We start from the raw sequence: 72,089 nt of genomic DNA, 5'->3' as shown, positions 1-72,089 counted from the left end.
AAGCAGCAAGTCTTCAGCGATCTCCATTGAAAACAGCATCGCGACCCGACACCAAAGGACACGTATGCACCCGGCTTCCCTGGGTGAGGTAACTCTTGAATTACGGTGCCCAAGTGTGCATTGGCTCTCGAAGTACTTACCCTGTAAGTTGTTTGCTTGTTGTCCACTCCGAAGTGCCCTAGAACTGTAAAATACAAACCGCGACATTTGCCATTGAAACGCATTGAAAACCCGCGTGTGTGTTTAGACACTGCACGCGTCTCCTGTGGGCTGATTACTTACCTGCTAACACTGCAGAAGTGAAGCCCCAGCGATTCCCAAGGCCCTAGGCCTCTTCATATTGCAAGTCGAGTTTGTTAACCCACTATTTTAGTATATGGTCTGGTACGCCCCTAGGGCTACAGCCATATTTGTGCTTAATTTATTGAGAACTGTTGATCTTTTGAATGTTTACCTGGCTCTAATCTCATAAAGAGATTAGTAGAGTATATTTAGAAATAAATACATATATATTTGATATATATACCTGTGTGGTGTCTTTTCATTTGGTAATTCAGGAGATTATAAGGTAAAACAAGCTGCTTTACATTCCTCAGAGACTTAGCCTGAAGGCTGCTCTCCACAGCTACCACTAGGATAGCTTTCTTTAAAAGATTGTCTTTAAACCTATCTACCAAGAGTCGAATTGGACTGGTGCAAGGTGGCCACTATAACTAGTGGCCAGCATATGCCAGGCCAACTTCTCACAGCGCATCGTCCAAATTCTGGGTTTACCTCGTTTACGAGAATTAAACACCACTTGATTTCTGTCATTCAGACCAATTTGGCAAGATTGCATCTTACCTGTTCTATGCAGCCTGCTATGCGGTGAAGAATGCGTGCTGGACATTTGTCTGACACTCCCATCAGTCATGCCTATGGATATCGATACTCTGCTGGACCCGATAGCAGCCCATGCTATGTGTTGTCCCCAGCGGCTACCAATCCTGATGGAGGCATTCATTGAGATCTCACAGACGCAACATGCTACTGCTAAGGTACGAGAAGAAACACCAGGCGCACAGGTAACATCCAATCCGGACATTGCTGATGCTTTCCATGCTGAAGGCGATAGTTCGCATCTCTGTGCTGTTGATCTTCTACACGAGGTATTCCAACTCTCACTCACAACGGTAGACGACTTGTTGTCTACAAGTTTAGAAAATGTTATGTTTTCTCCATCCCCAAACACTGGCTTTTGAATCAAGCACATAGTGTTCCGAAGAGACTCTGAATTTGGCCTTCATTCCTTTTCAAACATGCTACTGACTTTGGAGCCTTTTTTCCTATGATTAATTTTTTTTATTTGTTATTTGTATTTTTCATTTTTTGGCACAGTAATCTGCTTATAGTAGAACTATTCATAGAGAACATAATTCTTTGATAACACTTCCAGGGACAGTATGCCACCTTGTCATGAATAACAATTTGACTTGTGTAACCTGATATGAAATGGTTTCGGCTCCTTTTTAGGTCTCGCTGAGCCAGCGCATGCGCTGCTCTGCAAGACATTTAGTTAGTGGATTTTTAAAGTGCTACCAAAGGCTTTTCTTGGCCTCAAGATTGCTTTCACGAGCATGTGCACTTGCGCAGCCGCCATCTGTCTTTCCTCCGTCTGGCCCTCATGGCTCATAAAGTCTTACAGCGCTCTCCCAAGCACCTCGCTCTGCCCCTCCCCCACCACAGAGCGCGTCTCTGCGATCACTTTCGCAGACGAGCGCATTTAGCTGTATCTTATAGTTTCTTTTATTATTATTGCATTTTTATATACCGCGTATTTACCCAAATGTCATTACAGCACTTTACCCGAGAACGAGATTACATTCCAGTGGGGAGATTAAGTGTTTTGCCCAGAATCTCTGGGGGTCGAGCCGAGGCCGGGATTCGGACCTGGTTGCCCAGGTCCAAGGTCAGAAGCGAAGGCCATAGGCCCGGCTGCTTGCAGAGCTTTCCGTGCACTTCGCCTTACGGAGGCCCAAACTGAAATCAAACACCTCATTTCTCATGGACGATACACTTTCTACAAAGGTCGCAACTTGGATGGCCAGGGGGCCCCTACCGCTGTGAAACGTAGTGCACTAAAGCTCAGTGGGGCGAGATGGCCCATGAGGGGTTTGCTTTTACTCCATCGCACTATTATTAAGAACCTGTAAACACCCTCCCCGGGGGAGTCGCTGTATCCTGTGTCTCCCATATGTCTTGTTCTGGGATGATCCCCGGGGGTGGGGGGGTCTTGGCAGAGGGTCGGCCTGCCAAGACCAACCAGAGGCCTGCAGACCCTTGTACATGAAGAAGGCCGCATGCGATCGCTTTAGTGTTCTGTGTGCTCTGGCGCCTAGAAGTTACCCAGCTCCCAGAGTGCGCTATACGCTTACTTCCAGCAGACTGGCTCGTCCTCTGTAAGCCCCGCCTCCCTCGTGAGCCAGTCCCAGGATCATGTCCCCGCGTGGCTCCGTTCCATGCTTTAATGCAATGTGGATTATCCTCATTCAATTATTTCTGGTAATGTGTATTGATGCCCCTTGTAATCCACAATAATAAAAATAAGCACGTAATTACAAGCTCATAACTCCCAAAGTTAAAACCCACCACATTCCTGCTGCATTATTATCGCAATCAATCAATTATGCATGATACAGGGCTGGATCCGGAGTGGTGCATCATGGGAGCTCCTCGGAAGTAATTGGTGTCTGTCAATGTCAATGCTGGGTACAGCCGCAGACACCGGGTCTGGATCGCACCCAAGTTTACTTCTAGATAAGTGACTTTCTATCAGAAGAAGATGGTTATAGTTTAATATAACATATACATAATATTCACAAATAAATCTATTCACCTGGATAACCGGTTGCAAACAAACCCTTGAAAATAAACAAACCCAAGGCTCTTCAGAACTCGAGAGTCCCAGCACACACTACAGGTCCAGGTTTTTTGTTTGGATCCTGGGATCTGTGTTCCGGTTGATCTAATATGAAAGTTAGGACTACAAGTCCCACAATTCCGAACATATTCCTGAATTGGATGTGCTACTGATGAACACACCTGGGAGAATCAGATCTTTGATTAAGGGAAGTAAAAGAGAGATTTTCGAGGAATGCTAACACTTTTTTGATTGGTTACTGGAGGGTTAAATAAAACAAGCATTGGCATAGCCAATAGGTCACGCTTTTGGGACCTTATAAGTATTTAGTTATGCAGCACAATATCCTTGGTGCAACAACATCACCTGTTGCATGTCTAAACACTTATATGGTCCCAAAGGCGAGACCTATTGGCTATGCCAATGCTTGTTTCTTCTGTATTTACGAGCCATTTTCATCACACGTATATATTTTGTTAATTCGTTTAGCATTCCAATGTGATCCTACGCTTTGAATGAAACATTTCCGTTTATATGTACAACACTTTATGCATAGCAATGGTTTTGTAATGTATTTTTAGAACATACGTTTTAGATATGTTTTAAGCTTATTTTAGCAAACCCATGTGATACTCTGTTTTAAGATATGTTTAGAACATTTAGGATTTAGTAACATCGTTCAGACGAAACTGGAGTGGGTTTTGTGTGTAGATTCAGATTCCGTTTATAGGTATCCCGATTTATGCCTTATATAGGTACAATTCACATCGCCCTTTTTTAGACATTGTCCGTACAAACCAAAAACAGGCATGGCCACCTACATCTGTCAATCAATGTCACAATGATTTCTTGGAAAACCAGACCCTTAAGCCTTAAGGAATTTCCTCCAGCTTGGATATTGATTTCTCCAAGAACTCATTAAGTATGCATTAACATCTATTCCTTAGGGGTTCATTCAGGACGTTCCTCTGCCCAACTTTTACGTCAATACTGGCATTCCTAGACACCTTCATGGCATAAATATACCAACACTTGCCTTGGCAAATTGCGGTTCCCGGAGGATTCTATCCAACCTAGACTATGCGATTCGCCACGGCAAGTTTGGAAGGAGATCGAGTTCCAGCCTGAGGCACTGACCTGACGCTGCCATCCTCCTTGCAGAGAATCCAGCTCCATGCTATTGCAGTATTATTTTATCTTACTGCTAATGTCGTACATATTGTACTTCGCAGTCTGTCTTACGATTGTAGCAATTCATATCTCTTGCATGAGCAATAAGACTGTTCAATAAACCCTTTTTATTGAAAAAGCCCGTCTCGCTATTTCTGTGCAACTCTGTAGAAACGAAGCATGCACAATTGACTGAGTGAAACTGTTATCTATTGTTTCCACGATTCTGAGACTGTTCCGATTCTAAAGGGGAACAAAGTTGTCAAGGGTTGTCAGAGACTAACCCCTTCTTGTATATTCGAGAAGTTTCTAGTGACCTCTGAGTTAGGTGGCACACACAAGTAATTAAGTTTAATATACTCGATAGAGACATACTGACCTTAGTCCTATATCAAATCTATAGTGTATGTTATTCCAATGCGCAGAGCCTATCAGGGATATAGGAACTACACTACAACATGAGGTATCACCAAACACGTAAAAGATGACATGAGGAATCACCAAACACATTAAAGGTGACATGATGAATCACTAAACACACAAAAGGTGACATGAGGTATCATCAAACACATAAAAGGTGACAGGAGGAACCACTAAACACCTAAAGGGTGACATAGGAACCTCCAAACACATAAAAGGATACATGAGGAATCACCAAACATGTAAAAAGGTGAACAAGGAATCACTAAACACGTAGAATGTGACAGGAGGAATCACCAAACATGTAAAAGGTGACATGAGGTATCACCAAACACACAAAAGGTGACATGAGGTATCACCAAACAATTAAAGGTGATATGTGGAACGACTAAACACTTAAAAGGTGACATGATGAATCACCAAACATGTAAAAAGGTGACATAAGCAACAACCAAACACGTAATAGGTGACATGAGGAATCACCAAACACCAAAAGGTGACATGAGGAATCACCAAACAAGTAAAAGTTGACACAAGGTATCACCAAACACGTAAAAGGTGACCTGAAGAGTCACCAAACACGTAAAAGGTGACATGAGGTATTACCAAAAATATAAAAGGCGACATGAGGTATCACCAAACATAAAAGATGACATGAGGTATCATCAAACACGTAAAAGGTGACATGAGGAATCACCAAACACACAAAAGGTGACATGAGGAATCACCAAACACGGAAAAGGTGACATGAGGTATCCCCAAAAACACGTAAAAGGTGATATGATTACTCACTAAACACGTGGAATGTGATATGAGGAATCACCAAATATTTAAAAAGGTGACATGAAGTATCACCAGACACACAAAAGGTGACATAAGGAACCATCAAACACTTAAAAGGTGACATGAGGAATCACCAAAACCACAAAAGGTGACATAAGGAATAACCAAACGCACAAAAGGTGACAAGAGGAAATTAAATGAAATGAAATGAAATGAAATGAAAAGAGATTTCTAAAGCGCATGGCTGCCCTAGAGCGTCCCAGCGCTGATAATGTACTGAGCCTCTGCCCCAAGACACAAGGGGGAAACCTACTGAGGAAAGAGGTGAGTCTTCAAAGCTTTGCGGAATTTTGCCAAGTTGGGTTCTTTACGCAGGTCCATCGGCAAAGCATTCCATAGTTGGCCTGCATTAATGGAGAACCGGCGACCACCTGATCTCGCCTTTTTGGCTCTGGGTATCCTTACTAGATTCCCAACTTCAGAGCGAAGGGCTCGCGTAGGTTTATAGGGGAGAACCAAATCTCTTAGAATGGGAGGACCCGATCCATGTAGGGCTTTGAACACTATGCAGAGAGATTTGAATTTAATGCGTTCTCTGATAGGGAGCCAGTGCAAGGTCTTCAAGGAATCACCAAACATGTAAAAAGGTGATATGAGGAATCACCAAAAACATAAAAGGTGACATAATGAACCACCAAACACGTAAAAGGTGACATGAGGAATCACCATAAATGTAAAAAGGTGATATGAGGATTCACAAAACACCCAAAAGGTGTCATGAGGAATCACCAAACACGTGAAAGGTGACATGAGGAATCACCAGACAATTAAAAGGTGACATGAGGAATCACCAAACACACAAAAGGGGACATCTGGAAACACCAAACAAATAAAAGGTGACAAGAGTAATCACCAAATCTGTAAAAATGAGATAAGAAATCCCCAAACATGTAACAGATGAGATCAAGAATCACAAAACAGGTAAAAGGTGACATGAGGAATCACCAAACAAGTAAAAGGTGACAAGGGATATCATCAAACACACAAAAGGTGACATGAGGAATCATCAAACACGTAAAAGGTGACATGAGGTACTACCAAACAGGTAAAAGGTGACATGAGGAATCATCAAACACGCAAAAGGTGAAATGAGAAATCATCAAACATGTAAAAGGTGACATGAGGTATTACCGAACACTTAAAAGGTGACATGAAGAATCACCAAACTTGTAAAAGGTGACATAAGGAATCACCAAACACGTAAAAGATGACATGAGGAATCATTAAACACACAAAAGGTGGAATGATGAATCATCAAACATGTAAAAGGTGAATTGAGGTTTCACATAACATGTAAAAGGTGACCTGAAGAGTCACCAAACATGTAAAAGGTGAAATGAGTAATCACCAAACACACAAAAGGTGACATGAGGTATCACCAAACACGTAAAAAACAACATAAGGATAATCTAATAAGTAAAAGGTGACATGAGGAACCAATAAACACGTAAAAGGTGACAAGAGGGATCACCAAACACTTAAAAGGTGACCTGAAGAGTCACCAAACATTTAAAAGGTGAAATGAGGTATCACCAAACACATAAAACCTGACATGAGTAATCACTAAACACACAAAAGGTGACATGCGGTATCACCAAACACACAAAAGGGGAAATGAGGAATCACCAAACATGTAAAAGGTGACATGAGGAATCACCAAACATGTAAAAGATGACATGAAGAATCACCAAACATGTAAAATGTGACATGAAGAATCACTAAACACATGAAATGTGACATAAGGAACCACCAAACACGTAAAAGGTGACTTGAGGAATCACTAAACATGTAAAAAGTGACATGATGAATCACCAGACACTTAATAGGTGACTGGAGACAGGTTCTGTGTGATCACTGCCAGCAGAAGGTGACTATGCAAGGTTCTAAGTGAACACAGCCACTAGAATGTGACTGACATGATGTACTGTGGGATTACCGGCAGCAGAAGGCGACTGGTGTGAGGTTTTCAGCGATCACCGCAAGCGGAATACGACTGGCATTAGGTTCTGAGGGATCACTACCAACAGAGGGTGACTGGCACGAGGTTCTGTGGGATCACCGAGACCATAAGTTGACTGGTGTGAGGTTCTGAGGGATCACTACCAGCAGAAGTTGACTGGTGCGAGGTTCTGAGGGATGACCACCAGCAGAAGGTGACTGGTGCGAGGTTCTGTGGTAGCACTATCAGCAGAAGATGACTGATGCGAGGTTCTGAGGGATCACCACCAGCAGAAGGCGATTTGCACGAGGTTCTAAGTGATCACTACAAGCAGAAAGTGACTAGTGCGAGGTTCTGTGGGATCACTGCCAGCAGAAGGCGACTGGTGCGAGGTTCTGTGGGATCACTACCAGCGAAAGAAAACTGGTGTGAGGTTCTGAGGGATAACTACCAGCAGAAGGTGACTGGTGCAAGGTTCTGTGGGATCACTGCCAGCAGAAGGTGACTGCTGCGAGGTTCTGAGGGATCACTACCAGAAGAAGGCGACTGGTGCGAGGTTCTGAGGGATTACCACCAGAAGAAGGTGACTGATGCGAGGTTCTAAGGGATCACTACCAGCAGAAGGTGTCCGGTGCAAGGTTATAAGGGATCACTGCCAGCAGAAGGAAATTGGTGAGAGGTTATAAGGGATCACTGCCAGCAGAAGGAAATTGGTGAGAGGTTTTTCGGGATCAGTACCAGCAGAAGGCGACTGGTGCGAGGTTCTGTGGGATCACTACCAGCGAAAGAAAACTGGTGTGAGGTTCTGAGGGATAACTACCAGCAGAAGGTGACTGGTGCAAGGTTCTGTGGGATCACTGCCAGCAGAAGGTGACTGCTGCGAGGTTCTGAGGGATCACTACCAGAAGAAGGCGACTGGTGCGAGGTTCTGAGGGATTACCACCAGAAGAAGGTGACTGATGCGAGGTTCTAAGGGATCACTACCAGCAGAAGGTGTCCGGTGCGAGGTTATAAGGGATCACTGCCAGCAGAAGGAAATTGGTGAGAGGTTATAAGGGATCACTGCCAGCAGAAGGAAATTGGTGAGAGGTTTTTCGGGATCAGTACCAGCAGAAGGTGACTGGTGTGAGGTTCTGTGGGATCACTGCCAGCAGAAGGTGACTGGCGTGAGGTTCTGTGGTATCACTACCAGCAGAAGGTGAGTGACACAAGGTTCTGTGGGATCACTACCAGCAGAAGGTGACTGGTGCAAGGTTCTGTGGGTTTACTGCCAGCAGAAGGTGACTAGTGCAAACTTCTCAGGGATCACCACCAGCAGAAGGCGAGTGGCGCGAGGTTCTAAGTGATCACTACCAGCAGAATGTGACTGACATGATGTACTGTGGGATTACCGGCAGCAGAAGGTGACTGGTGTGAGGTTCAGTGGGATCACTGCCAGCAGAAGGTGACTGGTGCGAGGTTCTGTGGGATCACTACCAGCAAAAGGTGACTGGTGTGAGGTTCTGAGGGATCAACACCAGCAAAAGGTGACTGGTGCGAGGTTCTGGGGGATCACTGCCAGCAGAAGGTGACTGCTGCGAGGTTCTGATGGATCACCACCAGAAGAAGGCGACTGGTGCGAGGTTCTGAGGGATCACCACCAAAAGAAGGTGACTAGAGTGAGGTTCTATGGGATCCCTGCCAGCAGAAGGTGACTGGTGCGAGGTTCTAAGGGATCACTACCAGCAAAACGTGACTGGTGCGAGGTTCTGAGGGATCACTACCAGCAAAAGGTGACTAGAGTGAGGTTCTATGGGATCCCTGCCAGCAGAAGGTGACTGGTGCAAGGTTCTGTGTAATCACTACCAGCAGAAGGTGACTGGTGTGAGGTTCTAAGGGATCACTACCAGCAGAAGGTTACTGGCGTGAGGTTCTAAGGGATCACTACCAGTAGAAGGTGAATGGTACGAGGTTTTTAGGGATCACTACTTGCAGAAGGTGACTGGTGCAAGGTTCTGTGGGATCACTACCAGCAGAAGGTGACTGGCGTGAGGTTCTGTGGGATCACTGCCAGCAGAAGGCGACTGGTGCAAGGTTCTGTGGGATCACTACCAGCAAAAGGCGACTGCTGTGAGGTTTTTTGGGATCAGTACCAGCAGAAGGTGACTGGTGGGAGGTTCTGTGGGTTCACTGCCAGCAGAAGGTGACTGCTGCGAGGTTCTGTGGGATCACCACCAGCAGATGGTGACTGCCACGAGGTTCTCTGGGATCACTACCAGCAGAAGGTAACTGGCGTGGGGTCACTAACAGAGGAAGGCGACTGGTGCGAGGTTCTGAGAGATCACTACCAGCAGAAGGCGACTGGTGCAAGGTTCTGTGGGATCAACGCTACCAGAAAGCGACTGGTGTGAGGTTTTATGGGATCACTACCAGCAGAAGGAGACTGGTGCAAGGTTCTGTGGGATCTCCGCTACCAGCAGAAGTTGACTAGTGTAGGGTTCGGTGGGATCACTACCAACAGAAGGTGACTGGTGCGAGGTTCTGAGGGATCACCACAAGCAGAAAGTGACTGGTACAAGAATCTAAGGGATCACTACCAGCAGAAGGTGACTGGTGCAAGGTTCTATGGGATCACCGCTACCAGAAGGTGACTGGTGTGAGGTTCTGTGGGATCACCGCTCCCAGAAGGTGACTGGTGTGAGGTTCTGTGGGATCACTGCCAGCAGTAGGCGACAGGGGTGCAGTTTTATGGGATCACTACCAGCAGAAGGAGACTGGTGAGAGGTTCTGTGGGGACACTACCAGCAGAAGTTGACTAGCCTAGGGTTCGGTGGGATCACCGCCAGCAGAAGGCAACTGGAGTGAGGTTCTGAGGGACACTACCTGCAGAAGGAGAGTGTTACAAGGTTCTGTGGCATCACTGCCAGCTGAAGGCGACTGGTGCGTGGTTCTGTGGGATCACTACCTACAGAAGGCGACTGGCATGATATTCTGTGGGATCACTACCTGCAGAAGATGACTGATGTGAGGTTCTGAGGGATCCCTGCAAGCAGAAGGCGACTGTTGTGAGGTTCTAAGGGATCACTACCAGCAGAAGATGACTGATGCAAGGTTCTGAGGGATTACCACCAGCAGAAGGTGACTGGTGTGAGGTTCTGAGGGATCACTGCCAGCAGAAGTCGACTGGAGTGAGGTTCTGAGGGACATTGCCAGCAGAAGGCGAGTGGCGCAAGGTTCTATGGGATCACTACCAGCAGAAGGTGACTGGCACGATGTTAAGCGGGATCACTACCAGAAGAAGGCAACTGGTCTGTGAGGTTCTGAGGGATCACGGAGAGCAGAAGGCGCCTGGCACGAGGATCTGAGGGATCACGGCCAGCAGAAGGCGAGTGGCGTGATGTTCTGTGGGATCACTACCAGCAGATGGCGAGTGGCCAGAGTCAGCTACTGACTCTGGAGATTCTCTCCATCTCTTCCATTTACTCTTTCCCTCGGTCTCAGCACTTTCCTGTAGAATGGAGTGGATTAATTTGGAGCGGTGCAGAGTAGACTGAAGTGGTGTGGAGTGGTACAGAGTAGAGTGGAGTGCGTTAAAGTGAAGTATGCATGGTGTGTTAGCATACTGGCATTACACACATTTGAAATGACCGTTATATTTGCACAAACATACAGAAAAAGTGTACAGCACACAAATGATAATGTGTGGGAATGTCATCACCTAGTGTAGGGATTTGTTTTGATCGTATTAAAATATTTGTGTCCACTACACTTTATAATTACAGTTCATTTACAGACATTTACATTTTGTTTTGTGCTAGAAAACAACAAACATTGTACAGTCTTTCTCAAGCACACCCCAGTGGCCAGCATGATTGCAAGATAAATCCTCTGAATTTGAAGTCATAGAAAGAAAAGTAAATATCAAGCTCAATCGGAAGATAGAGCCTGACATTTGACCTCTGTCTTTCAACGCACAGCAAATATGACAAGATAAGAACAAGATTCATCAATCAATCAGTCAATCAGGGGCTTATAGAGCGCGCTACTCACCCGTGAGGGTCTCAAGACGCTGGGGGGGGGCAGCTCCGGATCTGTCGAAGAGCCAGGTCTTGAGGTCCTTTCTGAACATGTGCAGGGTAGGGGACCGTCTGATGTTCACCGGGAGCTTGTTCCAGGTCTTGGCTGCGATGTAGGAGAAAGCTCTCCCACCTGCTCCGTGTCTGCAGATGCGGGGGACCTCCGCTAGGGCAAGGTCGGCAGAGCGGAGGTTCCTCTTGGGTAAGGTGGAAGGAGACTCTCTCATTGAGGTATTTGGGTCCGATGTTGTTAAGGGATTTGTAGGTGTGGATGAGGAGCTTGAAGGTGACACTCTTCTCGACGGGAAGCCAGTGGACTTCTCATAGGTGTTGGGTCATGTGCTCATGACATGGAGTTCCAAAGACGAGTCTGGCTACGGCGTACTGGATGGTCTGGAGTCTGTGTAGGAGAGTTCTGTTCGTCCGGTGTATAGGGAGTAGCCGTAGTCCAGTCTGTTGGTGATGAGTGCGTAGGTGACGGTCTTTCTGCAGTCGGTGGGGATCCATTTGAAGGTCTTTCGGAGGATGCACAGGCAGTTGAAGCTGGTGGAGGCGACGGCGTTGATCTGGCAGGTCATGGACAGGGAGGAGCCGAGAATGATGCCGAGGTTCAGTGCGTGGTCAGTAGGGCTGGGTGGCTTCCCGAGGGTGGCGGGCCACCAAGTGTTGTCCCAGGCGGAGGTGGAGGGGCCAAGGATGAGGACCTCGGTTTTCTCTGAGTTGAGCTTCAGGCAACTGTCTTTCATCCAGGCAGCGACGTCCTTTATTCCTTCATGGAAGCAGAGTGTGGTGTCTTCGGGGTTCTTTGTGAGCGAGAGGATAAGCTGAGTGTCGTTGGCGTAGGATACTATGCTGAGCCCATGCTGTCTGACGATGGCGGCGAGGGGGTCCATGTAGATGTTGAAAAGCGTTGGGCTGAGCGGCGATCCTTGGGGTACTCCGCAGTTGATATCAGTGGGTTTGGAGAGGAAGGAAGTCTGATCCTCTGGGTTCTGCCGGAGAGGAAGGATTGGAACCAGGCAAGGGCAGCTCCTTATATTCCTGCTTTGTGAAGTCTGGCTGTAAGCGTGCGATGGGAGACGGTATCAAAGGCTGCGGAGAGATCTAGGAGGATGAGGGCAGCAGTGTGTCCCTGGTCGAGAAGTGTGCGGATGTCGTCCGTGGCTGTGAGGAGGGCTGTGGTTGCTGCGGAATCCGGATTGTGAGGCGTCTAGGATGGAGTTCTCTTTGATGAAGGTGGTCAGTTGGACGTTCACGAGTCTCTCGGTGACTTTGGCTGCGAAGGGGAGGAGAGAGATGGGCCAGTAGTTCTTCAGGTCTGTTGGGTCGGCCGTTGGCTTCTTGAGGAGGGGTTTGACCTCCGCCCTCTTCCAATCGTCTGGGAAGATGCCGGATCTGAGGGAGGTGTTGATGGTCCGTTCTAGTTCGGGTGCAATGGCGGCGGCGGCCCTGTGGAATATGTGCGCTGGGCAGGGGTCCTTTGGGGCCGCTGAGTGGGTTTTCTTCATGGTCGTGGTGATGAGTTCAATGGTGGCAGGATTCCAAGTCGTGACGGTTGGGTTGTCTGCGGTGGCGGAGCGGGGGTGGTGTCCGGTGTCTGTTTGTTGAAGTTGTCGTAGAGGGCCTGGATCTTGAGGTAACAGTAGGAGCTGAGCTTGTCGCAGAGTTCCTGGGAGGGTGTAACATCTGTGGCTTCGCTGGGGAGTTTGGTGAGCTGCTGTATGACGTTGAACAGTTCCTTGGCGTTGGCATGGACTTTGCCTCTTACGGAGGTCCGTTTGGTGTCTCTTATGTGCTGGTGGTATTCCTTCAGAGCGGTGCTGTGGTTGTCCTGTGCTTCTGTGGTTTTCTTGTTTCGCCAGGTTTTCTCTAGGCGTCTGCAGGAGCGCCTGGCTTCTTGGAGTTCTGTGGTGAACCAGGCTGCCTTCAGAAGGTGTTGTTTGGCGGGGCGACGGAGGGGTGCAAGCTTGTCGGCGCAGCAGAAGATCCAGCGGTGAAATTCTTTGGCTGCGGAGTTGGTGTCTGTCGTGGCGCAGGGGGGGTCTTGAAAGAGGGTGCTGTTGAGGTGCTCCTCTGTGATCTTGCTCCAGTTCCTTCGTGGTGGGCGCTGGGCAGATTTGGATACGGTGGTGGTGTTGAAGGTGAAGTGGGCACAGTGGTGATCCGTCCAGTGGGGCTGGGAGGTGTGGCTGAATCTGATGTTAGTTCCTTCTGCGAAGATGGGGTCGAGGGTGTGACCAGCTCTGTGGGCGTGTTGACCAGCTGCTTTAGTCCAAGGTTGGTGAGGTTGTCGAGGAGGGTGGTAGAGTCAGGGTCGTTGCTGTAGTTGAAGTGGAAGTTGAGGTCTCCGAGCAGAATGTAGGCCATGGAGGTGATGGCGTGGGGTGCGGCGAGGTCGGCGATTGTGGTTGTGGACCGGTTTACAAAAATCTACAAAAAATTACAAATATCTAGTACTGGTGGACGAATACAGTGAATAGGGTTTGTGCAACAGAATGGATGAACTCAAGCTGGACACCCTAAAGCAAATAGAAAGCAAGCAAATGTGAGTTACAAACCACAAAGCCAATTGTACGCAATGGGAGGAATGCATTGCCAGGGAAGCTTTCCGAATGTCCTCAAGATGTCATTAGAAAACATGATAGCTGCGCTGTCTGGTAGGCTTTGATTAAAAGAAAAGGACTAGGAGAGCAGTGCAAAGTTGCCTTGTGCCACACAAATGTTAGAAAAATCCATCTCCCTAAACTATGATCAAATGCCTTCTTTCTGCTCTGTATATACACAGTAGAGCTTAGTGAATGTGAGAACAGACAACCACTTATCTGCTCTACAAACGTCAATTAAAGAATGTTGCCCAGAAAAGCCACTGTGGCTCCTTTAGCAGTCCACTTTTCTTGAGAGGCATCTTGAAGTGTTTTAGTCTTCCCATAGCAAACTTGAATTCATATCGTATCAGGGGCGTAGCTTCCATTGGTGCAGAAGATGCAGTGGCACCAGGGCCTGAGGGGACTTCTGAAAACTGATTATTGCTCTATTCCACAGTTCAAACAGGAACCAGAGGGACCAGTGACTTCCTTGCACTAGGGTCCACGACACGCTGGCGACGCCACCGATAACACATGCAGCAAGGTTTGCTTCGGAGACAGCTTTGTCCTGCTAAGGACGCGACACAGTAACAAACAATTGTTTAGCGTTTTGATGGGGTTGTGTGTCAGAATTTCAACTCCTAAAATATTGTGGAAAAAAGAAAATTCCAACAAAAATATTGACAACCACCATAATGCCGAGGTAAGTATATGTATTGATGTAAAGTCCAAAAGACCGGACTCCTTCTTCAGCAAGCAGATAATCAATTTCTCAATGATTGCAGAATCCTGGACATGTCGGCCTTTGACACAGATGTCGTTACTCCTTATCTTTCCAAGAGGCTGTGAAAGTGTCAAATCATAACAACGACATCAACAGTGTCTTACTTGAGGTGCAGACACTGACCTCGCTAGAACACCAGAGGAGACATCAGTGTGAGACCTGTGCCCTCAAGGTCAGATAATAAACACTGTAGCCTGAACCCAAGTGTTTTTATCTTATTTGGTGTGAGGAGTTGGCCTGGCATATGCTGTCACTAGTTATAGTGGCCACCTTGCACCAGTCCAATTCAACTCTTATGGTAGATAGGTTTAAGACAACCTTTTAAAGAAAGCTATCCTAGTGGTAGCTGTGGAGAGCAGCCTTCAGGCTAAGTCTTTAGAGGAATGTAAAGCAGCTTGTTTGACCTTATAATCTCTTGAATTACCAAATGAAAGGACACCACACAGGTATATATATCAAAGATATATGTATTTATTTCTAGACACACTTTACTAATCTCTTTATGAGATTAGAAGTCAGGAACATATGCAAATATCAACGTTTCACAATAAGTTAAGCACAAATATGGCTGGGGCCCTAGGGGCGTACCAGACCATATACTAAAAAAGAGGTTTAGGAAAGTCGACTTGCAAGAGGACAAGGCCTAAGGCCTGTAGAATCGCTGGGGCTTCACTAATCCACCCAAGGCAGGTAAGTAAAGAACCCACGGGAGACGCGTGCAGTGTGAGAACACAGCCGCGGGTTCCCTATTGGTTTTAATGCAGCAAGTCGCGGTTGGATTTTTAAAGTTTAAGGGTACTTCTAGGAAGTCTACAAGCAAGTCACTTACAAGGTAAGCAGTTTGAGGGCCAACACCCACAGGAGCACCAGAGTGCACGAGTTACCTTACCCAGGGAAGCCGGGTGCATAGGTGTCTTTTGGTGTCGGGTCGCGTCGCGTCGTAGTTTTCTATGGAAGCCGAAGAAGTTTTGCGGCTTGTGAAGACTGAAGAAGTGTCCGGTGGAATCCACGCTGGATTCAAGATGAAGAAGACCTGAGAGTAGAAGGGAGAGTGTTCACAGTCACTTGCCAGTGACCCGGGGCCAGGAAGATGGATGCCCACGGAAGTCGGGTGATTTCGGGTGATCAAGGGTGTTTTGACTCTTCAGCCACGAGGTCCAGGAGGCGTCGACGATGGCCAGAAGCTGGATTCGGAGTGTTACATGAAGTCTGCAGCTTACTGAGGTATTGGCAACCGGATTGGAGCCAACAAGCCTTGGCAACAGCAAGTCTTGTAGAAATCGAAGAAAGTCAGCGGTGCAGACCAGCGAGGTCTGAGGGACTCACCCAGCAAAGGTAAGTCAGGGCAGGCATGGTTTGATGAAAAAGTCTTCAGGGGACCCACAAGCCAGCCATCAAGGGATCACAAATGCGCCTCGTGAGGATTCGTTTCACAGGAGTCCACGGTCACTCGGGATGAGGTAGGCCTCTGATTTTTTAGGGAAATCCTGCTGGAGGCTTGGACCACACGTGGTCCAATGCACAATTTCTTAGAATGTCGTGAAGGGGTTGCACTCAACAATAGTGCACGGTACCCGGATATTGCTGTTCCTCGTCACTCGTGGGGTCCACTCGCCTCAGCTCTGCTGGGGACTCACAATGGCCGTCGAAAAGTCAGGAAATCCACTTCCGGGGCTGCAGGGACTTCGGACTCCGGCGGGAGCGGGAAAGTTTGCAGCAGTTGATTCAAGTTTTTGGTGCCTGCCAAGCAGGGGTGTCACTCCTTGACTCCAAGGGAGATTCTTCCTTCTTCCAAAGGTAGTGGAATGTCAAAGGGCCAGGATTCTTCTCGTAGAGCGTCGTCTTGGGATATCTGATTTGCAATCGCAAGGTTTACCTATCTTATAGTAAAAGAAAGGGTTGGGACTAGCTCTATGACCACTCCTCTAGGAGGGTCAGGGGGGTGGGTGATTACACCCACTTCCCTTTGTCCAGTTTCGTGCCAGAGCAGGGGCAGGTAGCCACTGAACCAGTTTGAGCTGGCATATGCACAGAGGAGCCTACTGCTCCCCCAGTGCAGGACTTCAAAGCACTCTAGGAGTGCACCCACCCAGCTCCAATACACTAAATCCTGTCTGGAAGGTGGTGACACATCCCTGTGACAGGATGCCTATTGCTGGGCCTCCTCCACTGCGAGTTTAAGTAAACAGCAGGAGGGCAGCCCAGTGTCTGTGCTGGTGGCATCCATTTTGTGATGCCAGGGCTCTTTCAGATTTCTACCGTGTTTCCACAGTGGGTACATGTCGTCCCCTCTAGAAGGGTGGGGTCATACTCCCACACCAGTTAATGGTGTGGGGGTATGATTCCAAGTTGTTTGACACCAAACACAACATGTTTTGATGCAGTCATTCCAAAGTTAGCATTTACTGGGAGGTTATAATGCACTTAAGAGTATATGGTTTAACCGCATCCACAAACAGCCACAGGGAATAGACCCTGCCAGCTGCAGAGGGGCCCTGCTCAGGCAGAGGCACCCCCTCACATTGTAAACCAAGCACCCTGCCCTCAGGATTGATAGGGCCTGCCTTAGGGGGTGGCTGATAGTTTTATATGTGTGTGTATGGTGAGATATAGGAACCTATACCTCTGTGAGGATTGTAAACCCTACCTCACCCAGGCTGCAGTAGCAGGCCTGTGTGTCAGATTTAGTCTGCTTCCCAGGGGTGGCATAATACATGCTTCAGCCCCTGGTAGGCCTGTGAAGTGCCTATGCCCTTGGTACCTAAGGTACCATATACTAGGGGCTCATAAGGCACCACAGTATCCAATCACTAGTGCATCTAATATGCACTCCAAGTTGTTTAGAGAGAACAGAGAGACGGGCCCTGATTAGCAGGGACCCAGCCAGACTATAGCCAGAAACCAGTGTTAACATCAGAAAAAAAGTGGGGGCAACATAAGTGCAGATCCTACTCTCCTACATTTGGTTATAAGAATGCGTTCAAGACTAGCATCTTGATTCACACAGGTTATGTCAGACATTCCTAGGATTATGTCAGAAATTCCAGTCTCAGGTAAGATCCAGTATAAAAGGCTCTCTCCACTCAGGAGAAGAGCTTCTTCAGCCCAGGTTATTGCTCTAGATACTGTGAAAAGATCTTCAAACTGCACCTCATTCTGCATTGAAAAGCTGGTGACCAGCCTAGAAGAAGAGAAGCTACAGCTGATGTTTTCTCTTCTTCAGTGAACACTGGCTCCCGACTGCTGATATTTACTGCTTGTTGCTGTAAACAGGTATGCAGTGCGCTGATTCTCCCTAATGAAATCTAGGTGCAAGTTACCCTGCTCCATGCTCTCCTAGTGCCTCGCATATAAGTAGGTTTTAGGGTGTTAGATGCTATTTGACATTTTAACTACTGCAGAAATGTTAGTTTTTTTTCCATTGTTCGCAACGTGCATTTGGGCCATTTTAATACTATTCTGTGTGGTTGTTTTAGATGTCCTAAGCAACGGGATAAGACTGTAGAAATAAACAAATCTTAGTTAAAGTGCTTTTATTAGTACAGTTTGAGCTTGAGATATTATAAAGAGCAAAATGTGGCTTCGCAAATACCCATTGTGTCACTGAAACTCTGCTTAGGGACTGTTAGTAACCCAAAAGCACTGAAGCCACTTCCACTATGTATTGGGTGGGGTTCTGTGGGGCTACAAACATCTGTATTTCGCATTCAAACACTGGTGCGTTGAAGTAAGTGCCCTCATGTCACCTATGGGTGTGAAAACAAACCTTGAAGATCTAAGCCAGAGTCTTAGTTTACACAATAGTTTGTGTAGATTTACTATTTTTAACTGATACCAGTGTCCCATGAATATATGCATACTTTTAAGGTTCAATGAAAGAGTTGTGGTGCCATGGGTTTGGATTGGTGCAAGGAAGCTGAAAAACCAATCTACAAGAGTAGAAGAAGCCCCTGAAACTTCGTAAAGATAGGGGGGGCATGGAGATGGCATTTCAACCTGAAGTGACTTTGTCATTACGTGTTGTAAATGATTTAACTTGATATACAGCAGAGGGAATGCTGATCTTTCTGGCCCATCTGCTGTCAAGGAAACCTAGTGCTTCTTGATGCTCACTGTTAGACCTGTCAGCCTTAGAGTGCTCCCCCCCCCAATTTTTTGCCTTCCTCCTCCATTAGTACGGACCTAGTTTTTGGTGGCATTAGTACTCTGTACTAAAGTGCTTGTACTCTCTCTGCTAAACATGGTAAGATCGGCTTATTCCCAACTGGCATATTTCATTTACTTATAAGTCCCTCGTACAGTGCTCTACCTGTGCCCAGGGCCTGTAAATTAAATTCTACTAGTGGGCCTGCAGCACTGATTGTGCAAACCACTTAAGTAGCCCTTTAAACATGCCTCAGGCCGGACATTGCAGAACCTGTGTGTGCAGTGTAAACTGCCATTTCGACCTGGAAAAAATAGGCCCATGTCTTCCTTTTTAATACATATAAGTCACCCCATATGGGTAGGCCTTGGACATCCAAGAGGGCAGAGTGCAATGTATTTACAAACAGAGGACATGTACTTTTACATTTAACATCTCCTGGTATTGAAAAATTCTTACATTGTTTTTCACTACTGCAAGGCATGTCTCTCCTATTGGATAACATTGGAGTGTCCTTATAACATTTTATAAGTGTAATTTCCAAACGGGATGCAAAAACTCCTTTAAGTTTGGTGTCTCTGGAATCACAATTTTAAATCCTAATATATGGTGAAGTTTGATATTGATTTGCAATTTTGAAAATGTCACTTTAAGAAAGTTGGTATTTCTGTTCCTTAGCCATTTGGTGCATGCAGCCCGTCTCTGGTCACATTATGGAGCGTAGTTAGTGTTTGGGCTTTGTGTATTCCTCCTAGAGAGCCACACAAAATGGGAGCTTAGGTGTGACTGAGTGGGCCATCACTGGCAGGATGGAAGGTAGGAGCTGGGCCTAGCCTCACTTACATCTGAATAGTCTGTGTCCAGTCTCCACACAAAGGGCTGCATACCCCAGGCACATAATCTGAAGCCAGGGAAGGCAGGGGAAAAAACTGACTTAGTGGTCAAGATCCCTGTTCATTTCAAGACTAGGTTTGAATGTGATGTCAAAGAAACGGGATCCCACAACACAACCACCCAATCTGATCAGACTTACAAGAGCAGGTGGGCAAGGGGCCCAGAGTGGAATCCACCAATCAGCATCTGTTTATAGATCTCCACAGGTGGAAGCTGTAGGAGAGTAGGGTCTGCAATCCTATGATCACCCAGATTTTTGCTTTTTGCTTCATTGGTTTACGACTTTCCCTGGCTGTGGGCCTGCCAATCAGACCCACAGCCTAGCTGTTCTCCCTCGAAATTAACATACATGTACATTAGGTGCATCCACTAATTGGAACTGGGCCGCCTTATCAGTCCCTGTATCAGCATACCACAGGTATCCAGGGAATCGGTGTACTCAGGGCCTACCAGGGGCTGCAGCATGTATTATGCCACCCCTGGATGGCCACCCAAATCTGACACAACTGGCTGCACGACAGCTGGGGCAAGGTGGTGTAATCACCCGTTGCTGTAGGTGTAGTATTCCTATACCTAACCCTAAAATGGACACATGGATTCCTATCAGTCACTCCTATGGCAGGCTTTATCAATCCTGAAGGCAGAGTGTGGGGAATCATGTGGGATGGTGCTCTGGCGCGAGCTGAGCCCGTCGACGGCTTGCGGAACCAAGTCCTAATAGCCGTTCCATGGTGACGCGTGCCAACTACCTTAAAATGCATTATAATCCTCGCGGTTATTTGCTAGCTCTGGCATCGCATCACCCACACATGTCGAGTAAGGTGTCATACGAATTGGAATACGAACCCCTCGCCAATTCTGGCGACGGGGTTAGCATTCCCCCCTTTTAGAGGGGCACGACATGGAAGTAACCTTGAACCCCGGTTAAAGTTGACTCAAGCCTCAGCATCACAAAATGGATGCTGCCACCAGACACAAGTCTGACCTCCTGCTGCTGGGAGACCTTCCAGTGAGGGGAGCTTGGACAAAGGGTTTCCTGTCGAGGGCGGTGTTAGCACCATCCCAGACAGGGTTTGTGTATCCCAGGTAGGCAGGGCTGAAAGGAAGGTGATTGCCAGTGGCACCCCGGTGCTCACTGTGCATAGCCCGGCTCAAACCAGTTTCGGGGGCACACCAGCCCCTGAGCTGGGGCGAAGCCGGACAAAGGATAGGGGTGTAACCACCCCCCTCCTGGTCCCACCCATAGGTAGGACCTAGTCACGGGCCAGCCCCTTTTCCTAGAATAAAGGTGGGAGCGGGTCCCCTTCCCAAATTGGATAATTCTGAATCTTGAACTACTTTCCACGAAAGGAACTCTTGACTTTTTCCGAAGACTCTCCCTTGTGGCTAAGGAGTAGCCACCCTGCACCAGCAGGCACCACCTAAGCGCTTGCGGTTTGGCTGTACGTCTCTCCTACGGAACAAGACTGCCCAGCTCGACGAGACCCGGGTTCCCTGCCATCTCTGACCTCTACCTACATCGTCAGCCCCGCTGAGATTCGTAGGTGCGACGAGACCTGCGGGACCGGCCATCTTCAGAACATGCATGACGCTTACCTAGCACGCCCACCGAGGGACCCTCGAGTGAGTGCACCTAGGGTTTGAGAAGCCCTAACCCTGAGCGGCTCCAGCACCGAAGTCTGCCTCCCCAGTATCCACGAGATCTTCGTGGGGGGCCCTTCTGCTCCTTGCTGCTCACCGCGTTGTCCGACCACTCGCCGACCGGCTTGCGGCCCTCTTCACGACGCATCACGACAGTTTCATCACTGGTCTGGTTGCCCCAGACTGGCTCTTGCTCCCCTTCAACAGAGGAGTACCTCGGACCCTCCTGGTCCACTCCAGACGCCATCTTGACTCCACCGCGTGGGTTTGCCACTGCTAAGATCCGCTGCCCCATTCCTGGGCCCAGCATCATCGACAGCAGACACCTCCGTGGGACAGCTCGCCTTCCATCCTGGTCGCCGCCGGGCCTCCGGGCCCGAGGAACAGCCGAGTCCGACGTCACCCATTCACCTGGTCGAGGTGACTTCAGCCGGTACCTTCCTGGTACCCACACGATCGCTGGCTAGCGGTTGAGAACTGAGTCCCCTCTGCTTTCAGGTTTCCTTCATCACCGATCCAGGCTTGGATCTCGCTGAACATCGTCACTGGTCGCCTGCCAGCAACTTCTTCTTTCAGGCTCCTGAGACTACAACAAGGACTCCCGACATCTTGCTGAACCCCACGCAGCCGCAGCCTCTGGGCTAGGTAACTCGAGCATCTCGGTGCTCCATCGTAGGTTCACTCCACAAGTGTCCAGCTCCTTTCCCGTTTAGTCCCACTGATCGGATTCCTCTGGAATCAGTGACTTTAGACTCTTTAACCTCTCCTATTCCACTTGCAGTGTAAATGGTTTCATGCCCTTCGGGCATTTGTGTAAATTGTGCGACTAGAAGTATTTTCCTAAGAGTTTTGTATTGTGCTTAGCTCCCTGACTCATAAAGAGCCAGGGTAGTCTTGTTATAAATAAATATCCTTTATTTTCATAACAACTTGTGTGGTGTCCTTTCACTTGATGTTCAAGGGGTATATGTGATGGTAAACAGCTGGCTTAACACGCCCTCTAGAGTTTAGCCTAAAGACTGCTCTTGTCCACGCTACTAGGATAGCTGGTCTATAAGGTTGACTTACAACCAATCATCAATAAGGGTCGTTTGGAATGATACACAGTGATCACTAGAATAGTGAGCACTACATATCAGGCCAACTTCTCACATTGGTGAGCAGCGGTTGGGATTTGAGCTTGCTGTTGTTTTACCACACACGTATCCTAAGAATATCAAGTCGAAAGATCACATAAGTACCCAGGTACATATAACTTAACTTAGAATACTCTGAGTTCTACTGAACCAGCTGTTATAGTGAAACAGGGACTAGCACACCCTGACTATAACTCTTAGCAAGGGATCAGTAGGGAAACACATAGTGTAGGTAGGTGCATCACTTACACCTCGCTAGAAAGCATGTCGGGCCACGGAGAGTCTGTAGAGACTCCCTTAGTGGTCATCGACCCTCCACAGGTCGTGTCACGATATGCAGCTCTTAGCTTCACGGAGATGAGACAATTGTGTGCCTCCAGGAAGCTAAACCAGGGTTCTAACCCTACCATCACGTTTTTGATAGGTCTCTTAGAGACTTATGATGCTAGGAGGGCTTCTAACACAGGCCCCCCTAATCCTGATGGGGACATGCCTCCCTTAGAGGGAACCCTTGGCGACCCTGACCTTGACCTCCATGGTGAGGAGGAAGAGGAAGAAGAGTTAGCAGGGGACGAGGCAGACGGAGGTCCAGTAGTAGTCAGTAGGCTCACCAGGACCAACTTAAGCAGGCACGAGAATGGAACTGGGGGAGCCCCGGGCCGACGCTCAAGCAGGCTTAACCTTGGGAACGGACGAGTTAGGTCTCTCTCGAGAGGCTCTAACAGATCTGTTCGAACACATGTTTCTCAGGCATCTTCTCAGAGAGGAATGACGTCCCCTCAGAGAAGGGAGCACGAAGCGAAGATGAGGGAAGTCAATCTGAGGATCGAGCGGGAAGAACTTGCCCTCGCCAAAGAAAGACTTGCCTTGGCCCGAGAACAGAAATTAAGTGGGTTAGATCCCACTGGTGGCAGCATTCTCATTAGAGAGAAAGACAGGGGTATAGACACTAGACACCTGAGTAAAATAGTGCCCCCCTTTAAACAAGGGGACGACATCCACAAGTGGATAACTGCTTTGGAGAGGGCCTGCACTGTCCAGTGCGTCCCCCCAAGTCAGTGGGCAGCTATACTGTGGCTCTCCTTTGAAGGTAAAGGACTGGACAAGCTCCTCACTACGAGAGCTGAGGATGCTAACAACTACCAAGTCCTGAAGAATACACTGATTGATGGGTTCGGCTTAACCACGGAGCAGTACCGGGTGCTGTTCCGAGACACCCAGAAAATTCAGTCTCAGGATTGGACTGACTTTGTCGATTGTGCCACTAAGGCTTTAGAAGGCTGGTTACTGGGTAGCAAGGTTACTGATTACACAGGATTGTACAATATTATCATGCATGAACAGATTTTGAACAACTGTCAGAACCAATTGTTGCATCAGCACCTTGTCGACTCGGAGCTGACCTCTCCCCAAGAATTGGGAAAGAAGGCAGACAGATGGGTCAGAACAAGGGTCAAGCAGAACCAGACTCAGAACTAGGGTGGTCAGAAGAAAGCAGACCAAAAGGGTAGTAACAAGAGTGAACAAAATGACCAGAAGTCTTCGACAGGCCCCCAACAAACCAAAGAGGGTGGGGGTCAGGCTTCACAGCAGAAAAAGAAGACTCCAGAAGGCCAGTCAAAAAGGTGGTGCCAATACTGTAAAAGTAAGACTCACTGGTTTAGTGAGTGCACCAAGAAAGGAGGGCAAACTCCTGCCACTGCAGCCCCTAAGGCACCTGCACCCCCTAGCAGGGCCGGACTGGGAACCAAAACCGGCCCTGGCAAAGTGCTTGGCCCCCCCCCCCACTTCCCCCCGTGGGGCGGGGAGGGTGGGGGGGGGGTTGAGGGTGCCGCCGAGCTCTCTGCCAGGGCCGGTTTTCGGCCGATTTTGTTACAGGGCCGATTTTGCATCTATGCTGCAAAAATGGCCCTGTAATAAAAACGGCCGCCAGAGACCCAAAACCGGCCCCCACCCAAGCGGCGCACCGGGGGATAGCCCGGTGCCCGCTATGGCCAGTCCGGCCCTGCCCCCTAGTACAGTCAGCAGTGGTAGTGCGCCTCCCAAGGCATTAGTTGGGTTAACCTTGGGAACTGAGGGGTGTGACGACTTAGTTGGCACGCTCACTCAGGCCGTCCTTGTCTGTACAGGGGATATGGATATGTCCCCTGATGCCAGTCCCAATACTTTGGGCAAATACAGGCAGACGCCTTTTATCAATGGAAAAGGTGCTCAGGCCTACAGGGACACTTGTGCCAGTGTCACCATGGTGACGCCTAATTTTGTGGACCCTGGACAGATCATGCTAGGTACCGATTACCTAGTGACCAATGCCAGCAATGTCACTACCAATCACAGTATGGCAGTTGTTGATTTCTCCTGGGGAGGGGTAAGTGGCCCGAAGAAAGTTGTGGTTAGTTCAGACCTCCCCGTAGAATGTCTGTTGGGCAATGATTTGAAAACGTCACAATGGTCAGAAGTGGAGCAGAGGACTCACATGGAAATGTTAGGCTTGCCAGCACATGTCCTGGCTGTGACCAGGTCACAGGCCAAAAGATGCCCCACTGAACAGGTGCTGGATCCTGGAAGAACGGACCGGACACCATCCAAGAAAAGGAGCAGTAAGGGTAAGGCCTCGCCTTCCCCCTTGCCCCAGGTCATGGATCAAGTCTCTGAGGAGGCTGACCTTAAGGAACTGAGGGAAACTGAGCCACAAGAGCTTGAACCTGGTCAGGTTGAGTTTCTGGGCTCAGGGGGACCCTCTAGGGAAGACCTGGGGAAGGCACAGTTAGACTGCCCCTCACTTGAACCCCTCAGACAGCAAGCCGCTGCTGAGGCTGCAGGGAACGCCACAGGTACCCACAAAGTGTACTGGGACGATGGACTCCTGTACTCCGAGGCAAGAGACCCCAAGCCTGGCGCGACCAGGAGGCTGGTCATCCCCTTGTCTCTGAGAGGTTTCCTCCTTACCTTGGCCCACGAGATTCCCCTTGCAGGTCACTTAGGCCAGAATAAGACTTGGGACAGAATTGTTCCACACTTTCACTAGCCCCACATGTCCGAAGATACGAAGGAGTTTTGCCGCTCCTGTGTCACTTGCCAAGCCAGTGGTAAGTCAGGTGGCACGACAAAGGCCCCCCTCATACCACTGCCGGTGGTGGGGGTACCCTTTGAACGAGTGGGGATCGACATTGTCGGACCAATGGAACCCCAGACAGCATCAGGGCACAAGTTTATACTGGTGGTGGTGGACCACGCCACCAGGTATCCTGAAGCTATTCCCCTTAGGACCACTACAGCACCTGTTGTGGCACGAGCCCTAGTTGGAGTGTTCTCCAGAGTGGGCTTCCCTAAGGAGGTTGTCTCTGACAGAGGTGCAAACTTCATGTCGGGATATCTGACTGCTATGTGGAAGGAGTGTGGTGTCAACTACAAATTCACCACACCCTATCACCCACAATGCAATGGGCTTGTTGAGCGGTTCAACAGGACCCTAAAAGGGATGATTCATGGACTACCTGAAAAGCTTCGGCGGAGATGGGATGTCCTGATACCCTGTCTCTTGTTCGCCTACAGAGAGGTCCCGCAGAAGGGGGTTGGCTACAGCCCTTTTGAACTTCTGTTCGGACATCCTGTAAGGGGACCCCTTTGTTTGGTAAAGGAAGGATGGGAGAGACCTCTCAGAAAGCCGGCATCAAACATTGTGGACTATGTGCTCGGCCTCCGCTCGCGGATGGCTGAGTACATGGAAAAGGCATCTAAAAACCTTGAGGCGAGCCAAGAATTACAGAAAGCTTGGCACGACCAAAAGGCTGTCCTGACTGTGTATCAGCCTGGACAGAACGTGTGGGTGCTGGAGCCAGTGGCCGCAGCAGCACTCAAAGACAAATGGTCTGGGCCCCACACGATCATTGAGCAAAAGGGAGAGGTCACCTACTTGGTAGACCTGGGAACTCCCCGGAGCCCCCGCCGGGTGCTCCATGTAAACAGGCTCAAGGCATATGTCGACAGGGAGGGCATGGGCTTGCTCATGGCCACAGATGAGGGACAGGAGGAGGAGAGTGACCCTCTCCCAGACCTGCTCTCTCAGAACCCTGACGATGGGTCAGTAGATGGTGTTGTCTTTTGTGGCAGCCTCTCTGGACATCAACAACAGGATTGTAAACAGGTTCTTCAATCCTTCCGACATATGTTCTCTCTGACACCCAGTCAGACCAAGTGGTGTACCCATGAGGTCGACACTGGGGACAGTCTGCCCGTAAAGAGTAAAATCTATCGACAGCCTGATCATGTCAGAGACTGCATCAAGACAGAGGTGCAGAAAATGTTGGAGCTGGGAGTCATTGAGCCCTCGGACAGCCCCTGGGCTAGTCCCGTAGTTCTCGTGCCGAAACCTCACACCCAGGGCGGTAAGAAAGAGATGAGGTTTTGCGTGGACTACAGAGGCCTCAATGCAGTCACTAAGACTGACGCCCACCCGATACCAAGAGCAGATGAACTTATAGACCGGTTGGCTTCGGCCAACTACTTAAGTACATTTGATCTGACAGCTGGGTATTGGCAAATCAGGTTAGCTGAGGAGGCCAAGCCCAAAACAGCATTTTCTACCCCGAGTGGGCATTATCAGTTCGTGGTAATGCCCTTTGGTTTGAAAAATGCACCTGCCACCTTCCAAAGGCTGGTGAATCGAGTTCTCACTGGGCTGGACGACTTCTGTGCGGCGTATCTGGACGATATCGCTGTCTTTAGCTCCACCTGGGAGGATCACCTGGTCCACCTGAGGAAAGTGTTAGAGGCTCTGCAGAAGGCAGGCCTCACTATCAAGGCCACTAAGTGCCAGATAGGGCAGACACAGGTTGTATACCTGGGCCACCTTGTAGGTGGAGGCCAGGTTCAGCCATTGGCGAGCAAAATACAGGCCATCCAGGACTGGGCTCCTCCAACCACCCAGACTCAGGTTCGAGCTTTCTTGGGCCTGACTGGTTATTACCGGAAATTTGTCAGAAATTATGGATCCATCGTGACCCCGCTAAACGATCTGACAAGTAAGAAAATGCCAAAAAAAGTTCAGTGGACAGCAAGCTGTCAAAAGGCATTCGATGACCTAAAGCAGGCCATGTGCACAGCGCCTATCCTAAAGAGTCCAGACTACTCCAAAACATTCATTTTCCAAACAGACGCTTCGGAGTTGGGTGTGGGAGCTGTTCTATCTCAGCTGAATTTTGATGGTCATGACCAGCCCATAGCTTTTATTAGCAGGAGGCTGACCCCCAGAGAGAAGAATTGGTCAGCTATTGAGAGGGAGGCCTTTGCTGTGGTTTGGGCCCTGAAGAAGCTGAGGCCATACTTGTTTGGCTCTCACTTCAAGATTCAGACCGACCATAAGCCCCTCTTGTGGCTAAATCAAATAAAGGGTGAAAACCCCAAACTACTTAGGTGGTCCATTTCCCTACAGGGGATGGACTTCACAGTGGAGCATAGACCTGGCACTGATCATGGCAATGCAGATGGGCTCTCCAGGTATTTCCACTTCGAGCAAGAAGACTCACCTGGTCAAGGTTAGCTTATTGTCCCAAAGTTTTTGGGGGGGGTCATGTAGGAGAGTAGGGTCTGCAATCCTATGATCACCCAGATTTTTGCTTTTTGCTTCATTGGTTTACGACTTTCCCTGGCTGTGGGCCTGCCAATCATACCCACAGCCTAGCTGTTCTCCCTTGAAATTAACATACATGTACATTAGGTGCATCCACTAATTGGAACTGGGCCGCCTTATCAGTCCCTGTATCAGCATACCACAGGTATCCAGGGCATCGGTGTACCCAGGGCCTACCAGGGGCTGCAGCATGTATTATGCCACCCCTGGATGGCCACCCAAATCTGACACAACTGGCTGCACGACAGCTGGGGCAAGGTGGTGTAATCACCCGTTGCTGTAGGTGTAGTATTCCTATACCTAACCCTAAAATGGACACATGGATTCCTATCAGTCACTCCTATGGCAGGCCTTATCAATCCTGAAGGCAGAGTGCGGGGAATCATGTGGGATGGTGCTCTGGCGCGAGCTGAGCCCGTCGACGGCTTGTGGAACCAAGTCCTAATAGCCGTTCCATGGTGACGTGTGCCAGCTACCTTAAAATGCATGATAATCCTCGCGGTTATTTGCTAGCTCTGGCATCGCATCACCCACACATGTCGAGTAAGGTGTCATACGAATTGGAATACGAACCCCTCGCCAATTCTGGCGACGGGGTTAGCATTCCCCCCTTTTAGAGGGGCACGACATGGAAGTAACCTTGAACCCCGGTTAAAGTTGACTCAAGCCTCAGCATCACAAAATGGATGCTGCCACCAGACACAAGTCTGACCTCCTGCTGCTGGGAGACCTTCCAGCGAGGGGAGCTTGGACAAAGAGTTTCCTGTCGAGGGCGGTGTTAGCACCATCCCAGACAGGGTTTGTGTATCCCAGGTAGGCAGGGCTGAAAGGAAGGTGATTGCCAGTGGCACCCCGGTGCTCACTGTGCATAGCCCGGCTCAAACCAGTTTCGGGGGCACACCAGCCCCTGAGCTGGGGCGAAGCCGGACAAAGGATAGGGGTGTAACCACCCCCCTCCTGGTCCCACCCATAGGTAGGACCTAGTCACGGGCCAGCCCCTTTTCCTAGAATAAAGGTGGGAGCGGGTCCCCTCCCCAAATTGGATAATTCTGAATCTTGAACTACTTTCCACGAAAGGAACTCTTGACTTTTTCCGAAGACTCTCCCTTGTGGCTAAGGAGTAGCCACCCTGCACCAACAGGCACCACCTAAGCGCTTGCGGTTTGGCTGTACGTCTCTCCTATGGAACAAGACTGCCCAGCTCGACGAGACCCGGGTTCCCTGCCATCTCTGACCTCTACCTACATCGTCAGCCCAGCTGAGATTCGTAGGTGCGACGAGACCTGCGGGACCGGCCATCTTCAGAACCTGCACGACGCTTACCTAGCACGCCCACCGAAGGACCCTCGAGTGAGTGCACCTAGGGTTTGAGAAGCCCTAACCCTGAGCGGCTCCAGCACCGAAGTCTGCCTCCCCAGTATCCACGAGATCTTCGTGGGGGGCCCTTCTGCTCCTTGCTGCTCACCGCGTTGTCCGACCACTCGCCGACCGGCTTGCGGCCCTCTTCACGACGCATCACGACAGTTTCATCACTGGTCTGGTTGCCCCAGACTGGCTCTTGCTCCCCTTCAACAGAGGAGTACCTCGGACCCTCCTGGTCCACTCCAGACGCCATCTTGACTCCACCGCGTGGGTTTGCCACTGCTAAGATCCGCTGCCCCATTCCTGGGCCCAGCATCATCGACAGCAGACACCTCCGTGGGACAGCTCGCCTTCCATCCTGGTCGCCGCCGCGCCTCCTGGCCCGAGGAACAGCCGAGTCCGACGTCACCCATTCACCTGGTCGAGGTGACTTCAGCCGGTACCTTCCTGGTACCCACACGATCGCTGGCTAGCGGTTGAGAACTGAGTCCCCTCTGCTTTCAGGTTTCCTTCATCACCGATCCAGGCTTGGATCTCGCTGAACATCGTCACTGGTCGCCTGCCAGCAACTTCTTCTTTCAGGCTCCTGAGACTACAACAAGGACTCCCGACATCTTGCTGAACCCCACGCAGCCGCAGCCTCTGGGCTAGGTAACTCGAGCATCTCGGTGCTCCATCGTAGGTTCACTCCACAAGTGTCCAGCTCCTTTCCCGTTTAGTCCCACTGATCGGATTACTCCGGAATCAGTGACTTTAGACTCTTTAACCTCTCCTATTCCACTTGCAGTGTAAATGGTTTCATGCCCTTCGGGCATTTGTGTAAATTGTGCGACTAGAAGTATTTTCCTAAGAGTTTTGTATTGTGCTTAGCTCCCTGACTCATAAAGAGCCAGGGTAGTCTTGTTATAAATAAATATCCTTTATTTTCATAACAACTTGTGTGGTGTCCTTTCACTTGATGTTCAAGGGGTATATGTGATGGTAAACAGCTGGCTTAACACGCCCTCTAGAGATTAGCCTAAAGACTGCTCGTATCCACGCTACTAGGATAGCTGGTCTATAAGGTTGACTTACAACCAATCATCAATAAGGGTCGTTTGGAATGATACACAGTGATCACTAGAATAGTGAGCACTACATATCAGGCCAACTTCTCACAGAAGCTCTATTAGGACAATTACAAGGTACGCAGAATTTGCATGGAGCATCACGTTGACTTAGAAACAAATAGTTTAATAGTCTAGATTTGCCACTTTAATTTAAACCAGCGCTCCATGAATAAAGAAAACGTTACTCACCTTGTCAACATCCCTTTGTGATGTGTAGCCCTACAGGTTGGGCCTTTTCCACTACCTGGTGTTCGGCTCAGACAACCAACTTGTTTTTCTTTGAATGAAGTCTGAGTTACAGGTCCTAGTGACTCCTATCCGTGGCATGGTACATGGGCATCGGCTCCATTATTAGATTGCTTTTGCTGCTGTAGGGCAAGATTAGAAATGGAGCATAGAAAAAAGAAAACTACCATGCAAAATTAAAAAATAAAGGTAACTTAAGGAAAACATTTCTGCAGCAACCTCAGGCAACTGGGAGGAAGGTGGGTGTATGTGAATCTACAGCTCTACATGTCCCAGACCTTTGCAGGGTAAGTAACATTTTCCATTCGTGGCATGTGTGGCTATAGATGCACATGCTTTGCATAGGCTGAAGCAGTCCTCCCAAAAGTGGTGGCTTAGCCGGAGGATGTTGCAGAAGACTGAAAGTGTGCCCAAGACGGTCTGGCCAACTCTAGCGCGTGCTCTAGCCAGGACGTCCACACAGCAGTGGCGGTAAAGGTATGAGGGATAGACCAAGTAGCTGCATTGTAAATGTCAGCTAAGTGTATATTACCCAAGGCCATACAAGTGCCTTTCTTAGGAGTGGGATGTGGTCTGGGAGGGACGGGCAGGGTTCCATTTGCTTTGGTGTAACAGGTCTGTGTACACATGACCAGCCATCATGAAATTGGTTTTAGAAATGGCACGTCCTTTATGGTGCTTACAGTAAGAAAGAAACAGCCGAGTCTAACTGACAGGCTTGGTCCTATCAATACAGTACACGAGGGCACTTTTGACAGTCAGTGGCCGGTAGAGGCTGGGCTGGGCTCCTTCTCTTGGATTTTGAGTTTATTGTATAGTAAATTGTATTGGGGCCCGGAGGCTTTACTTGGTATTAGGGTACAGCGCTATTGGTGGGCTGTTTGTTGTGTAGTGTCCCCCTCAACATGAGTAAAAGGAAGTTGGAGGGAAGGATAGCGGGCACTCTGGATGATTACCTTACAAGGGTTGAATTAGAAATAACTGACAAAATCCTAGCTGTGGAACGGAGGCTGTCATTGGATCCATTGGCAACCTTGACCAGTGTTGCCCCTGTTGCCACTAATGACATCCTGCCGGACGCGTGCTCGGCTCCCTGTTTATTGGGGGGCTTGTCTAATGCGACCTCATGTACTGGTCATATTGATCTATCTCCTCCTTCTAGTCTCCCTCCCACTCCTGTAATGGTATCCACACGTGCGAATAATAGAGCAGCTGGTTCTAAAGCCAGAGAACCCCCTTGTAAAAAGAGGAAGAGCAGGGTACAATCTAAACTTCCCACTTCTAGAGTTCCCGCAGGCCCACTGGATATGCAGCCCCCAACCCAATTCATTGCTCCTATAAGTACAAGTAACTTACAGTGTCCAGGCCAACAGAGCTTTGAAAGTTTAAACTCCTTATTGCGGGACCAATTAACGTTACTGATCCAACCAGTCCTTGCCAAGCTTGATACTGTGGTAACTAGACTTAACCACATAGAAGATAACTTGGCGAAACTCCAATTGCTAGCAGTAACTACATCCGCGCAGCTTACTGTGGAAGGGACCAGCAGTACTAGTGCTAGGCCTATGATGGCACAAAATGCTATAGGACCCTACACAAATAATTCTGCGACCATAACTTCTCCAAGGGCTCAACCTCTCAGACCTCCCACTGCTCATAATGTTGTTAGAAGTCCTCTGACCAATCATCAGCCTACCGAGGAATTGACAAGGCCTGTACCACCAAACTTAGTGGCTTTGGAAGAACCAAGGAGTCTTCATCTCCCCCCAGAAGCCACACCCTATACAATCATGTTAGCCAATGTCCCACACCTGGCGGAGGGGTCTAGTGAGCATTGGTCTAATTTAAAAAATAAAGCTTTGTACTTCCTAGGTAGGAAGTTTGGGGCGACCCAACCACTTTTTGAAGAGTTTAAAATGGTCAGGCGTGTGCCCTGGGTTGGGCATGATCAAAAGGCCATAAGAGGTGACTGTGTTGTACTAAGTTTCAGGTCTCCCCTACTGGTAGAACGTATCCTGGAGCAGGCAACACACCTTGCTCCCTCCCAAGAAGAGATTCTAATCCTACCCCTAGGTTACTTCTACAGGCCAGTAAGGGTATTGACCCATATGTCACTACGTGGGTCCCATTGTGGCCCTTTATTGGGACCTCGTCCAATTAGGTTAACTAATCGCTTTGCTGCACTGTCCACTCTGGAGGACAACGATTGACAGGGGGATAATTCAGTGTCGACCTGTCCTGTGTTAAACGGGAGTTTATTGCGGGTCTGTAGGGAGCCAGTTCTTCCCCTACAATCCTTGTCACAAGACAACGAACTGGCCCCTTCTGCTACACCTGTACCCATGAGTGTATCCCCCGTCTGCCTTATTAATGACCCCCCAACGGAGGCACAGTTAGTAAATTCGTCAAATATTAATGCCTGCTCATCAATTTCTTCCTGGAATATAGCCGGACTTCATTCTAAACTGGCTTCTCCTGACTGGGTGGCGTTTGTAGATCGGGTGGACATTTGGTGCTTCCAAGAAACATGGGCAGTTGACCCAATTTATCGAGTAGGGTACCTAAACTTTTATAAAGCAGCTACGAGGGGTATCAGAGGCAGACCGGTGGGTGGCTTGTCAATATGGGTACGCCAACGTGAAGGTATAGAAGTAAGGGAAGTCCCCACGGATAGCCCTGATATATTGGCCATACATATTTCCTCTACTAGGGGCCTCAACGTTTATATATTTAACATCTACCTTAGGGGTGTTCCAGGTGGAAAATGCCCTCCCCCCGTCTTTGTATTGGACCAAACTCTACGAATTTTGCCTAGAACTGGCCACAGGATAGTGGCAGGTGACTTTAATGCCTGTTTCGAACCGCTTGGCTTCGATGATGGGCTTCTTTCAGAGGATGAGGATTCCGTGTGGGGCATTCCCCAATTAGAATTAAACCCCATAGGCAAATGGTCACAAATAGCCCTGTTCCTAAAAGGGCTCTGTTTGGAAATGGGGTTGCGTGCTGTCAATGGAAGAACACCATCGGATAGGGTTGGCAAGTTCACCTTTGATAACGGAAGAAGTAGGAGCAGAATCGACTATATTTTAGTTAATTGTGAGCTATGGGCAGATGTCATTGACATGGTTGTGACGGACAGGCTAGAGAGTGATCACAATCCCCTGATGCTGACCCTTTCCGATAGCAGTTTTTCAGGAGGTGCTACGGATGATGTATGCTCCTTTCAGGTCCAAGTCAGCATGTCAAACGATTTGAGAAGGGTCCGTTGGCCTAAGATTGCCCCTGATCCTACTGCTAGGGCTGCTATTAGGGTACTGGTTAATGATGCTCTGTCTAAGTTGTCTAATTGTGACTCAAAGGAAGAGATTATTAACTGCACCCCAGACATACATTGTGAATTATTTACTGCTCTTAAAATCTTTTTCACTAAAAATGTCCCAGCCACTGTTAAACCCATTAGCCAGCGGGAAAACACGTGGTTTGATGCAGGGTGCAGAAAGTCACGTAAAGCCCTAATTCAAGCAATCAAATTAAGGGAGCCGATATTGATCAGGAGCTGTAGAGCCGCATATAAATCCGCCCAAAGGGCAGCTAAGTTAAATTGGGATGAATCTCGCTGGCGTGAGTTATTTGAGGCTTGTGTGGGCAGAAACATGTGCCATTTTTGGCACCTTTTGAAATGGGGCAGTAACCCGCAGGCTATGACCCCGGCCAACCATGTTGTACCCGACCAGTGGGTTAGTTATTTTGAAAATCAGTTTAAGTCCACTAATACCTCACTTAATGCCTCGCTGCATCTCAGTGATGCAGGTGTGTTAGAGTTTACCTGTAGTGAGGTGACTCTAATACTAAAATCTCTCCCCAACGGTAAGGCCCCAGGTCCTGACTGCATACCTGCTGATTTATTTAAACAGGACTTGGATCTATGGGTCCCCTATCTAAAGAACTTAGCTAATGCCCTGGCCTGTGGTGCGTCGGCACCGGAATCTTGGTTCGGGGCTGAAATTTTGCCAATTTATAAGAAGGGCGATCGTTCAGTCCCCGCCAATTATCGCCCAATTAGCTTAATAGATGCGGCCCAAAAAATTACTGCGCGGTTGTTGTTGGGCCGCATCACTAGTTGGATCACTGATAATAATGTCCTGACGCCCCTTCAGGCCGGGTTTCGGTCACATGTTGGAACCTTAGACCAAGCCCTTAGGTTTACACTTTTATATTGGAAGGAAGTCTATTTAGGGGGGGGTATGCTCTTTGCAGCATTTGTCGACCTAAGGTCCGCATTCGACTTGGTGCCTAGACCAAAACTGTGGGAGGCTCTTCGGGAGATGGGCATGCCTGCCGAATATCTGAGGCTTTTAGTTAAATTGCACACTAACACATATGCACAGGTTAGATGGGGTAAGCCTGGGGAAGTGACTACGAGATTCAAAGGGTCTAAAGGGGTCAGGCAAGGGTGTGTCCTGGCCCCTACACTGTTCTCCTTGTTCATCAATGGAGTAACTAGATACTTTTCTGACTGCCCGACTGATGCCCCCTCGTTGGCAGGAATGAAAGTGCCCCTGCTCATGTTCGCGGACGATACGCTCCTCATTTCTAAAACCCGACAGGGGCTTCAATTGGCCCTCTCTAGGTTTGAGTTATTCTGCCGCGAACATGAGCTCGAGGTCAACGTGGGGAAAACCAAATTTATGGTTCTTCGTGGCCCACGCCCCGTTAAAGCTAGGGTTGAAATGGGTGGTGCAAGGCTGGAACAGACCTCTACATTTACATATTTGGGGGTCAACTTTAGTGATAACCTAAGTTGGGGGCCCCAGATAGAATTGCTTAGGTTAAAGCACTCCCAACTTGGTGGTGCCTTATTAAAGGAACATATGCATTCCTGCACTAAACCCATTGCACCTGTGATACAAATTTATGGTTCTAAAATCCTCCCTGCAGTCATGTATGGCGCCGAGCTATGGGGGTTTAGTAATCTTGACTCCTTGAGGGTGGCCCAAAACAACTTCTTGAGATCATTGATAGGGCTACCCCCCTCCACCCCACGTATCCCCTTGTTATTCGATCTGGGCTGCCAACCCATAGAGGATATGATCCGGTATAGGCCCCTGGCGTTTTGGCGACGCCTATGGACTACCCCGGAGCTATCCATTTATGCTAAAGCGCTGCATGAGGTAAAGGATATGAGAGGCTCCCATAGAATTCGTTGGCTTACAGAAATTAAACTTATTCTGACAGAAATGGGCATGGGTGACTTGTGGTCCAACCCTGTGTCTGCTGTGTTTCCCCCTAAAAAAATATATAGGGATGCCTACTGGCTTTGGGCCTCACAAAAACGATTTACTCCTTCTACTGGTGGTTCCCTGACCTCAATTTATTTGTCTATTAAGGATCAATCATCTTTAGAAGTATATTGGGACGTAATAACCAAAAAGCTGGATCGGAAATTATACCACCAATTCAGAATTGGTACCCTTCCTTTAGGTTCCTTTACTTCTAGCTGGTCCTTAAATGGCACTGATAAATGCCCATCCTGTAAAAATTTGGTCGAAACAGAAGATCATTTTTTATTTGTATGCCCGGCATATTACCAACCTAGGCGAGTCTGGCTGCGACCTGTGTGTCGTGAACTAGGTGTCAGATCAGCCCAGGCCGCTAGAAGGATCCTAAAGACTGATACATCTTCTCTTGTGGTCATCGGTCTAGCCAAATATATTAGTTGGGCGTGGCTTATACGGAAAAGATGAAATTTTACCACTGGTTATACATACTATAGCGTAGCATTACCCCCAACTGTAGAATGAATTTCAAGTCAAAGTCTATGTATGTTTAATACTTTTTTATTGATCTTAACCTGTTATTTATTAAATAGCTTTTAGTCTCAATTGTTATAAATAATACATTAACTTTTTAATTGTATTTGATGAATTTTAAATGTCTTTTAAGATGAAATATTCGAAATAAAGACTGTTTTGACTGACTGACTGAAAAGCGCATTCTGCTGCAGTTGGAGCGTGGAAAGATTGGCAGGTCGATTGTTTAGGGGTAAAACTGGAGACCACCATAGGGAGAAATTGTGCATTGGTTCCAAGAACCATTATCTTTATGTACTTGGAAAAACAGCTCTAAGCTAAGAGCATGGATTTTACTGACAAATGTGATGGCTACAAGGAGACCACCTTCCGCGATCAAAATTGAAGGACAAACTCCAAGTGGTTCACTAGGGGAGCACATCAATCTTGTGAGGATTATGTCCGACAGAAGCGGGGTGTGTGGTGGAATAAATCTTAAGGACTTGTGAATGCTCTAATGACTTGATTTCTGATTAGTGAAAAAGGTTGCCTAATCTGCAAATCAGTTGCTACGGCAGTCAGATGTAAATAAATAGATGTACAAGCAAGACCAGACTCCTGTAGGTGAAGAAAGTAGCAATGTGTTTCACAGACTGAGCGGATGGAGGTGTTTTGGAAGACAATAGTGCCTAAATCATTTACATTTGGCTGTATAACAAGCCATGGTGGTGGGTGTGCGTGCCTCCTTGAACATAGCTAACACTTGCGGTAGATAAAGGTAACCAAATTCTAAGATCACAGGAGCCAGATCGCAAGATTGAGCTTGTGAGGGTTGGACTTTATGAGAGAGCCGTGGTTCTGTGAAAAGATCTGGCCTGTTGGATAGATGTGTGGGACTAGAGATTGTTCTAGTAGTGTGGAGTACCATGGTTGCTGAACGGGTCTGCTAGATCTCTGTCCACTGCAGGAATGCGCTAAAAGTAGAATTGTCCACATCCAGATGCTTTGGGCTACGCTGGACAACTTGCTTCTGTAAGTAAAACACGGCAGTCATGTTATCTGTATCAGGGTGGCTTGTTCTGAATGAGTTAAAAGCCCAGAGTACAGGCGGGATGGCTAGCAGCGCCACGTGATGGATACGAAGCATTTGCTAGGCAGGACCCACTGACCCTGAACAGAGACAGTTGAGGTGTGCACCCTAACCTGCGTGTGTTGTGCCTAGTGATGGTCTCTTACTGAACTGAGTCCAGAAAGGTACACCCCTGCAAGCTGCTTGTATGCATCACCACTGCTGAGCGTGGCCCAACACCAGCACTAGATCATGTAGAAGACCCTTCGCTTGAGACCTCTACTGCTGAGAGTGATGTGTGCGGCCCCACATCAGCACGAGATCCTGTAGAAGACCCTCCGCTTGAGACCTCTGCTGCTGAGAGCGATGTGTGCGGCCCCACACCAGCACTAGATCCTGTAGAAGACCCTCCGCTTGAGACCACTGCTGCAGGGAGCAATCTGCGGCCCCACACCAGCACTAGATCATGTTGAAGACCCTCCGCTTGAGACCACTGCTACTGAGAGCGATATATGCGGTCCCATACCAGCACTAGATCCCATAGAAGACCCTCCGCTTGAGACCACTGCTGCTGAGAGCGATGTGTGCAGCCTCACACCAGCACTAGATCCCATAGAAGACCATCCGCTTGAGACCACTGCTGCTGAGAGCGATGTGTGCAGCCTCACACCAGCACTAGATCCCATAGAAGACCCTCCGCTTGAGACCACTGTGCTGCTAGGCACATGTGGTGCCCGGCACGAGGGACTCACTATGCAAAATGCCATCATGCCTAGAAGACGGATCACATTTGACTTATCTGCCGATCTGAGTGATATAGCAGGCACGTTTTGGCGGGCTTGGACCCTGGTGGGGGGACTTTCCCACAGATGCATCCAAGACCGCTCCAAGGAAGGGCTGTATCAGAGGGTGGACGATGGGATTTGGTCAGATTGATGGTGAAACGCAGACTGTGTAAGGGGTGGATTGTGATTTGGGTGTGGGCGATAGTGTTATGTGCGCGGCTCTTGATCAGTCAGTCATCCAAGCTTGGGGGACACGCGGATGTCACTCCTGAGATGAGCGGCCACCATGGGCAGACATTTGGTGAAGACTCTTGGTGCAGTGGTGACCCTGAAGGAACACTTTCCATTGGTAATGTTATTCACTTACAAAGATATCTCTAATACGCTGGGTGGATGGGTGTGTGGAAGTAGGTGTCCTTCAGATCCAGGGCCATCGTGAAGTCACCTTTCTGCAATGGTGGCATAATGTCCTGTTGAGTCACCATCTGGAAGTGCGGACTGAATGCATTTGTTGAGGGGCCAGAGATTGAGGATTGACCTGAGGGAACCATCTTTGTTTGGGATAAGAAAATAGAGGAAAGGGCGTATAGTCACTGTTTATGGGGGATAGGTTCTACGTCCCCCCCACCCCCTTGTCCAGGAGGGCCTGTACCTCCTTGTGAAGGAGGCACAGATGTTCTGACAATCTGTTGGTGAGGGGGAATGTCTGGTGGGGTTGTAGGAGTTTCAGACAATGCCCCCCATATGATGCTTAGAATCCATCGGTCTGATGTCATTTCTGAGTAAGAGGGCAGAAACCCCATGCAGTCTTCCCCGACAGGTGTTTTGCAATCAGTGGTAAGCCAAAGGGTGTGACTTGTGGGGGTAGGTCCCTTTGGAGCTGCCCTTTTCCCTCTCTCTTATTGTTGCCCCAGGATGCCCCCCTGTAGTAACCTCGTAAGGGAGACTGGTGTGGTGCCCTGGTGAATGTGATCTGGATTCTGAAGGGGGTGTCCTGGATATGCCACAAAACTAAGGGTCAAAAGGAGCCTTGAGTGAAGGACGCCCATTGCTTTTGCGGTTTGTTTTATTTTTTCGATCTCATCGACCTGAGGGTCAAAAAGATGCTCACCATCAAAACAAAGATTTACTTGTTGCACCTCTGGTTTAAACCCAGAGCCCCTCATCCAGGAATGGCACCACAAACGAATGCTGGCATGAATGCCGCGTGCAGCTGTACCCGGAGTCTAAAGCAGATATTGGTGTTGGAGACCACCTTTCCCTCTGCCACCACCTAGTTTGTGGTACTGTTCTGGGAGAGGTTCTACCAAATCTGCTATTTGGTCCCAGTGAGCGCGGTCATGTCGCGATAGTAAGCAGATGGAGTCGCCAATGAGTAGCGGACTATGCCACTACCCTTTATCCCCAGCATCCTTTTTCTTGCCCTTTCAATTGGCAGGGGTAGATCACCAGTACTAGGGGTGTTTGCTTTTTCTGGTGGTATGCACCAGCAGGGAGTCAGAAGGTACCTGGGCACAAGTATGAGGGCCACTAGGGGAGGATTTATATTTCGCGTCTACCCTAGGCGTGACCATTCTTGCCTTAATCACGGGGGAAGTTTGAGATGCTCTTTTAGCAGCAGATATTGAGAGAGTGTGGAGTGGAGGAGAGGGTTTCCAGAAGGAAGTCACTGTAGGAAGGTGGAATCTGACTGCATGGTTGCTCCCACTTTTTTTCTGTAGTTTGGATGGTTTTTGATTAGTCTGGCTGGGATCCTGCTATCCAGGACCCCAGCCTATCTGCTTACTCCCTTAAATGACATGGAGTGCATATTAGATGCACTAGTGATTGGATACTGTGGTACCTTATGAGCCCCTAGTATATGGTACCTTAGGTACCAAGGGCATAGGTACTTCACAGGTATACCAGGGGCTGAAGCATGCATTATGCCACCCCTGGGAAGCAGACTAAATCTGACACCACAGGCCTGCTACTGCAGCCTGGGTGAGGTAGTGTTAGCACTCCTCACTGAGGTATAGGTTCCCTATACCTCACACACACATATATAAACCTATCAGTCACCCCTAAGGCAGGCCCTATCAATCCGGAGGGCAGGGTGCTTGGTTTACAATGTGAGGGGGTGCCTCTGTCTGAGCAGGGCCCCTCTGCAGCTGGCAGAGTCTATTCTCTGTGGCTGTTTGTAGATGCGGTTAAACCATATACTCTTATGTGCATTATAACCTAGCGGTAAATGCTAACTTTGGAATGACTGCATCAAAACATGTCTTGTTTGATGTCAAACACCTTGGAATCATAGCCCCACACCAGTAACTGGTGTGGGAGTATCATTCTACCCTTCTAGAGGGGACAATATGTTCCCACTGTGGAAACACAGTAGAAATCTGAAAGAGCCCTGGCATCACAAAATGGATGCCACCAGCACAGACACTGGGCTGCCCGCCTGCTGCTGACTGAAACTCACAGTGGAGAAGGCCCAACATTAGGTATACCCGGGTACCGTGCACTATTGTCGAGTGCAACCCCTACACGACATTCTATGAGCTTGTGCATTGGACCATGTGTGGTCCAAGCCTCCAGCAGGATTTCCCTCGAAAATAAGAGGCCTACCTCGTCCCGAGTGACCGTGGGCTCCTGTGAAGCGATCCCTTGCTGGCTGGCTTGTGGGTCCTCTGACGACTTGTTCATCAAACCAAAGGGCTCCCCTGGTTGCTCCAGGACTGCCCTGACTTACCTTTGCTGGGTGAGTCCCTCAGACCTTGCTGGTCTGCACCGCTGACTTTCTTTCATTTCCACGAGACTTGCTGTTGCCAAGGCTTGTTGGCTCCAATCCAGTTACCAACACCTCAGTAAGCTGCAGACTTCGTGGAACACTCCGAATCCAGCTCCTGGCCGTTGTCGACGCCTCCTGGACTTCGTGGCCGAAGAGTCAAAACACCCTTGATCACCTGAAATCACCCGACTTCCGTGGGCATCCATCTTCCTGGCCCAGGGTCACTGGCAAGTGACTGTGAACACTGTCCATTCTGCTTTCAGGTCATCTTCATCCTGAATCCAGCCTTGGATTCCACCGGACACTTCTCCAGTCTTCACAAGCAGCAAAACTTCTTCGGCTTCCATTGAAAACGACGACTCGACCCGACACCAAAAGACACCTATGCGCCCGGCTTCCCTGGGTGAGGTAACTCGTGCACTCCGGTGCTCCTGTGGGTGTTGGTCCTCGAACTACTTACCTTGTAAGTGACTTGCTTGTAGACTTCCTAGAAGTACCCTTAAACTTTAAAAATCCAACCGCGACTTGCTCCATTGAAACAAATAGGGAACCCGCGGCTGTGTTCTCACACGCGTCTCCTGTGGGTCCTTTACTTACCTGCCTTGGGTGGATTAGTGAAGCCCCAGCGATTCTACAGGCCCTAGGCCTGGTCCCCTTGCAAGTCGACTTGCCTAAACCTCTTTTTTAGTATATGGTCTGGTACGCCCCTAGGGCCCCAGCCATATTTGTGTTTAACTTATTGTGAAACGTTGATATTTGCATATGTTCCTGACTTCTAATCTCATAAAGAGATTAGTAGAGTGTGTCTAGAAATAAATACATATATCTTTGATATATATACCTGTGTGGTGTCCTTTCATTTGGTAATTCAAGAGATTATAAGGTAAAACAAGCTGCTTTACATTCCTCTGAGACTTAGCCTGAAGGCTGCTCTCCACAGCTACCACTAGAATAGCTTTCTTTAAAAGGTTGTCTTAAACCTATCTACCATGAGAGTCGAATTGGACTGGTGCAAGGTGGCCACTATAACTAGTGACCAGCATATGCCGGGTCAACGTCTCACAGTCACCCTTTCAGCACCTGAGTAACACATTGTGAAACGTGGACGCCCTCATGACAGGAGGTGACATCTGATTGGGGGGGGTGTGGTGAGGCTTGGCAGGGTACACATCTGTCTGCAGTGGGTTCAATATCATAATACCAAGGCTCAGCCTATCATGGTTCATAAGGAAGTCATGCTTTTCAGGCCTCTTGGGAGGGATAGAGGTCAGTGGGTTGAGGGCCTCCTCAAAAGTCAACTTCCTCGAATGAGTGAGGTCCTTCGGCACCCGAGGGGCTCTGCCCAGATCCTCCTAGTGCCCAGCTGAATGTGGACCCTCAGAGTCCAGGTGTTTTTTGAAGCTGCTCTAGGATCAGCTTCCCAAAGTCCTCAGAAGCTGCAGGGGAGGCATCGGTGAAAGGGCCGCAATGGGATAGATGTCGCTTGCTGATCTCTGCGCCAAATGCTCCAGGTAGCCAGCGAACTAGATTTCAGCTCTGAATGTCATGGTGCAAGATGTCTGCTCAGAAGTCTTAGTCTCGGACGGTGGCCAATGTCGCTCCTTCCGATTGGATACAGGCATTGAACATGGCTCTATGCTTCGAGGACTTCGGCATTGAATGTGGAACGGTGTGGGGTCAGTCTTGGTATACAGGTGTCGAACATCACCGAAAGGCAATGGTGCATTAGATCTCAGGCATGGGAGCTCAAGGTGGTCACCTCATGGGGCTGAATGAGGTGCTTCGGGGGGGGGGGGGAGACTATTAGTACTCACGGATCTTTTAGTGCTGCTGGATAGGCTTAGGTTCTTTGTCTCTTGGAGGCCGTTGCTACTTATTGTTCTTACACGTTGATGGATTAACTTGGAAGTTGTCCATCTTCCAATAGTCAAACTACAAGTTTTTGAGTTTTTTCCATTTTTTTTTCTCTCTACAACTAGGCTCTTTCGAGCCTTTGCGAGATGTTGTATGTTATTTTTCCTCTTTCAAACGGGTTTTTCGAACTTTCACTACCAATTAAATGGATGGGCAATACATGAACTTGGTTCTGTCTCTGTCGAACTTGAATCTGCGTTCCTAATTTGCATTCCTATTTGTTCGTGGTCCGATCAAGGGAGGGTGTAACGGAGTTCCAGGTACACACATTGCTATGTTAGCATAAGCGTCTTAGATTTAAAACACCATCTTGCCGCTTTTGCACACGACACTGCAGGTAACTTATTATAAGAAAACTGCTTGCTTGCTTTTTCTTCACATGAGAACGGTCTGTTGTTCACATCCCTAGACGTGCACCGCGACCTTGGTCTGAACACTGTGTGCAGAAGCCGTCAGGGCCAAATAACAATGTATGGTTTTGAATTCAGGTTGATCGACCAACGCTCTAGCCATAACACGCACACAGCATATAAAAGAGAGAAAAAGAAAAAACATGTGACGTAATATCTCGCAAAGGCTCAGCACAGCCTAAATGGTGGGTCAAACAAAAAACTCAAAAAATGTTTAGTTTAAATATCGGCAGTGGGACGACTTCCAAGTTAATCCATCAACGTGTGGGCAACAGCCTCCAAGAGGAAGTCATTATAATGCTCTGTAAAAGTTTCCGCCATCCAGTCTAGCAAAGAAAATTAACATACATGTTCTTCGATAACTGGAGCCTCTAGCACATTAGCTCATTAGTCGATCATAATCTGGGGCAGGAGACACCGAGTTCGACAGGCACAAATCCAGAGCCCATTCGAAAGGACAATCTAGGCAATGAAAAACAGGTTACACGCAAGTAAAGTAGGAAAACCGGAAGGACAATCCATAGGCTACACTTAAAGTGGCCAGTGGTAACGTTCCATAATATTCAAGCATCCGGTTACGAAGTTGGAGCAGCCCGGGCAGGCTGCCGTGTGATACATATTGTGCAGCCATTGCGCAGACCAACAGGAGCACACCAGCCGTGAGGGCGAGAATCAACGGGAGCCCTCCGAAGACGCTGGAAAATAGGATGAAAAAATGCCGGTATCACACCAAATATTGTTTGGAAGGAGGTCACGAGGCCGGAGCCCACAACTTTGAAAAAATGTGCTTAGCCAGTTGTTGACGAGGCATTGAATATAGTATGAATTAGAGCACCGAAATGAAGGGGGAGATCAGTATTTAAAAGCGCATGCACCTCGGTGCGGATGTTAGCTACGTGAAGAACGAATGTTTCACGGGAGGAAGTCAGTGCGACTTCTTTTTGAGACAATAGAGCCCTTATTCTGCTCATCTTGTTGAACTCTGCTTTCAAGGTTGGGATGGAAGGCCAGATGGATACATCCAGTCTCCCATGCGGGGGCGGGAAAAAGACATTTTTACATCAGACTACTCTCTGTGATACAGTCACAATGTATGGAATTCCCACTAGCATCCCGCAGCATGCCTCATTATTTAAAAGCAAATAATTACCGTTAGCTAATAATGTAAAAATGGGTGTAATTGCTGGCACAGGATTTCCCTTTAGAACGCAAGCTAAATTCGGTGCCTGAACGTTGCATGCGCGATGCAATTGGATGTGCCTACAGACTACTGAGCGATCAGGTGTGGAAGTGGATTCCTCTCTTTTCAAATAAAATTCTTTACCCTCTCTCATGCACCTGTATGTAAATGGGAGTGACCAAACTTCATGCAGGAAAGCGGTACCCAATGGTTCATATCTGCCTAAGGCATAATGTTTCATACATGAACTGAACTTAAACAACGGAAAAGGCAAGGTGATTAAACCATTGATATGTCACACAGCTGAGTTCGATTCAGCGACAGAGAAAGGTAACGGTTCTAAGTTCTCAATATGCACTAATGAGTATGTTGCATCTTTCATGGACATGAATTGTTGTTTTGTAGTTAGATTAAACGGGAGGAATAACGAAGACGTATTCATGTGGTCCCAGGGAACTTTCCCAGCCTTCAATGTTTGCAAAGTCCATGCAAACTGATTAATAGAACGCAATTGATTTTGACCATGATATAGAACAGATACATAATCCTGTACAATATCCACAATAGCTGAAACAATATTATCGAATGTATAAATCCATGAAGAAAGGGTATTAATGCGGTTATCAATGACAGCTAGCACTTTTTCCAAATTAGCTTGATCAATAGCTCTTAACCTTGAAGCAGCTTCAATTTGAGACAATTTCCAAACTTCGTTGTAAACAGCATACACCCATCTTTTGGATCTGCCAACCACAGGACCCTTAACAAAATCATTCAAATCCATTCTGTCATTTAATTTTGATAAATGAATTTTAATTGATGCTAAAGTGGAATGTTGCAGCCAGGTCTGACATAACTTCCCGACAGAATAGGTAGTAACCGAATGAGGAGATGCAAGCCTGGGGTCAACCCTAACCTTTGTGTAGCCAGGATATAGACCCAGAAAACGACGTTGACAGGAGTCTGAGCTCGTCTGCCATATCAACCATCCTTCAGGATCTAAGTTGGAAATGTTGAAGGATGTATTAGAAATATAGGACTGCAACCCATCGATGGACAGATCTGTGTGATTATTCCATTGTGGATAAGTGCCCAGATCAGGAACAGAGGGTGAATTCATCTTTTTAGAAGAAGCCAATCCAAAGCAGGTTGTTTGAAGAATGGTAGAATTCAAATACAAAATGTGGTTTGGGATAAGGCAAGCACGATGCACAGCCTCTGTACCTTGTACCTGCCATGTTTTAGAACCCCAAAGTGATTTAAGATCAATGGCATCTTTCCACAGCTCATAGCCCCCTATAGCCAATTCATCCATAAAGGATTTGGAATATAATAATTTAGTGTTGGTCAGTCTAACCTTTGAAGCTGACTCCGCAGCCATTTTAAAATAAATGCTTCAGGTTCAGATACACTGAAATCAATAAAATATGTACATTTTTCCACTAAAGTTTTAGAGCTGCCTTCAATGGGCGCAGGGCAATGCTCCCATTGTGTGTAATTGACAACATTTCTAAACGCATTGGGCCCGATTCACAGAACAAACTTAAGACAAAATCCTAAACTTAGTACCATTTTGGTATTCACAGAATGCACTTACTACTTCTGGTATTCACAGAATGAATTTACTACTTTTGCGATTCACAGAATAAACTTACTACTTTTGCTATTCACAGAATGGATTTACGACTCCTAACTTTATGTCCGCACTCGGGCCGGAAATTCCGCCCGGAGGCGGAGCTTCCGGCCCGGAGGTGGAGCTTCCGGCCCGGAGGTGGGGATTCCGGCCAGTAGTGGAGATCCCCCACTGGCCGGAATCCCCACCTCCGGGCCGGAAGCTCCGCCTCTGGGCCGGAAGCCCCGCCTCTGGGCCGGAAGCCCCGCCTCCGGGCCGGAAGCTCCGCCTCCGGGCCGGAATTTCTGGCCCGAGTGCAGACGTAAAGTTAGGAGTCGTAAATCCATTCTGTGAATAGCAAAAGTAGTTAGTTTATTCTGTGAGTCGCAAAAATAGTAAGTTCATTCTGTGAATACCAGAAGTAGTAAGTGCATTCTGTGAATACCAAAATGGTACTAAGTTTAGGATTTTGTCTTAAGTTTGTTCTGTGAATCGGGCCCATTGGCTTTAGGTAGGAAATGATTGCCACAGTGTTGGTAGCAAAATAGTTCCCCATAATTAGCAGTGTCTAAATACAAACAGGGCCTCTATGGCCTGGAAATCCCAATTATCAGAGCGGATGTTTTGTTTCACAACATCCACCATAGAAACACGAAGTACATTGGGGACATTAATCACCTCAGTGGGTCCATGAATTTGAAATTTAACCGCATCCCACACAATTCCATCCAACACAGGCCAGGCAGTAATATTCACAAAAGTCTGGTCCCTTTTCATGATGTGCGATGAGAAGTGGGGGGCTAAAGTTCCATCTATTAATTTAATTGCCGATCTTTCGGTGAGATAGTGTCCATTTACAAGACGAAAAAATACCACCACAAATCCAATGGACATAAACAAAAAAATACTTATGAGCATCAGCCAAATGTAAGTCCAGGGGGGAATTAAAAAATGTCTTTTAAACCAAGCTGCAAAAATAGAAATTTTCGATGGGGGATTGGAAGTCATAGAGTTAGTGTCAAATGAAAAACCTGACTGGTCAACTGCAGTTGATTGTAAACCAGGCAACGACACATCTGTGGGATAAGTATACTCAGTCTCTTCAGTTGGACCACCGGCAAGTGGTGGCAACAAATGATTAGTAACTGTATGCATCTCGATGGCAATGTCAGGCCTGGTGGTGGACGCCGGAGTCAAAATAAAATTTTTCAGCATCGCTGGACATGAGACCGCTGGAATCATGCTAAGAAGATTTAGCCACTCGCTGTAGTTTGACATTGTCAATGGAGATGTACCGGTTATCCTTGCAACCAGGAAGTGGAGGTAAAATGACTGTTCTTGTACCCTGCACGCCAAGCACTGGTACTGGTGCACGATAAGAGGGGCCGAACCCCTCCTTGTTCTCCACCTTCTCACAGACCAGGTCACCAACTTGAGGTAGCCAGCCGACAACCGGAATCTGAAGCGCAGCATCAGTTGTGGAGGGCAAGTGTTCCTTTGCAAGAACGTCTCTGGTCTCTTGTAGATTCTGTAATACACCACAGTGATCATCTACGGCAAAGGGCGCGGCCGACGCCGCCATGTCTAGACCATCAAGGTCCGGAACAAACATCTTTATGCCAAATAGCATTTCGTATGGGGTCCGCCCACCCAGAGACCTTCTAGGGAGATTATTAAGTGCACGTTGAACGTTATACAGATGGGCTAACCAGTTCCTGCCAGTGCCTAAAACATCTGTTCATTTGCTCCACAACACTATTGCCCTCAGGCCGGTATGGAGACGAAAATTTGGCCTGGACCCCCTAAGATCTCATGGCTTCTTTGTACGCCTTAGAGGCGAACGCAGGACCTTGGTCAGAATGAAGGGTACCACATGAGAAAATTCCCACAAAAGACACGCAAATCCCTGATGACAGTTCGAGCATCAGCACTCCATTGTGGCCATACCCAAAGAAAACGTGTGCACGAATCCACTGCAACTAAGATGTATTTATACGCAGTATCAGAGGAGGAAGGACTGCAGTGATCTAAATAAAAACACCCAAGTGGTTTATTAGATATGTACAACTGTGTTTGTGGTGGTCGCGCAGCAGTCACAGGTTTAATCTGCTGGCAGATGTCACAATTAAGAACATAAGCTCTAGTCTGTTCATACAACCCGCGCCACCAGTAACGTTGTTGTAAGAGAGTAGCAGTCGCTGAAACGCCGGCATGCGCAGAAGCCATGCCTTCGTGAGCCGCTGTTATCAAGGAAAGTCTGCAGGCCGCGTTGGGAATCAATCTGTCACCAACATCGTTAATTCTCACATAAGGAACTTTATCATGACTTAAATGATAAGAGTATTTAGAAGGGAAACCTCGAAGGTAATTATTTCCCTTCTCCATTGCAGCAATAGCTGCCAAGATGGCATCATCAATCTTACTTTTGGATATTGTAACTGCTGCTACTAGATATGTTGCCACTGCTGTTTTCGCTGCTTCGTCAGCTAAGCTGTTTCCGACAGCGTGGACACCAACGCGCTGGTGCCCAAGAGTATGAATTACATTCACGAGCGGCAGACGCTGTTTAAGTTCTGCAACTCAAACCCAAAGCATTTTATGCTTGATTGTGCTACCCTTGGAATCACAATATTCATTTTGAGAACAAAAGAATAAATCATTGTTAAAAGACTGAACACAGTAAAATGAGTCACTCACTATAAGAGTTGTAACTCGGGGATCAGTAAACTCCAGTGCGAGCACCAGAGCTCATAGCTCTGCCAATTGGGCGGTACAATCACCCAATGACTGCGTATGCACGACCTCAGACTTGAATTCACCATTCACAAAAGTACCAGCCACAATTGCGCAGGCCGCTGAATATGCATGCTTAGATTCCGTCGCCGGTTGCGCCGAACAGTCAGTGTAAATGACACAATGGTAATCTTCAAGCGGGCACAAAGAGAGGAGCTGGATGAACGAACTCATACTGCAAATACTCCTGAGTCTGCAATGAGGCATCAAAGATGTAGGGGACATCCGGCGATGTCAAGGAAGTGACCCATTGTATCCAAGTTGGATGCAAAGCCTTTAGAATTAGGTACAATGGCTTTCGTCACTGCCTCTAGGGCAGGATAAGGTGTCACAACCAACATGCGTTTCCCTTGCGACAGCACTCTCTCTTTCAGAATCGCCATCTGCACTGCAGTCAAAACTTTCTCGACATTGGAAAAGCGCATTTCAGCCAAAGTGTACAAGTGTGATTTGTAAGCAATGGGGACTGTGTTGCCCTCATTGAAGTACGTGAAACCCACTGCACCAAGGACAATTCTTATTACCAAGTTAGTGTGGTTATCACGCATCAGTAAGTACTTTGAAGCAAGAAGATCAGTCTGCAAAGATTGCAAGATAGCCAAATGTTCTGGCAGCCAGCTCGATTTGGAAAAATTAGGTTGTACCAAGGCATATAGCGGCTTGATACGCTGGGCATAATCGGGAATATAAGTACGCCTGAAATTTAAAAATCCCAGCAAAGATTGTAATTTTTTCAGTGTTGTCGTAGCAAACATGCGCACTTCTCCAGGAAGTGAGGTGCTAATCCTTGGCCTTTGTTGTTGAGTTCATAGCCCAAAAACAACACTGTATACACTGTAATGTGTGACTTTGGAAAGTTGAATTTGTAACCGAAGTCCGTAAACATGACAATGATGCGGTCAACGCGACACAGATGCGGCCATAATTTGTCGTCTGTGAGATAGATATCACCAACATACTAGTACACATCAGGGTCAATGCTCTCTAACAGAGAGACTACACATGCGGCAAAGACGCCTGGACAATTTTTATAGCCCATGGCTAATCTTTTAAACAGTTTGTTTGCCGCCAGAAGTAAAGGCTGTCTATTGACTACTAACAGAGGACAGATTATGGCTATAAAAGCCATTGGATATGTCACGTGTGGTCTTCAATCTCTTTCTCACGAGACTATCAACGAGGACAGAACTGTGGGTGTTCTGTACAGCACAAGTCCGACAATGAGAGTTCAAATGCCGGTAATCCAAAACTAGGCGGTACGACCCATCAGGTTTAGTTACAGTGAATAGAGGAGTATTCGTGGGTGACACACGTTTCAATAACACCTTGATATTCCAATTGGTCAAGGATTTCTGCGACGTGAGATCTAGCTTCGCGGCGCATGGGATATTGGGGTTGCGGCTGGGGCATAGACCGTAAAGGAATCTCGTGGCTTGATGACAATTTATCCCACCCAACCGGAGTACGGTACAAAGCCGGAGCAAGCACCTGAGCCCACTCTTCTGCAAAGTTCTGAGCCTGATCCTTTGGCACAGTGTGCGAGAAGGATAGGAGGATTACCTCCTCCCCTCTAGGAGCGTTCAAAACGAAAGCTGGGGGCCAGTCCGCCTCTGCCAATAGAATGTCATATGTAGAGGTCAGATTCTCCCAAAAAATCCCTTTTATGGTACGTTGTATGTCACCTTCTATTAAAAGGACTATGTCATATAGTCTGTCAGGGGGAGCCACTCTAGTATCTGCAGTTTCTACAGCAATGAACGTGTCAGTTGCTGTCGCCTCCAGATAAGGACGCAGTGCTTGCCGCACTACTGTAACCTCCGCTGTCGAGCAGCGTTAGTGTCCATGTCAGGCTCCGAAGCTGCGTTCTCACTGTCTGTGGCATACCTCGCTGTTAGTGCAGGCTGACTGGGTTGCTCACATCCTTGTTGGGCACCCGGACCTTTGCCACGTTCTCCTCCACTGGACTGTGAGACCGATGTTTCCTGTGAAGAACGAGGAGAACGTTGTTCAGTAACCTGAAATCTATCAGGTGACCTAATTCTAGTGCGATCGCGCAAGTCATATGTGCGCTCACCAGTCGCCAGTACAGGCGATGCGGGACGAGACCCCTGTTTCTGTTGCTGCTTTCCCTGTTTCTTAGATCTCCAATTTTGTTTGGGAAAAGTAGGACGATAGTCTTTGAAAGACAAACCCATCTGAGTTTGCTGTTGCACAACTGTGGCCTGAACAGAAGGCTTAAGCCCTAAACTACTGCGGCTATGGTCCTATACGCCTCCGCGATAATTTTAGGCAACTATCGGGGTTTATCGAAGTCGAGGGCCAGAGCATTCGAAACTTGAAAGTGAACCGCATCTCCCTTGACGTTACCAAGGATGAGAGTGGCAACTACATCGAACACACCGACAAGCCTCATCCCCAACTCGACCGCTGCCTCCGGACCGTGTTGATCTTGAACACGTTTGATCACCCAGGGCAGTACGGCCATAGACGGGGTGCCGAAGCACTTCGAGTAGACTACCGAAAAAACCTTACCCCAGTTATCACAATCGGCCACCTCTGGGATTAAGTCCTTCTGCAAACTGATGGTTAGTATCCTGTGTTTCTCCACAGGAGTAGAGTTCCGAAATACTGCTTCCAGCTGGTCAAATTTCTCAGCAAGCCAATAAGGCAAATCGTCCATATTCTGGGGGTGCTTGCCCATTACCTAATTACCCATGACAGGACTAATAGTAATCCCGGCCGGGCCAGCTGGTTGCCCCGCAACAGGTGCCCCTACCTGCACATTGGGTGAAACGTATTGCACCAAAGCCCGATATACTTTAATCAGGGCTGTATGTAGTTGACATAACTCATCCATCGCGACATGTAAATAACGAGGATGAGGTGTGAATCCAGCCAGTACTGGCCAAGTGACCCCTGGAATGGACATAGGGTCCAAACGAACCGGTGTAACCGTGTGGGGGAGGGCGCCATTAAACCAAATACGATGCTGCCAAGCTGAAACAGGAATCTCCTGTGTCCTATATGGTGTATAATTCACTGGGACTGCCGTAGGAGTGTAAGAGTGAAACGTATTATCGTCCGCACTCACCACCGGCAAGGTAACCCAAGAGTAAAACAACTCATAGGGATGTGATGCATCGGCACTCACTACAAAGATAATAGACATCCCATCGCAAGGCACCCTGAACTGCGTCAAATGACGCCGGAGAGGTGAGCGGCTATGTGCCGCAATAGCGACTTCAGCCATAAGGACACAGAGAAGAAAAACAGCGTCAAATGACGCCGGAGAGGTGCGCGGCTATGTGCCTCAATAGCGACTTCAGCCATAAGGACACAGAGAAGAAAAACAATCTATATAAACAGTAGCACAAAAAGGGTATAAATAAAAAACCTTTTCAATTGACAAGCTTGATTGAACCTATATAGTAACATTAGGTAGATTAAAACCGTCACTCCCGCTATCCGGAAGCAAGAGGGTGGGCGTCGTGGACTTAATACAAGCACTACTAAGGCGTCTCAAATCATAAGACCAAACATTGGGCGCGCCATGTTGCAGGGATTCTGCTCATGCACAGAACTATGCGCAGGAAACCAGGATCTCAGTGAATTGCGCTGTACCAAAAACTCACATCAGTACCCAGAACCACTATCCGACTAGCATTGGTGTCTTATTCGTTCTCCGTATCATCTCGAAACTACCAATGATTAGACAACCTAGAACAAGCGACTTAGAGTACTCTCAGGAATGGTGGAAATCAGAAACACCTTTTCGTTATTATTCTCATATCAGTCCACAGCAAGAGTAATCAGAGACACAATATAGTTTACAATGTTTATATTTAACTACGTGCCCTAAGATGCAGTACTTTAGCTAACATAAGCAGACAAATTATTAAAAATAAAACCATCAGCATTGTTACAATACCATATAAAATGAAGGGAGAAATCATGTTATAAATGATAGTGGATTATAGTCACCCTCGCTTCATAAGAAAGCTAGTATTATTAAACTAATAGAAGGTCTCTAGGTTTGAATGGGGAACCCCAAACCGTAAATATCAGCTTAGGTGAATCACATCACAGGATCAGCTCTGCTCTGTGTCCGGAAAAGGTCTTCTCCAAAGTGTCTGGAACATGCATGCAATATGCAATATTAAAGGCACTCTAGTTTCAGGTATTTGCAGCTGTGTGCGTGTTATGGCTAGAGCGTGGGCCGATCAACCTGAATTCAAAAGCATACAAGGTCGCGGTGAACGTCTAGGGATGTGAACAACAGACCGTTCTCATGTGAAGAAAAAGCAAGCAAGCAGTTTTCTTATAACAGTTACCTGCAGTGTCGTGTGCAAAAGCAGCAAGATGGCGTTTTGCATCTAAGACGCTTATGCTAACATAGCAATGTGTGTACCTGGAACTCCGTCTCCACTACAGTTGTTGGCCTCCACATCTGCCTCGGAGTCTGCACTTTGTCAAGAAGGCTGGTTCCGTTGAGATGCCCCAAGCACCAGGTTCTTCTAGGTCAACTCGTCACGCTTTCCAAAGAGGTCTTGTGTCCTTCGCTTTGTGTGCCCTGCTAGGGGAGGTGACGAGCACTTGGATTCCGTAGTCTTGTTATGGAATGCAAGACGCCCTGAACGGAGATTGCAAACTTCATGGTCAGACCTCGGGTCCTTGCCGTGGTAAGCATGACAGAATCGAAGTGGAGTCCTTTCCATCATGAAGACATTTTCAACCCGCACAGTGGGATTCGAGAGGTATGCAGCCAACAGTCGTATGAAACATGGTTGAAAACTGGCAAGAGTAGCATTTTATGGAACAGACGAGGGAAGGGATCCCAGTGCCCAGCGAGGCACCGTACGGCATCAAAGCGGAGCTCACGGCGACACTTCTGGACCAGATAAAAACAATGTAAATAGTGCTGATGCGCATGTGCAACTCCACGCATAGGCAGAGGCACCAGGTCCTGTGACTCGGAGAGACTTCACTCAAAGACAACGTTGCACATGCCCAAACCCAGATGGCGGGAGAATGTGTATCCACCACGCGCACTTATAGTAGGGCCGCTTCTGCATTTTTTTAGAACTTAGCATAGGCTAAATATCGTTCCTGGTAACGAATGGAGTTCAGAACTTTAAGGTTCATGAGTAATTATAAACATTAAGCAGGTGGAGGGAAGTTTCTTACTATAAGTAAAGCAAACCTTACTATGGACTGAGTCCCAGTCAAGCCCCAAGGGGCTGAATGTAAATCCTAGTCAACGTTTCCTGCAGCCAAAGTTGGAAAAGGTTTATTTAAAATACTATAACCCCATCTAGGCTTCGACAGCTCGATGAGCCCCAGGATGCAGTATGTAGGTGAACACTTGGCATTTTCTACCAGGTCTGACCAGAAGACATCCTGGTTCTATACAAGGGATGCTGGTCTTGTACCAAAGAACGGAGTGACTGAACGGAAGCTCCTGGCCAAGGGACTATTACTGCACTGAGCCTGCTGCTGCTCCCGCTCTCCTACTGGGGGACTAAGGGGCAGAAGAGCTACAAACCAGAGGCAGATGACCGCTCGAGGCTTCAGGGCCAGTTTGCATTCACCATGTGCCTTCGAGTCCAGGAATGAAGGATGCTGGACATCTGGGGTTGTCCGCATCAGTCCTTTGACACTCACTGGAATGAGGGGGGGGCTCAGTGCTCAGATTGAATCATCATCTTCACCTGTGCACAGTAGAGCAGAGATGCAAGGGAGCACCAGGGGCTGTTTGAAAGCTGCAGGGACCCCCACCATAGGCTGACATGCTCTAGAAAACATCAGCACAGAAGTGCCTATGGGGGCTCAAGCGAAGCGGCCGTGGGGGCCCAAGAGAAGCGGCCGTGGGGGCCCAAGAGAAGCGGCCGGGGGGGCCCAAGAGAAGCGGTCTTGGGTCCAAAAGATGGTCCGCCAGCGCCCGCTTCGCAATCATTTGTTCCTTAGATCTTGGTCCTACTGCAATGGGGGCAGCGACAGTCTTGAGGGACCTAAGCGCAGTTTACACAGCGGTGCCCGTCCAGAGACCAGGTCCTCTTCCAGATACACATTCAAAGGATGGAGATCACAATGGAAGTGATCACTGCTGATAAACTCACCAACACCAAGAATACTGGGATTAGGAAACTAGCAACAATTTTAAGAAACTAACTCAAATGTCTAACCCTATGGTGACCGCATTCTAATTGACCCAGAATCCTGCAAAACACCCATTGTGGAATTTCAGCCTATCTCTCCTGCTACAAACATCTCTAATTTGGAACAGTCAGCGCCCTGAAGCAGACCCAAAGCTATCCCAATCCAAAGTGAGCAGAAACATCTATACTTTGGCAAATGGTTGTATATTGGAAAATACATGGCCTTTGCGGCCAATAGGGCCATGGTAGAGTGCGGACGCATCCAGGCAGGATGGATGTGCGTACCCTTTCCATCCTTCACTACCTCAGTATTAACCCTTTGGGCCCTGATGGCCCTTCTAATCCCAGCTAGAACCGTGACCCATCCCATTGTAACTTCAGTTCATCCTCTGTTATTACTGGACTTTGTAATCCAGGAGGAAATAAGGGCAGGGCCAAGTTACCCCGTGGACAGGGCAATCTTAAGGCGCCTGGCATGTATACACCAAGGAAGGGTTGGCACCTTCATCATGTAACCTCCGTTTGAACCGTCACTAGTGGATGAGTCCTCGCGGAGGGGTGATGGAGCAAGGTTTCTTACTTAAAGAAACTTGCTTGTATGCAATCCTCTCAAATAACATGTAACCAACACATTTTGTAAATACTAATGATGGAGCGGGTTGTATAAAAATTTGTATACCTCCCCTATCCTGTATGAAAATACTAATTAAATAATCTTAAGTATAATATTATTCAAGTTTGCATGTTTTATTAACCAACATAATTAATATTCGAATTACCTGTGGGATTTGCATGACTAAAATAACTTATGGCTAAAATCTGTACACATATTAACAATAGTACAAGTGGTAATTAGAATATTGCATGATATATGTTGCTTTCGTAATGTTGCCCAAGCAGAAGACCGAAAAGGTGAATATAATGGCTTTAAATGTTGCTATACGCTAGATACATACAAACACAGAGGGATTAGTAGGGAGTTAACATTAGATTCATTATTTCTAGGTATTAATTACACTTTTGTGTTTGTTTCGCTTAAATTAGCACTTGGGCCTAAAACCAAGATGGCCACTGACACCACACGACAAAGTGGCCACTGTTCCACGTGGCGCGGAGTGAAATGCACACGCGCAAGGATTCTCCTAAACCTCATCACGACCTTTGGTCTGAGATGTACCTGAGCAAGGACAGAGTGGGCTACCAGCCAAGCCTAGAAAACAATCGACCTTACAATAAAACCAGAAAAAAATGACTTTGAACAATTTCATGACATCACCCCTCGAACTGTACTGAAAACTAAAAGTTGACATCGGACGATCTCAACCAGCCAATCAGGACTGTCCAAAATTATTATATTGTATCTTCTGTACTACATTTTTATTATAAAAGAACTAGTAGAAAAGACGGGGATTTTTATACTCTCTCTCTACCTCCATCTTTTCGAGATTCTGACGCTTTGGCTGATACTGACGCTGACGTTTTTGATTGTAACCTGCCGAGCTAAGAACTATTGAGCTTTGGCTTGCTTTCGGACGATTTACGACAAACTTATGCAGAGCCAATGAATTAGAGGACTCCAAATAGCCAGATTAGGTAAATATGATGATCTGCAATGTACTCAAATATTGATATGAACTTTCTAAACTTTGACGAGACTAAATGCAAATTTAAATTCATTATGAAATATTAGATAAACAATTATTGATTAACGAGAATTCATGAGTTTTATTTAAGAGATAGATTCTGAAGTCTTAAATGTGTTTTGGCTGGTTCTAAATCGCCATCAACCAATCCAAGTAATTTGGTCCATTGACCGAAGTGGGAGGAGTGCCTTGATGTTTTAGGATTAAGGATCTATAGGCGAGAGGGCGTTAATGTATATTTTGTAAATGATTTTTGCTTCCCTATAGGTTATAAGGTGTTTCCCTCATCCCTCCCGCGTGCGGACTCTTGAATAGGTTGTGTGAGTGTTGGTGTTATGGGCCCCACCAATGGATGCATGTATGAATGAGTGTGTGTGATGACGGGTCTGCGACGCAGGGAGGTATACGTTTTCATTCCCCGTTTCTCCCGGTCTTCCGCTCTAGCACTAACATTGCATTAAACATGACATACAGTATCCTGGGGAAGCTTTCCTATGAGTATTACTAACAAGTAACCTGAGTGTCTTAAAATTGCCACCAAAAAACGCTTGAACTTCATTGCTCATGCGTCTACTGCATCTACGTAGTATGACGTACTCTGTTGCTTGGTGTGTAAACTTTACTGCTGCGCAATAGCACTAAATATGGCCGCTTGAAACTCACATGATTAACGCATATGCTACTGCTTGAACTAAAACTCATCAGTTCTACTAAACACTAATGCAAAAGATTTAAATAAGTAAATGAGGACAGAGTAGAGATAAGTGGTATACAGTGAAATCATTTATTGTCGCACTCTGTGTCTTTTTCTGACTTCATTATTAGTTCACGTTTGGGGCCTCAGAGGGTGACTGAAAATACCTACCCACTTGATGTTCACGCAGGCGCACAAGAACCTGCTGAAAACCCTGTGACAGCACCACTTGAAACCCAGCAAAGGCCACATTGAACTGAGATGCCTGAGAAAGAAAACTATTGACCCACACCAGCAACAATTTGGAATAAAATGTATAAACTCGTATTGATCATAATGTGAAATGGGGGTGGGAATAAAGCTACAGGAAAGTAAATTAAGGGACGGAAACATAGAACAATAGTCCACAGTAAAATATTACTTTTAATATGGTGCGATGGACTCACCTCCTCGCCCTCACCAATCAGAATATGGGAAAACACAAAAATTATCATTCGGGGGAGGTACATGAATATAGAATAGTATAATCGAGGTAATCTAGCTAGAGACTTTGTCAAACTTGTCAAATCTGTCATTCCGACTCGTCACCGACCCAACACGTATGCTGCTACTCTGAGGCGCTGTCTCAGACCCTGCTGCTTCAAGAAACTCTGCTCGAGAAACTGAGATACTGAACGCTAATCTAATCATCTAGAAGGTGATTTCGGAAGAGGGACACTCGAGGAGAGTAGTATCAGAGAGGGGTGCGACGCTGGCGTTGCACTTAGAAGAGGTCACCTTCCCAGATCCAAATCTGTCCAATCCTCTGTCAGCATCCTGTCCTGGCAGATCCTATCTGGCCTATCGTCAAAGAGTTGGGTTCATCTATCATTACTATGTACATTTAATTCAACGGTCATTGGACCTGCTCTCTTTTTCCTTTTCAGGTACCGTTTTCATTGATCATTATTATGACTTTATTTTATTTGAATTTAAATTGCCTCTTGAAAGAATGTGTTTTAAGCTGTAATTGATTCAGACTCACAAAATTATTAATATAGATAAAGGTTTTTAAAACTTTGAGGTTTCGAGTACAAGATAAATGTCATTTTCTACCTTAAACGATCTCAGAAACCGGATTTATCGAAAAAGGAATTAAGGAGATCAAATTGGTAAGACTTGGTAAAGGTGAAATTAAAATTGCAGGTAAAACTCAAAAATTGATATCAGTGGGGTTTGCTAGCTCATTTGTGTGAATGGTTTGGGCCCAGGTGAGTATTTAGAGATGTGTGTGTTTAACCCGAGCTGGAGACCCGCGCTCCATCAGGGGCTCAGAACTCGATGAATAACCGAACAGATCACTTAAGGGGTTCCCAGGATATCCCAAACAAGGGCTAAAAATCCCAGCTTGGATACAGAGTAGTGGAGGGCACCACATTTAAGCAATAGATAGATCTGCATGAACAGAGGGCATCAACATGTGTGGCAGGTTTCAGCTAAGTAAAGAATGTGGCAAGATGGAGTCTCGACCCCGTCTTCTCCTCCAGCAAGGACATCTCCTTCAGCCACGCCACCGGACTCCACTGGACGGACCACAGCTGCGAACACTTCAGCTACAGAAAGAACACGATACACCACCACCAGCAACAGGTTGCACGCAGAAGATGGAACAAGATCACAGCCGACCATCTCGCCGCTTCCTTGAGCCAGGACCCCCCCGCCAGCTCAGCGAACCCCAGCCAGGCCGCCAACAACCTCACGAAGTGGATCAGCAACTGCGCAGACGACCTTGCCCCACTAAGGACCCCGCCCAGCAGACCCGGCAATAAGAAAGCACCATGGTTCACCGACGAACTCAAGAACTCCAAGAGGAACTGCCGTGCCCTCGAGAGAGAGCCTGGCGCAGAGACCCAACACCAGACAACATGACCTCCCTCAAGCTCCCCACTCGAAAACACCACCAACTGATCCACACCACCAAGAAAACCGCATTCAAGGAACGACTGGACAACAACGCCCACAACAGCAAGGAACTCTTCAACATCGTCAAAGAGCTCTCCAACCCCAGCGCCGGAAACAACGACATCACCCCATCACAAGACCTCTGCAACTCCCTCGCCTCCTACTTCCACAACAAGATCGCGGACATACACAACAGCTTCAGCACAGAGCTGACGCACCCCACGACAGCACCTGCACACCCCGCCACCACCCTCCGCGCCTGGACCCCGATCAACACCGAGGAAACCCTACGCACGATGAACTCCATCCACTCCGGATCTCCAACCGACCCCTGCCCTCACCACGTCTTCAACAAGGCCGACTCCGTCATCGCACCCCACCTGCGGGACATCATCAACACCTCCTTCGACACAGCGACCTTCCCGGAGAGCTGGAAGCATGCAGAACTCAGCGCTCTACTGAACAAACCATCAGTAGACCCCACCGAACTCAAAAACTACCGCCCATCTCGCTCCTCCCGTTTCCGGCCAAAGTCATCGAGAAGACCGTTAACAAGCAGCTGGCCGCCTTCCTCGAGACGAATGGATCCCTCGACCACTCGCAGTCCGGCTTCCGGGCCAACCACAGCACCGAGACCGCCCTCATCGCTGCCACTGATGACATCCGAGCCCTGCTCCACAACGGGGAAACAGCGGCCCTCATCCTCCTGGACCTTTCCGCGGCTTTCGACACTGTCTGCCAACGCACCCTAGAGCAGTGCCTCAGCAACGTCGGAATCCAAGAGAAGGCACTAGAATGGATCATCTCCTTCCTCGCCGGAAGGACTCAGAGTCCGCCTCCCCCCCCTTCAGATCAGAAGCCACCGAAGTCATCTGCGGCGTTCCTCAAGGCTCCTCGCTCAGCCCCACCCTCTTCAATGTCTACATGAGCCCCCTTGCGGCCATCGCACGCCAACACAACCTCAACATCATCTCTTACGCCGACGACACCCAGCTGATCCTCTCCCTCACCAACGACCCCGCCACCGCCAGAGCCAGCCTACACGAGGGGATGAAAGACGTAGCCGAGTGGATGAAGAACAGCCGCCTGAAACTGAACTCAGACAAGATGGAAGTCCTCATCCTGGGATCTTCGCCCTCCGCCTGGGACGACGCCTGGTGGCCCCCCGCCCTGGGCAGCGCACCCAAACCAACAGACCACGCACGCAACCTGGGCTTCATCCTGGACTCCTCCCTCTCCATGACCAGACAAGTCAACGCCGTCTCCTCGTCATGCTTCAACATCCTGCGCATGCTACGTAAGATCTTCCGGTGGATCCCCATCGAGACCAGGAAGACGGTCACCCAGGCCCTCGTCACCAGCCGACTGGACTACGGCAACTCCCTCTACGCCGGAACCACTGCCAGACTCCAGAAGAGACTCCAGCGAATCCAGAACGCCTCAGCAAGACTCATCCTGGACATCCCCCGACACAAAACCTCTCCGGACACCTGAGAGACCTGCACTGGCTACCGGTCAACAAGAGAATCACGTTCCGACTCCTCACCCACGCACACAAAGCCCTACACAACCAAGGCCCTAGATACCTCAACAGCCGCCTCAACTTCTACACTCCCACACGCCAGCTCCGATCAACCAACAACGCCCTCGCCGCCGTCCCCCGCATCCGAAGAGCCACCACAGGAGGAAGATCCTTCTCCTACCTCGCCGCCAAGACGTGGAACTCCCTCCCGACCCACCTCCGCCTGACCCAAGACCACGTCGCCTTCAGGAAGCAGATCAAGACCTGGCTGTTCGAGCAGTAGCAGACCCCCCCTCCCCAAGCGCCTTGAGACCCTCCGGGTGAGTAGCGTGCTATATAAATGCTGTGATTGATTGATTGACTGCGACAAATGATGGACGGAATGCAGAACAAATCAAAACATTCACTCCCAGTCAAGAAATCTGAGTTTAATCCATTGTTCTTTTGCCCACTACCCCAGTTCAGACCTGGCCATATGCAAATCAGTCTTGACCCTGTGCCTCATGGGAACAGTCCAACCCGAACTGCCAGGCCAGGTCCTCCCTGGAGCGGAAACAAGCATCCTAGGACCGGTTTCAGGGTTTCACCCCTCATCAGCTACACGTCCCCCTTCTGAACGGTTTGTAATAAATATTAAACGTTCCATGTGCTCCGGCCCATTTTAGTATCTCGCAATTATCTACTGGAACCCACTCTGGTCAGATGGAACTTTTTACTTGCCCAATAGCGTGGAGGGAAAAACACAATTATCAAAATTACTGTCCGCGATTTGCCATAATCAAGGACTCGAGACTTAATCTCTTGGCTCTCTGGTTTTTATTATCAACATAAAGATTTGCAAATACAAAGTCCTCAATACGAGGCACAACAAGTACATAGGCACTAACACAAATGCTACTCTACGAAGAATCCGCATACGGCTAAAAATAACTAAAAGTACAATCTCTAAAAGCATGAGGTAGAACACCACCAAGCAAATGTCGATACTAGGGACACTGAACCATACCATCTCTGTCCCTACTCTGTTCTAGATGACATCCCTACTTAGCAATCCCTTGAGACCCTCATCAGATAAAGGTGTCAGAGTGAAGCTTCCTAAGAAGTCTTCACTTAGAGAGCTTGGTCTAAGTTGCCCCCTCTATCCCTTCGCCTAGCCGTCCTCTGCTCTGGGCTGCTCTGATCTGCTCTGCCTCCACCCTCGGGGCGCTGTCCCTAATACAGAACCCCAAGTCTCAGAACACGCCCTTTGCGCCTCCTCTTCTCCGGGGTCGACTTTCAGTACTTTTCCACAGAGCGCTGTCCAGTTCCATCGTCCATCACTTGGCCTTGAGTCCCAGACGCCATCCGCACTAGGAGATACGATTGGCACATTCCAATACACTCCCATGTCTGGCTTTTACTACATAAGTCAAATTGTGAACAAAGAGCTTCTCTACTAACGAGCAACTGTCCTTGCACCTGGGGTGAGATCATGCAAAGCAGACATTCTTCACATCTTTTAAGTTGCAATTTACTACAGCCTAAAAACTTCTACTGAGATAAATCCCTTTTGGCCTATTGCCCTTGGCCAACATAAGAAAATACCAGGCCTTTCGCCTCAACGATATATGCGAATTCTGGCCACTACTTCGGTTACACAAGCATGTTTAAATCACAGTATTGACATTTACGTCTTTCTTTCATGTGTGGTCAAACTAAACAGTCTACAGACACGAAGTCTAGGTTACACATTTCTAACACCACATTCCATTTCACGTAAGCTGAACTCTATACATTTCTCTAATACGTTTACAATGTGCTTGTACATAGCTAGCACTTCTATTAAATCAATATAGGTTATACAATTCGTAATACATTGCACACAAAATACCTGAGTACACATTTGGTTATATGCGGGTGCCGACTAACAGTGAATATAACGCACCCCTACAATTTTCAAACTTTTAAGCGCTACATCAGTTCCCCCCTTTGATGACATCCGTCATCACACCATTACATTTCCCTTCTTCAGAACTGATTTAAACCGCGCTAGTCATAACATTGCCATGTCGAACTCCCTCTAGTCTCTTAAGACTCTCATATTGCTGCTCCTGGAGCTTCGCCATTCTTTTCTCGTTTGCCTTAAGAGCTCTTTCAACTTTGCCTCCTTGATACCACTTCCATGCCTTCACGCATCCCCACAAACAAATCACGCAAACCACAGCAATGATAATTGGCTTCAACACTGATCCCAGAAATCCTCTTCCCAGATTTGCAAACCAAGTTCCCACTCTTCCAAATCCTAATCCAATCTTCTCCCACACATTCACCTCCGTCAAATCCATAATCTCCTTGTGAATAGTCGTGATGTTGTCTATGTACTTCCCTATCTCCTTCGTGTTGTCTGGAATATATGTGCAGCATTCCTGAACTTTCAATAATTTGCAGACTCCGCCTTCTTTGGCTAATAACACGTCTAAAGCAAGGCGATTCTGCATAACCATATTCCGTATCGACAACATCTCTCCAGCCACCAACAACAAAGATCTCGCCGTGTTCATAGACAACTCATCAACTACAGTCGCCAACCTCCTGATCTTCACGTCATTCAACACCACACCCATACTAGGTATCATTGCTCCATATATGTCCCCAATCACTGCACCGGCGTTTGTAGCCCTACGTTTCCTAGACTGTCGCTTCGTCTCTAACAACTCCAAATCCTCTGTGTGATATATCTTCGGGAATATAATAGCCAAATAGCATATGCCATACCAATTGTCGGGTAGCCTGACATAGGCATTCTTCCCACATACATAATACACTGTCGGAATTACCTCTACTGGACCTTGCATAAAATTCTTAGCATAAGCTTCCACTGTAAAGGTCTGAGAACAAGTGCTATGTCCTACGTAGACCTTATCCGTCTTGGATTGAGGCCGTCCAATACACAAATTCCCTCTCTGTACCTCATCTAACGCTATTGGTCCATAACTTCCCTTGGATCTGTGAGCTCTCTCCTCGTCCGTCCAATCTACTGGGCTATCTCCGGTGTGTCGTGTCTCGGTCAACTTTCTATACCTGTCCTCTACTTGGTCTATGAATTTCTTCTCTATCTCAGATAACGCACATGTCAGGTTATTCCTGTGAGCATGCGCCGTATCCAGCTTCATAGTCGGTTTAAAATATTTCAGGAGTCTGTCCTCTTTCTTATCCAGGTCATATCTGTTCAAATGCTTGATTGCTGGAACCTCGGGAAGTACCATATCAAAATTTGAAAAGAAATACTCGAACTGTCTCCTGTCATAAAATAAACTGAGCAATAAACTACAAGAAATCCCATATGTCAATGGGAGATGATGATACTTGATACCTTCATCCACTGAAGCAGGCAACTGCATGCACACATAGCAATCCTTCACGTCCATCGCATCAACATACTCATACAGCAACCTTGCATACGCGTTAAGCTTAAAATCACCCTTTGACAAATCCATGTGGAGTCTGCGAACATCTCTCAACTCCGATAATTCCTGTTCTCTAATACTGACACCACTCTGCCCTGGGGTAATAGGTGTGGGTGCTCCCTGAACCTTCCCCTCTTGCCTGTGAGCCACCATGTATGAACTTATCACTACCGCAAATATGGTGACTACTACAACTCCTATCAATGTGCCTATTATCAGTTTAGCCCTACGATGTGGGTTTGCAGGATCTGCCATCTTCGGAATGTACTCAGTGTCCAATACAGTCTCTGAAAGGGTATGTCTCCTTCTCATTAATGTCTCTTTCGTGAACTTAGGCAAACCTCCTTAACTTTTCTTCGTTCTACAACGGAAAAATCCCTAATTTTGTTCTTCTTCCGCTCGGATCTAGGTTATCTTCTTCGCTGCTTGCAACCTTCTCGAATCAATCTAACATAAGCGCTGGTCCCAACAGTTCCAGGACTCCCTGCAATATTTCGAGCTTAAGGATAATCAGTTCTTGTGGATCTGGCAATGCTGTGAACGTCGGGAACTCTAAATTGTCCAAGATCATACCTCGGATGACACTCAGGAATGGCGGACTGGGAATATGAATCGTCAGAATTCCTTCGATCTCCAATCCCGGAACTTTCAGCAACACTTCCACCCTCTGGAGCGGGACACTGTTGACCAATGTCATCGACCTCAATCTTCCCGTGCTCGGTAACCCTGGCATCAGTCACTTGGTATGCCCACTCTGGTGAAGCGTACTTCCGACTTGGCACTCGAGTTCTCTTGGACCTTCTCACACCACCCTGAGGATTCTCCTCGTCTCCTGATTCTTCTTCTGGTTCTTCCGAAACTGGTGCAAGGTCTGTGTCTGGAGCCAACCTCAGGTTTACCCGGTTCTGTCTTGCGGGCCAAACCCTTCCTGCTTCGGTGGCACCTCCAGTCTTCTCTTCGATACCCTGTGCACTGACCTCCTCTTCTTCGGCAGAACTTGATTCTGTACTACCCACTGCACCTCTTGCTCCTTCGCCGGTTTCTGGGTCAGTACTGTTTCCACGTTCTCCCCCAACTCGATTCCGTGCACCATCAGCCGTTTCAGCAACCCTTACAGCTTGACTGGCCCTCTCAGGAGGCTCTGTCGGCCCACTGGGATCTTGGTTCTCGAGAGGGGCTGTGTCTTCTAAGGGTGCTGGAACTCTACGGGTATGAGAAGCATGCACCCAGTTCGGTAAACCTCCACACTTGACGGCTGTGTTCGTGACAAGAATCACTTGGAAAGGGCCGCGCCACCTAGCATCCAAACAACTCTTCCTCACGTGCTTTCGGACTAGGACCCAATCGCCTGGGTCCAAGTCGTGGCACCTGTCACTCGCAGCTGGAACCGTTGCTGTCTGCACCTGCTGAGACACAGAACGGACCACGTCAGCAAGGCCTTTACAATAGTCCAGGATCATATCATCAGTGATATTTATCAGAGCAGTAGCAGGTATCGCAGGCAAACGCATCGCTCTTCCCATGATGATTTCATGGGGTGACAACCCAGTCCTTCTATCAGGCACACTTCGAAGGCTCATAAGGACCAAAGGTAATGCGTCAGGCCATTTCAGAGACGTAGACGAACACACTTTCGCCATCCGAGCCTTCAGAGTTCCATTCACCTGCTCCACTATCCCTGAAGCTTCTGGTCTATAGCTACAGTGTAACTTCTGATCTATATTCAAAGCAGCACAAAGCAACTTCATAACTTCGCTGTGGAAATGAGTTCCTCTGTCCGATTCAAAGGACGTCGGGAACCCGTACCTTGGAATGAGTTCTCGCAATAATAGTTTCGCTACTGTGAGTGTGTCGCATCTGCGTGTAGGGTACGCCTCCACCCACCTGGAAAAGACACATACTATCACTAATATGTACCTCAACCCATTACACTTCGGCATTTCGACAAAATCCAGCTGCATCCTATTGAAAGGTCCCCCTGACCTCCCTATGTGGCTCAACGTCACAGCAGTTCTTTTCCCTACATTCATCTGTTGACAAGTGACACATCTCTGGCACACAGTTTCAGCCACTGCACGAAACTTCGGATTGTACCAAGTCTGACGAAACACTCTCATCATGGCATCCCTACCCAGATGTACAGCACCATGTATCAACCTCGCCATGGGATTCAACAAACTTTCCGGCAACACTGCTCGTCCATCATTCGAAACCCATATATCCACATCTCCCTTCTCACATCCCGCTCGTATCCAGCTGTCCCGTTCCTGATCCGAGACCCCTTCCTGAAGCTGCTTCAGTTCCTCCCATGAGTCAGCCATTGCTAACATCTGACCGTACACCACCTCCTCCCCAGTTTCCTCAATATGGGTCTCAGTGAAGTTGCATCCCTGTTCTGCACAAAATCGAGCTACTTCATCGGCATAATTGTTTCCCAACGAGACAAAATCACTTCCCTTCGTGTGTGCTGCACATTTAACGACAGCAATTTCATCAGGACCTTGCAATGCTTTTAACAGTTTCCGTACATGATCACCATTTCTTATGGGAGAACCTGAAGACGTCATAAATCCTCTCTGGGACCATAGCTGTCCGAAGTCATGAACCACACCAAACCCATACTGACTGTCCGTGTAAATAGTTACACGGATCTTCTCAGCTGCCAAACAGGCACGAGTCAAGGCAATGAGCTCAGCCACCTGCGCGGAGTGTACTCCTTCTAAACAAGCGGCTTCAACCACACCCGTGATGGTGCATACAGCAAACGCTGCTCTCAATCGACCGACACTGTCTCTTAAACATGAACCGTCCACAAAGAAAATCTCATCTGACACTGGGAGTGGTTCATCGACAATGTCAGGTCTCGGTTTGGTGCATAGTTCAGTAACGTCGAGACAATCATGGTCCTCACAATCTTCATTATCATCTATAATTGGAACAGGTAACAATGTGGCAGGATTTAAAACAGCACACCTCTTCAATGTCACATTATCGGCTGCAAGAATAACTTGCTCATAACGAGTCAGCCTATTATTCGTGAGGTGCTGTGTTTTAGTCCTGGTCATCAACAATTCAACAGAATGTGGCACATGTACAGTAAGTGGATGACCCATCACAATGCTCTCACATCTCTCGATGCTGACACCTGTTGCCGCAACGGATCTGAGACATCCGGGCAACGCAGAAGCTACTGGATCTAAAGTAGCTGAGAAATAAGCAACTGGTCTACGGACACCTCCATGATTCTGGGTTAACACTGCTAATGCACAACCTTCTCTTTCGCAGCAGAACAATGCAAATGCCTTGTTATAATCCGGCATTCCCAACGCAGGAGCGCTACATAAGGCTTCTCTCAGCCTCAGAAATGATTTCAAACAGTCGTCGTCCCATGGTACCGGATCATTTACATCCTTTCGCGTCAGCCGCTGTAAAGGCTTCGCTTCAAAGGAAAAGTTTGGGATCCACTGGCGGCAATAACCCACCATTCCCAAAAACATTCTAACTTCCCTCTGCGTCGAGGGAACTGGCATTCTCAGAATCGCATCAATGCGATCTGGAGACACTTTCCTTTTACCCTTTTCAATTCTGTGCCCCAAATACTGTACCTCAGGTAAACAGTATTGCAGCTTGTTGGGAGACACCTTGTGACCATTCTCTCCCAGAAAATTCAACAACGCAATGGTATCGACCCTGCAAGCGTCTTCTGTCTCTGACGCGACAAGCAGGTCGTCAATATATTGCACCAAAACAGAGTTTTTCGGCAACACAAGACCTTCAAGATTCTTCTTTAAGAGCTGATTAAAAATTGACGGGCTCTCCGTATACCCCTGTGGGATACGACACCACGTTAATATACGATTTCCTAGCCTAAATGCAAAAAGAAATCTACTCTCTTCATGTAGGGGAATCGAAAAGAATGCCTGACATAAGTCAATCACTGTGAACCATCCAGCTTCGCATGGGATCTGGATCAGTATCACAGATGGATTCGGTACCACTGGACAACATGGAACAACTATGTCGTTTATTTTCCGCAGGTCTTGCACTATCCTGAACTTCCCACTTGGTTTCTGCAGTCCCATAATGGGTGAATTACATGGACTACCCATGATCTCCACCAGTATTCCCTGCCTAATCATAGACTCAATCACAGGTTTAATCCCAGCAATCGTTTCAGGCGACAGTTTATACTGAGGTGTTCTCGGGAATTCCGCGTTTGGCTTAACCTGTATCTTCACTGGTTCCACTCCCCTGACTAAGCCGATCTCCTCTCCGCTTAGATCCCACACATCGGTCGATACAGATTCCCTCAAATCCTGTGGAAGCTCCTCCACTGTCAGAGCCGGGTACATTTCTACGCACACCCGCTGATTTGCAACCTTAAAGGTCGCGTCATCGTCTCTTGTCTGTACCTCTACTCCCTTCGGGGTACAGTAAATTGTGCAATTGAGCTTACACAATAAATCTCTTCCCAACAGACAAACAGGACTAGAATCGCACACCACAAACTGATGTCGATCCCTAAAGTTTCCTATCCTGACTGGAATCGGTTCCGTTAAGGGGCTCACTAGCCTCTTGTTCGCCACTCCAACCACTTGGATGCATTCCCCCGAAAGGGCTACCCCCGGAATTACTGCTGATCTTATAGTTGACCTGGTAGCCCCCGTATCTACCAAAAAGGTAGTAGGGTGTCCATCGAGTTCTGCTTCTACAAAGGGTCCTCTCTGATCTACCTCTAGAATGGCCCTAAGTACGCAATCATCATCCTGGCCTAAACTTAACTGCGCCAGCAAATCTGCATCCCTCTCCTCTCCCACTTCGAACATGGGCATCTGCAAATAAGTCCGAGCTCCCTGCTGTATGTTCTGCATCCTGGGTGGCTGGGGAACCTGCACCTGCGAGACGCCGGTCCCCCCTTGTATCATTCTCGGTACAGTCACCGTCTGTACCTGCTCCGCCCCAGGGACCTGACCCATTCCTCCCTCCATCTGCGGCTGATTATAGGGGTTCAAGGGACACTCGCGCCTCCAGTGTCCCACCTGGTGACACTGGTGACAAGCAGTCGTCTTTTTCAAGATCGCTACATCTATGCCTGTTCTAGGGTCCACGGGTCTCGGCCTTCCCTGACCCTGCATATTTTGATTCCCTGTCTGATAATTTCCCTGTCTCCGCACCACTGGACCCCCATTCGGCGGTCCCTGAGCCGCTTGCATCTGAATGAGCAATAAGTTATCCTTCATCTTCTTGTGCTTTGACTCAATCTCATCCATGCAGTACCTGGCGTACCGCAAGATCTCATCTACGGGCTTATTCTGCCAACAGATCAAATGCTGCTGTATCATAAGACTGACCTCGGGCTTCAAACCCAGCACGAACTTAGACACAAACTGTCCCATGTCCTTCGTTTCCAGCTCATCTAAACCACTGTACTGCTTAAAAGCCTTCAGAAGTCTCTCATAAAATTCATGTACTGTCTCCTTTGGCTCCTGCACTGTCCTGTCTATCTTCACCCAATCGATGTCTTGGGGTGAAACCTTCGATTTCAACCAAGTAATTACTTTCTCATACAGCCTCATCACTGCTGGCGACGGACCATTTGTGATCAGGTTCCTATCAGGCTCATAGTCCGGCCAATCAACAGCAATCTTACATGCGTTCCACAGATCTCCCGGAACCACGATGTCAAACAAGGTGTTCAGGTCTATCCACAACACCTTCGAAATCTTCACAAACCGATCGACTTGCTTGTACCACTCTGCAGGCTTCTCCCTGAGCCTGGGAAAATCATTCGTAAATGATGCCAAATCCCCCCTGCTCCATGGTACATGCACATATCCTCCATTCGCCACCTCTCTCAAGGGAAGGATCTTTACCTCCTGCAAATCTCCTTCAGAGCTCCCTCCTTTCGCTCCCCTAGAATTCTTTTTCCTAGCCCATTTCTCTTGCCATTTGTCAAGCATCAGCCATATTCTCATAGCTACAATCAGTTCCTTAGTATGTGACCTTAGACCAACAACTCTTTTCTCTTCTAATTCCCGCTCGGTGCAATGCATCCTATGGTTCCCTTGTAATGCTCTAGTCTTGGATAGATCCACCCCATTTTCTCTAGCCAAACCCGCCAGTTTCTCATGTGCCGCTCGTGCTTTACGAGTCACATCTTTTGCTACAAAAAGCAATTCATCCGGAGTATATGTCACTACTCTCTCAAGAGGTAGATTCCCATATATTATTTCATCCGCCTCTGCTTTAAGTCTTACTACATCTATCATTCCTGCCTTCAAGGCTCCTTTCAACACCTGACAACTTGCTCCACGTCCCTCATCATACTCGCATTCCGGTTCCTGCTCTCTCCTTTCTTCTGGTGGTTCTATGGGAGCAGAATGGCTCGTAAAAGCAACTGGGGTTGTCCCCGCTCGGCCCATATTCCAGCTCATTTGCTTCTTTGGCGGTACCCATGACCCTAAATCTGGTCTCGACTCCATCAGAGTCCTCGGCCCCACCGATCTCTCGTCCTCTTCGCCCCTAGATGTGTCCGACACCGCTGCTAATGGTGTACTCCATTGTACAGGGCTTGGAGGTCGGGCCGTTGCACCTTCCAACTCACTTTCCCCGCTTTCTCTCCTAGTTCTTTCTGTCTCTCGTTCAGACCTCTCTCTCGCCTCTGATTCCGGACTGTATATTGACACAATCGGTCCAATGGTGACCGGTACCCTCAAGGCATCCGGTAACCTCATCTCTCTTTCAATCCTTCCGCTGGTCTCCGACTGACCCTGTGAACTTGCTGTTTCAAACGAGACCAACCCTTCCACTCGGGTCTCGGGCTGGATTGTTACCCTTCTGGTTTCTCCCCTATCACCCCACCTATCGTCCACTTCGCCTGGATTATAAGGGGGTGGTCTCTCATCTAGCATTCTTTGCAATACACCATCATCAGAATCACTATCCTCTTCCTGTGCTTTCCCATGCCTTATCCCCGTCTCCTCCATTAGCGCGGGATACAGTTTCGCTTCCTCAATTGTCTGCACTCTCCATCTTTTCTCCGCTGCGTCCCACTTGGCGTCCTGAAACGCCCTAATCGACTTCCTCATTCTCTCCTGACTTCTTCCCTTTCCCTTATCATGCGCTGCTCTAATCCACGCATGTAATGCTTCAAACTGTGCTGGTCTTGGCAAGGGTTTTAAGGACCCCATCACCGTCTTCAGTTGGTACAGCACCGCTAATCTAAACGAGCCATACCTCGGGAAAGCTAATTCCCCTTCTCCTTGTGTAACCTTGTGCCAGTTCTCGATCCAAACTATAGTATGTAACCCCACATTCTGTGCCATGTAATGTGCCGGGGTATCCTCGGGAGGGGCTTCTTCTCCCCCGCGGACAACCACATGCCTATCACCTCTACACAACTCCCGCAAAGCCCTAAGACACTTCATGATAAGCAAATTCGATCTCGCGCTCTATTTACTTCTTGTTCTCTAATCCTCCAATAACAGCGCGACTCACACCAACCGGC

The sequence above is a fragment of the Triturus cristatus genome, chromosome 4_1, assembly GCF_964204655.1.
Source record: "Triturus cristatus chromosome 4_1, aTriCri1.1, whole genome shotgun sequence".
NCBI lineage: Eukaryota > Metazoa > Chordata > Amphibia > Caudata > Salamandridae > Triturus > Triturus cristatus.
Note: the sequence above shows the minus strand (reverse complement) of the source record.